The sequence below is a fragment of the Myxocyprinus asiaticus genome, chromosome 9, assembly GCF_019703515.2.
Source record: "Myxocyprinus asiaticus isolate MX2 ecotype Aquarium Trade chromosome 9, UBuf_Myxa_2, whole genome shotgun sequence".
NCBI classification, from domain to species: Eukaryota; Metazoa; Chordata; class Actinopteri; order Cypriniformes; family Catostomidae; genus Myxocyprinus; species Myxocyprinus asiaticus.
In genome coordinates, this window is record NC_059352.1 from 38,910,718 (window position 1) to 38,971,416 (window position 60,699).

A 60,699-nucleotide genomic window follows, 5' to 3' on the forward strand; every position below is an offset into this window, starting at 1 on the left:
AATGGCTTTCACTGCAGATGGCACATGAGTGAATGGGCACTTGAGAGTATTTGAGTAGATTTTATTTATTTTGTAGACTAATTAAACAAAACAAAACATGGTCTTGGAAAATTTCTGGAAAATTGTACAGATCGCTAATAACTCTACACGTCGGTGTGTTCTGTTGACTAATTTTGACGGACTGAACAACAAAAACAGAATGAGTTGTCGGTGTCAAGGAGCTCCAGGTCCACCGATGACGTGGACCACTGGCAGTAATAAGGTGTTAAGTAGTCGGTTAAAGGTTTTCCAAAAAGTTTGCCTAGACGAACTATTACGAACCACCGAAACGAACACAAAAACACCGTCTTTTTGGCCAGATTTTGTTCTAAATGACGTCACACCTGTTCATTGTTGGATTTCGTATGAAGTATATTTGGGCCTTAAGGGATTGAAGTGTGCTGTGTACACTGATGATATGCAGTGAATTGTTATGTGTGTATATAGTTCTCCGGTTCTCCATTTAGAGGAATTAGTTGTCTTGGCCGGCCCAAACAAAAAAGTTAATGCTTTAAAATTTGTATTGTCTTTTTTTTTACTGAATAAAGGTATTTCTTTTTATATTACCCTGGCTGTATGATTATAAGGGCTCCCCTCAGCTGTAAGGTAAATTTGAGGGGTGGTGCAGTCTTGGATCACCATTAGGGTGTTACAGCTGTATAAAGCTGTATAAAAAGCTTGTAGTTGCCATCTTATTTTCAAATGTAATCGGTATTTTATTATTTTTTTATTTTTTGGTCTACTGAAATGCTTGAAAAGATGTTTTTTTTTCTTCAATATTTTCAACACTTTAAGTAACAATACAACCAAAAACTATTTAGCAGAGATGGGCCACTTCTATTAATCACCTTTTAGATACAGACATCACCTGCCAATCAACTGGCATGCGCATTAGCTATACATGCTGGGAAAATGTTACCTTTTTTTAGTGTACTCTGAGGTAAAAAAAGAACAATTTGTAATACTAGTGTTGTCAGATTTGACTACTGATTTGAAATGTTCTTTGATTGTAATCTTGACCAGCCATTTTTGAGATTTCGATGTTCCTCCATTCAAGTGGATGGGAGCTGCACTTTCATGACTGGAAATAGCTTCCTGGGAGCATTCCAAAGATGGCCACCAGTGGACTGACTTCCTAGAAAGACTCTGAGACAACCCATTGAAGTGACTATAAGTCTATCCCTCCCAGCCTTGATATTCCCGTCAAAAATTTAAAATGACGTTACTGTGTATATGGTTCATTCCTGTCAAAAATTTAAGATTCAGTGCTTCAGTGAATAAGGTTTATCCCTGCTGTCTTATATCAGAGGTGATAGTAACATCACCTCACCACAACTTCTCACCTCTATTCAAAAGGTCACTAAATTGTTACAGTTCTTAACTTTAATATTTTTTTCTTTATCATTTTCCCCCTCCTCCTTCTTTATCCACTTCCCTATCATTATTTTTTATGTTATTATCATTACTGTTATTTTAATTTTTCAGGTTGTGCAAAGAGTAAAGCAAAGCTGACATTTTAAACGGCTTGCTTTGTTTCTTCCACCAAATTATAAAAAAAGATCAAATAGCAACATCAAAACAACTTTGCATCACTGGAGCACTGGCAGGTTATTGTGAAATGCCATTCATCATCAGGGGCACTGTGGAGTGTGGCAAGGAACTTGTAAAATGTGCCTTGTACCAAGCGAAGTGTCCTAACAGAGGCTTTTATAAAGACGTTAGGCTGAAGTTTCTTATTAGGACTCGAATCTAAATGGACAATAAAGTATCATTAAATTTTTATTCATTCATTTATTACACTCTTTTCTCTGATTGGGAAATCTGTGAAAGTACTCTCAAGGACACAATGGTGTCTTGTTTGCATAAGCATAAGTTTACAGGCATGGATGCCACATGGATGAGGACCATAAATTTGGCAACACAGGTTTCTGTGAAAGTAGAAGAAAGGAGGCAATCCCAGGCAAGGCATTCAGTCTGCTCACTATAAAGACACACTCTTTGTTTATTGAACAAAAGAAACACATTTGATTGCCGTGCAGTTTTAGTGACCACAGTAAACACTTTTTATCTATTGCAGGCTTACAGTAAGTGCTGACATGCACTTCAACATCACACATTACACTCTTTGGCTTAAAAGTTGCACTACTGGTAGCTCTCAGCCAGTTGAAAAAGGTAGTGGTTTAGTTTTGTGTGTACTGTGAGACAGAGTGTGAGGGAAAGGCAAAAAAAGAGACAGTGTTAGGAAGCTTATGTGGCATTTTCCACAATTTGTGTCCAATTTATGTCTCAATAATGTTTAATGCAAAAAAGGGGAAAAAACATGTTCTTTGGAGAGAGAAGAATTAGATATTTAGGTTAGATAAACAGCCTAAAAAGTAGTTGTCCAGGTCAAATGTCTGTACAGCCTCTTAGAAATCGTAATTTTGGCCTGTCCCAATTTGCCTTGTCTTTCTCTATTGTATATAACAATTAAAATCATACAATATATATATATTACACTGGTGGCCAAAAGTTTGGAATAATGTACAGATTTTGCTGTTTCGGAAGGAAATTGGTACTTTAATTTACCAAAGTGGCATTCAACTGATCACAAAGTACAGTCAGGACATTACTGATGTAAAAAAACAGCACCATCACTATTTGAAAAAAGTCATTTTTGATCAAATCTAGACAGGCCCCATTCCCAGCAGCCATCACTCCAACACCTTATCCTTGAGTAATCATGCTAAATTGCTAATTTGGTACTAGAAAATCACTTGCCATTATATCAAACACAGTTGAAAGCTATTTGGTTCGTTAAATGAAGCGTAACATTGTCTGTGTGTTTGTTTTTCAGTTGCCACAGTATGCAATAGTTTTAAGGTCAATATTAGGCCGAAAATGGCAAAAAAAACAAAAAACAAAACAGCTTTCTCTAGAAACTCATCAGTCAATCATTGTTTTGAGGAATGAAGGCTATACAACGCTTGAAATTGCCAAAAAAACTGAAGATTTCATACAAAGGTGTACACTACAGCCTTCAAAGACAAAGGATAACTGGCTCTAAGAACAGAAAGAGATGTGGAAGGCCCAGATACAACTAAACAAGAGGATAAGTACATCAGAGTCTCTAGTTTGAGAAATAGACGCCTCATATGTTCTCAGCTGACAGCTTCATTGAATTCTACCCACTCAACACCAGTTTCATTTACAACAGTAAAGAGAGGACTCAGGGGTGCAGGCCTTATGGAAAGAACTGCAAAGAAAAAGCCACTTTTGAAACAGAAAAACAAAAAGAAAAGGTTAGAGTGGGCAAAGAAACACAGACATTGGACAACAGATAATTGGAAAAGAGTGTTATGGATCTTAACCCTTTTGAGTTTTGTGGGATCAGCTAGACTGTAAGGTGCATGAGAATTGCCAGACAAGACAGCCACATCTATGGCAAGTGCTACAGGAAGCGTGCGGTGAAATGTCACCTAAGTATCTGGACAAACTGACAGCTAGAATGCCAAGGATCTGCAAAGCTGTCATTGCTGCATGTGGAGGATTTTTTGATGAGAACTCTTTGAAGTAGTTCAAGAAGTTCTGAAAGTTTTTCAAATTGTAATAGTAATTTTTCACGTTATTAATGTCCTGATTATACATTGTGATCAGTGAATAAAAGTACCAATTTCTTTCCATAAGAGCAAAATCTGTACATTATTCCAAACTTTTGGCTGCCAGTGTGTGTGTGTGTGTGTGTGCATATATATATATATATATATATATATATATATATATATATATATATATATATATATATATATACACACACACTACCGGTCAAAAGTTTTGAAACACTTGACTGAAATGTTTCTCATGATCTTAAAAATCTTTTGATTTGAAGGCATATGATTAAATGTTTGAAATTTGTTTTATAGACAAAAATATAATTGTGCCAACATATTAATTTATTTCATTATAAAACTAAAATGTAATTTAAATTTTTTTTTTTTTTTTTAATTGATGAGTTGGACCAAATAATAAAGAAAAGCTGCCAATAAGTGCCCAACATAGATGGGAACTCCAATACTGTTTAAAAAGCATCCCAGGGTGATACCTCAAGAAGTTGGTTGAGAAAATGTCAAGAGTACATGTTTGCAAATTCTAGGCAAAGGGTGACTACTTTGAAGATGATAAAATATAACTCAATTTATTTTGGATTTTGTTTAGTCACAACATAATTCCCATAGTTCCATTGATGTTATTCCATAGTTTTGATGACTTTACTATTATTCTAAAATGTGAAAAAAAAAAACAAAAAAAAACAAAAACAATTATAATAAATAATGAGTAAGTGTTTCAAAACTTTTGACCAATAGTGTGTGTGTATATATATATATATATATATATATATATATATATATATATATATATATATATATATATATATATATCAGCCTATTTGTGTGGCAGCAGTGCAGTGCATTAAATCAAGCAGATACGGGTCAGGAGCTTCATGTTCACATTAAGCATCAGAATAGGGAAAAATGTGATCTCAGTGATTTCGAGTGTGGCATGATTTTGGTTGCCAGACAGATTGGTCTGAGTATTTCTGTAACTGCTGATCTCCTGGGATTTTCACGCACAACAGTCTTCAGAGTTTACTCTAAAAACATCCAGTGAGCGGCAGTTCTGAGAAAGGAAACACCTTGTTGATGAGAGAGGTCAACAGAGAATGTCCAGACTGGTTCAAGCTGACAGAAAGGCTAACTTTACTCAAATAACCACTCTGTACAACTGTAGTGAGCAAAATAGCATCTCAGAATGCACAACATGTCAAACCTTGAAGAGAATGGGCTACAACAGTAGAAGACCATGCTGGGTTCCACTTCTGTCAGTCAAGCTGAAGCTGCAGTGGGCACAGGCTCACCTAAACTGGACAGTTAAAGACTGTAAAAACATAGCCTGGTCTGATGAATCTCGATTTCTGAGGTACACAGATGGTAGGCCCACTGGAGCCTCAGCTTTCTGGTCTTGGATGACAGACGTGGGTATCAGGATTGCAGTGTTTACCATTTTGTCATCATGACAACAAAGTTTAACTTTACACAGGTAAGGTTAATATGTGATTTTATCCCACTTAAATCATGTTAACAAATATAATGTTTATGTCTTGTGGCTATACTTTTGAAACATTGTGTATTTTAACATTTATGCACTGGCCCCATTCACTTCCGTTCTAAGTGTATTACTGTTTGACATATGTTCAAATGCTTGTTTTAAAATAAACGAGGGACACGTCAACATTATTTTTGTGGTAATCAACATTATGCCACAAATGCTGTCAAATATTCCTTTAAGCATTCACTTACAATTTGTTAAAAAATAACTAAATTGGATTGTCTTAAGTTTTTAGTTTCAGTTGGTATTTGGAATCAGGTGGTGTGTTTATATGTGTTTTTTTTTTTTTTTTTTCGTCTGTACATGCACTCTCATCTCTCTTACGCTCCAGTTACTCTGCCACTTGCTTAAAGCGAACAGGCATACCGGCTGTTTAGACACATCGGCACGGCAGCTGGCCTACTTTGGTTTAGTCTATAACCAAAGCAGAATACCAACACGCTCAATCAGCTTTAGCTGCATTTGGGACAAAGGTTTGGGGGGAAGGGTTGATGTTTTTAACAGAGGCTCTTACTCTTTTGGGTAGCTGTTGGCCCTGAGCTTCTGATCTCACTCTAAACACTGTTGGAGCCCTGTGGGCTTAATGTGTTTACTTGCATTTCCTACACCTACTTCATACTCCTCCCCAGGCAGCCAACAGTCTCCTGCCCCATCCAACATGGTGCCCTCCCCAGCTTTATCAAAATTTGTGAATACCAGCAACTCTGATTCTGAACACTAGACCATTGGCAAGGGTGTAAATGGATTCAAACAGAGGAATGACAATGAAGATGTTGTGAAGAGACTGCCTCTGAATCACCAATCCAAGAAAAAAGAAGAAGAGAGAAACAGAGATATAGTGATAGACAGAGGAGATTAGAGTGTGCCAAAAAAAATTATCAAACATTAATTTGTGTTCATCTGGCCATTGTTTGTTTTTTAACAATAACCGCCTCTCTGAAACGCTAGTAAGCAGAATTGTGCTTTCATATCCACCATTATTTGGAGACACACAGTTTAGATGGTGACAGAACTAGGGCATGTTTCAAAGTTTATTTTTGTTACATTTATCATTTTTGAGGTGGGTTGATGCATTATATTTTTTATGGGGTCTGACATATCAAAATCATAAAAGTCAAGAATAAATCATGAATCACTTTTTTTCTTTTTCTTTTTTGATGATCACACAGCTTCAAGTGTGAAATTGCAATTCCAGTTCAGAAAAGCAGCAGACTGAATCAAACTCATGAAATACAGTGTCATGCATGAGCTATTAACACAAAAATACACTTATTTAGGAAGCTGTCTGCATTAGTCTTTTGTGTTGTGTTTAAAACATGTTTCTTGCACATCAAAGGGAAAGACTGCTACTTCTTGTGTCTTTATGAAGTTATTTTTGCTTTGTGGGTCACTCTGCATCTTGAAAATATAGTTCCATGAGTCAGCTCTGATCTCTCTCCCTCTTTTTCTCTAGTGCTCTCTCTTTTTCTCTCATGACCAAGGTATCTCCATGGCTACAGGATCCTTGGAGGTTTGGGTTACAGAATTTGATGTGTGGGTAGGTGTTAGCTGTAGCCATGATAAATGAGCCTCAGCAGAAATACAAAAGTTGAGAACATTACAGAGAAGTTAACATAATTTTGCTTGATTCATACTCCATTAGCATCTCCACTTAACGCTGCTGCTGTTTTAATGAACATGGCAGGAATGTTAAGTCCTGAATGAAAGAGAAAGGACAAATCTAAATGAAAAAAAATAATAAAAAATGTATGAAGGGCTCAGAAAGGCATACAAGCAAGTTTGAAAATGCAAATCTTTAACATCTCTGTTTAGACATTACAAATGGAACTATAAGATAGTTCACTGGTTCATACCCATATAGCACATGTATATATCCGAGATGTCTGTTTTAGATCACAAGCCTCACAATCTAATTAACATCTGCTAAACATCTTAAAAAGATCAGATTTACAAACATTCTAAACGTCTCAAAGACATCTGCTGAATGTCTTTCTGACATATACTGACATTTACTTTCTATTAAATTCTGTTTAAAACTTGTCAGAGAAATGGCGGACGGCAACAGTTGCAATGATTGGATTGGTCAGAATCACTTTTAATGCATGGCTTAGTGAAGGGTCAATTCTGGCATAGACGTTATGAAATGTAAAGGTAGAGATGGGGAGGTGGAGGTGGAGGGATACTGGAAGAATCATCACCAGTGTGAGGAAAGTAGCAGCTTATATATATCCTTGGGAAATGATTGGTAAGCCTAGATGAACAAACTCCTCCCGAACTTATGTTTGGAACTTCATATATTGATAACTATTAAAATCTATAAAGTCACTCATTCATTTCCAGTGGTTTTCCAAAGTGTACAATTAGCCCTGCGTTTCACAAATGTAGAATATTAGGATTGTTTGACCACTTGTTTATGACAAAAAGTAAAAAAAAACTACGTTTTTTTAGGGCCACACGCTAATGGGCCAGACACATGAAACACCCGGTACCAATGTGCCCTGGTTGTTATTAAGTTCACTATAAATGCCATCGTCACTGTGATAACAATTAATATCCATTTAATTAAATGCTCTCATACCAGAAGCGTTTCTATTCCTTTACATACATTCACATAACCACACTTGTCCGTCATCTATCAAACAGAAATTTTCCAAATGACAGTCTTGAATGAAAGAGAATCGTTTCCCTAAATTACAGGGAGCACCAGGCAATCACAGATTTGTATTCTTATGTACCCTGTATGGTATGACACACCAGACTGTGAAATAAATTTAGCTCTCCACGATGAAAAAAACAAAAACTGTGACTCACAGCCAGCACAACAGCAGATTGAGGCTCTGCAACATATTAACAATCAATTAATTACATGCTGCTGTTTTGATCACAGATCTCGTAAAGTTCAACCTCGGCATGAGTCAGAGAGATGAACATGTACAAAAAAGAATGTCTATGACTCAACAGAATTCTAAAGATGTTCTGACCAGCGGTGAGTGCAGAAGAGGTAGATATGTTCAGTGCTGTAGAATGGTGCCATTTCACTAGAGAGTATCGTTATATAATTGAGGCGTTTGAGAGCTATATTTAGAGTAGCCTCACAATAAAACGAGTCATGTGGAGTGCTGATGAAAGCTATGGCAACCTGTTTAATTTCAGGTTATGAGAAGCACTATCTCTCAATTTAATTAAATTGTTCAGCTGGTTGATAGTCAGGGATATCAGCTCTCATTCTAAACAGTAACATGCAATATTTTAACATATGTCATAATATAATGATTGTGCTAGCATGTGGGATTTTGTCCTGTAACTATCAATACCAATGTGATGATCAGAGGGGCCAAGGTGACATTTTGTCTTGACTTCTTTTTTGCTGTTGATTTGTATAGAAGATGATGTTGCCTATATGTGGGATTTTCGGGGAAACTCTATTTCAAATTACTTACCTTACCTCTTTGGGCACTGCAATGCTGCATATCCCAGACAAAATGGTCATTATGCCAACTCTAGTGTTGCTATTAGAGTCTTATAAACAAACTGAAGTGGCTTTATGTAGAGATGTCACCGAAATGAAATGAATAAATATAGAGCAGATTTTCTTGTGTACATTCATTCCCTCCTATTATTTAAAGTCTAGATGCCTTTTCACCTTTAGGGCTTGAGGGTTCTGTATTTGTAATATGCATTGATATACTTTATTTTGTGTGTGTGTGTGTGTGTGTGTGTGTGTGTGTGTGTGTAAGAGAGAGAGAGAGATATGACTGAAAGATGACTCACCTTATTTAAAGTGGGGTGTAATATCCATATTTAACATTGCCATCAACACAACAGGAGTGCACACCAGCTCTTTCAACCATAAACTTGGTAGAGTTTACATAAACAGAATGGTGCCAAAAGCAAAAAAAAAAAAAACATTAAGTGAGTGGCAGTTCTGCGGACAGAAATGCATTGTTGATGAGAATGGCCAGACTGGTTCGAGCTGACAGAAAGGCTACGGTAACTGAGATAACTTCTCTGTACAATTGTAGTGAGCAGAATAGCATCTCAGAATGCACAAGTTGAATCTTGAGGTGGATAGGCTACAACAGCAGAAGACCACGTCCATAGTGTTCCTAATAAAGTGCTCAGTGAGTGTATATACTATATATATATATATATATATATATATATATATATATATATATATATATATATATATATATATATATTAGCTTTGAGGTTTTTAAGGTTGTAATCTATAGGCAGGGTTGGGGAGTAACGGAATACATGTAACGGGAATACGTATTTAAAATACAAAAAATAAGTAACTGCATTCAATTAGATTTATCTTGTTTTAGAAACAACACTGCATAAGATATTTAGGTTTTTCAGAGAATGTATTTTTAACATGTATTTTGTCTTACTGTACTGGCAGAGCTTTTATAGTCAAAACAGGTGAAAAAATCTACCAGTGCTGAAGAAGTAATCCAAAGTATTTAGAATACGTTACTGACCTTGAGTAATCTAACAGAATACGTTACAAATTACATTTTATAGCATGTATTCTGTAATCTGTAGTGGAATACATTTCAAAAGTAACCCTCACAACCCTGCCTATGGGCAGGGAAAACAAGAGAACAGACATCAGTGTCTGATGTGCAGATATGTCTCTTTGAGGAGCAGGCATGAATAATACATCAGACAACAAAGTGTTCTCTCACAGTGGAGTTTCCCAGCAGGCAGCAACACTGATTTATTTATTTTATATAGGGATATATTAAGGCTTCAAATTATTTGAGGTGGCATATTCAATTAATCTTACTGTTTTAAAACCTTGTGTGGATATAAATGAACTGTGAATTGTGTCTCCTTATCAAAGAGACAAAGTTGTGTGCAAGTTTATTTATTTTATTTATTTTTTTATTTTTTTTGTAAGAATAAGATTATCACAGAGGATTCTAGTCATTGTCTAAAATGACACGTCCACTCTTCTGTCACCGAAGCTAGAGGTCAGTGATTTCCAAGGCTTGGTCAATAGATTAGATTCCACTGAAAACGTTTTTGGTGTGTGTTTGTGTATGTTTACAATATGGACAGTTATAAGGTGACGGTGAGCATTTTGCAAATATTTGATTTGTAGAATGTATGTAGAAATATGTAGTTGTTTGTTACCCCCTTCACAGAAATGATAGCTGAAAATCGCTTTCAAAATGTCATAATAATCAGAACAGTCCTCAAGTCTGAAGCTTCGGTTGGACATTCTTCCTTCGCTTCTGGCTCTTTAAATATGGTATTTAGCGGTTGGGAAACATCTGGTTGTTGAATGAAACCTAGCCATTCATAAAAACAGGACAGGGCCCTGCTCTGATTGGCTGACTACAGCCAAACGCGTTCTCAGGGCAAGTATAGACAGCCATTGGTCAATCATTGGAAGGGCGTGCGGAACTAGCCAATGAGTGTGCGTTCCAGTGTTAAGCCGATGCTCTTGGAAAAGCAGGCGATCCCATTGAGAAAATTTCAGTCGCGTAGAGCTGAAGTTGAGCGCAACGCTGACTGTTTTTTCTGGGATTTATCAAATCGCTCTTTATTAGAAAAGCAAAGGATTTAATCACCGTCGGGTGAGTAGATATTGCATACTGCTCTAGGTTTGTACTGTTTCACCATATGCTGAAGCAAGTTTTCACTTGTGGTTTTTATTTTTTTATAAAGTTATATTTACTTGCAGCACCACGTTTAGTTTTGCTGGATCGCACGCCATTTTCTTTGTGCGTAGATTTGTCAACCGTTTCCCGGGTTTTTGTTTTCTAAACACTGTGAAGCGTATTTTAAACTCAGTCATATGAGCAGTTTGAGTGCTGCAGACTTCTTAAGCGTTTTGATGAAGTGCTTCGCGTGTTTGGTATTTTTATGAATTGAACTACTGGGCTTTGTTTTGGGTCGCGCGCACGAAGGATCAAATTTCACTTCATTGAGAAAAACAAGCGGCCGAGTGAAGGGAGGGGGAGCGCGAGCAGCGGTAATGGGCGCTGGGGGGAGGGGAATGAACTTCTTGAACTCGGTTTTATGTTTATGTAATATTATAATCTCAATTTACTTATTCAACAGTTTAGCCTTCCGCTGCCTACCTTTTATTATGTGCAATTAAAATCTTTAAAGCACAAATTGCTCGTTTTCAGCATGGAAAGCTCATGTTTCCACAGTTTTATAAAGGTCTGATAAGCTTCAGGAAGCAATAATGTTAAAATATGGTTGTTTAATTAGTTCTCGGCCCAGAGAGGTTACGCAGTTTTGGCTGCGAGTCGTTTTCTGTGCCTCAAGGCTGTAATACGATTTTATGGCCTGAACACTTGCGTCAAGGAAAATAAACACACGTGTGTGACGAAGCGTGAGGAATAGCTTAGGTTTGGTATTGTTTTCCTTGATTTAAAAGTGAACCTTTTTCTTTTTGCTAATTTCTGAGCAATTGCTTTAATTTAAGTTTAGTTCTATTTTCTGTACTTTTAGTATGGAGTCTTGGATACTCCCTTGGGCAACAGATGGCACTGTATGGTTATGTAAGGACTCCCATCTGTACTGTGTGTGTGTTAGAAAGAGAGGAGGAGTGCAAGTGTCCCTGCACTAATGCAGCACACTTCATCTGAGCAGGAGCTGAGAGTGTTACACAAACAAACAGACTTGCTGAAGTTTTCCCAGATCAAAGAGACAGTTGTCCCTGGGCTGTCAGGGCCCGGGACGATCACTGATAGCTGCATCAGATCCGACAAGAGTGCCCATCTTTCTCTAAGTGCCACTTTTCTCGGCTCTTCTTCCATCAGGCAAGAATATCAGCCGTGTGTATTTGGCGGCCCACTCCTCCCCTTTATCCCTCTTCATTCCTGTTTCCCTCCTGCTGCTGCACCTTTGGCCGCAGTGAGAAGCAAGTGACATGGACGGATTTTACGACCAGCAGGTCCCTTTTATGGTGCCACCCAACGTAAGTCTCAATTTTAACTTGCCATGCCTTGTTTTCGCCACTTTCATGACTAACTACCATTTTATGTTTCAGATGCTTGGCCATCAAAATAGTTTTGTTCATACTTTGCCATCGGAATAGCTGTTCATAAGTTGTCTTGTTTTACAGAAGACTCACATGGAGGAACCGTCTTGTAGACCTTTCAGTGACCGAAAGAGGAAGTTTGTTGACACTGAGCTGGCACAGGATACAGAGGGTAAACAAATTAACATGCAATCAATCCCATATCTGGCCTAGGCAAGTCTTTTAACCAAGGCCTAAACAAACAAGGAACCCTATTTAAACACAAATCAATCTTTTCCTTTTACAGAGCTGTTTCAAGATCTGAGCCAGCTACAAGAGATTTGGATAGCAGAAGGTACACTAACAGTCTGGTGCATAGATTGCTCTGGAACATCTCAGCTCTGTATGTCCTTTCAATGCAAGTGAATGGTGACCAGAACTTTGAAGCTCCAAAATTCACATAAAGGCAGCCTAAATGTAAGCCATATGACTCCAGTGGTTTAATATGACTTCTGAAGCAATGCAATCACTTTGGGTGAGAAACAGATCAATATTTCAATCCTTTTTTACTGTAAATCTCCACTTTCACTTTCAGAATGTGGAAGTGAAAGTGGATATTTATAGTAAAAAAGGACTTAATTATTGATTTATTTCTTACCCTCACACCGATCAGATTGCTTCTGCAGACATAGATTTAACCACTGGAGTCATATGAATTTCTTTTATGCTGACTTTGTGATTTTTGGAGCTTGAAAGGTCCGGTCACCATTCACTTGCATTGTATGGACCTTCAGAGCTTAAATATTCTTCTAAAATCTTTGTTTGTGCTCTGAAGAAGTAATTTTCGCTGAATATTTCATGCCTCTGTTCACGGACTCTGGTGCAGGTTTCCATGGTAAATTTGTTTTTCTTCTCCATGTTCAGCCCAGGTACCTGATGATGAACAGTTTGTTCCAGATTTCCAGTCAGATAACTGTGAGTACCATTTTCTTGAATATTTATGCACCAAGGAAGTGGAACTGGTTGCAGAATAGCCTGTAGTAGGCTAATTGTTATTTTTCATGAATTGTAGAAACTCCATGTGGCCTGGTGTTAGACCAATATATCAGCCAATATTTGGACGTTTTGTGTCTGATTGGCTGATTAGCAGTAGTCATTCTATGTTGTGTGTGTGTGTATATATATATATTGTGTGTGTGTGTGTGTGTGTGTGTATATATATCTTTGTTTAAGCAGAACAGAACACCCCTCCCCCTTTTTGTTTTCCTTCCTAAAAACCAAGAAAATCAACCAAATTGATCTCCAAACCATTCATTCCAAGAATTTCTGTTCCAAACCTAATTCCTAGGCATGGGTTTAAGAATTTTGTATGGTGTGTGTGTGTGCTCACATGCGAGGCCCAGTCTGCTACTGCAGTGCAGTAACTCATGGCAGCCTCCAGCCTGGTGACATTTTAATGAGGCTGGATCCTCCACGCACACACACTGCTTATTATGTGCTGGTGAACAGTGCTATGGCTGTTTCCCTTGTTAGTTTTTCTTCCCATTTGGTGTCTGAATAAGTGTGATTGTGTGCATTTTCTATGGTGTCAATGGAGCTTTTTTTTTTTGTGAATGCACATGAATGTGTTTGCATAGAAACTGTGTTTGTGAGGGTATGTGTGTGTTTGTCTGGCACAATCCCTTTTATCTGGCATCGTGCCTGTTGCTCTCACAGGCCCCTCTTTCACCACAGCTGGGCAATGGGGCACTTTTTCCATAGGAATCACATGGTATGCTGCAAGTCCTAACTTGCTGTCGTCTTTTCTTGAAGGAAAGTTATCTGCACTTTAAAAAAAATACATTCAGTACTTAATGCTTATCATATATAATACTACACATGAAAGATGCCAGAACATACTAGGTTAGGTTCCCAGTTTAGCCAAAGAACAATACTTTTGTTTGTTGTTTCACTGAGAAGACACTGAATGTATTCATGGATGTGTTAAAGAAACATTTTTGTCTCTCTGTAGTGATGTTCCATGGACCCCTTCAAATTAAAGTGAAGAGGGAACTGAGCCCGAGTAGGGGGTTTTCCCCCTGTGGACCAGACCAGAGACTTTCTCCATATGGAGAAAAGTGCCTATATAACTACAGGTACATATTTTTCTTGTCCATGCTCCAGCTTTCCATATACCCACGCTCCTTGATCATTTTCTCTGCATTACACTCACTGTGTATATCTGCTATTCTAAAATATTGCTTGGTCATTCCTGTTGTAGTGCCTTTGACAGGAAGCCATTTTCTTTCAACAAGCCACTAACTCCTCCCTCGACACCAGCATCGCCCTTTGGATCCTCCATCAGCACAGCAACTCACCCTGCACAAAAAAGAGCGATGCCTCCCACCCAAACTCAGACACAAGGACCACCAGTATTGCCTGGTCCCACCCACAGCTCCTCCCCTCCCCATCAGAGAATACAGACTCCACTCCACAGTCAAAGCCCACCTTTTGCTGTGCCCTGCCCACCTGTCAATCACCCAGATGCCTCCTATAGCACAGACCACAGGTATGAATATGGGATTACTTATGAGGGAAGGAAACATTGAATTTTATTACTTATTGAATGCTGTCCACATCCTTAGGTTCTACAGAGCCCTTTAGAGGACAGGGCGGGAATTTCTTTTTCTGAAATAGTTTTGCGTGCCCTCGCAATAAATTTACCATAGTATTTCTTTTTAACCTTGATATTTGTAGTCAAACCATAATAATAATACAGGAAAACAAAAACTACACTAATTAAAATCATAATTTTTTGGTTGGTGCCATGGTATTCATTTATAGTAAAATAATGGTTACAATATGGATACAGTATACTGTTTTAAAACAATGGTTTCTTCCAAAAAATTCTTGGTTACTTTTCATAGTTACTAAAATATTACCATAGTAAAACCATGGTTTCCGCCAAAAAATAAAACATGGTTACAACAGTCATGGTTACTACAATATTACTATAGTAAAACCATAGTTAAACTATGGTATTTGTATAGTATAACCACAAAATTATTTTTATTAACGTAAATTTATTGCGAGAGCACGCAAAACGTTTTCAAAAAAATTCCTGCCTTGTCCTCTAAGGGAATCCGTAAGGTTCCTACGGTCAAGGAATTTTAAGATGTAATCAAATAAGTCATGGGAATTATTTTAGTCCAGTCACTACCCATTTAATTACAAACAACTGGAAAAGTCAGACACATGTTGTCTTCATTTATTTGTGCTACTTTTTTATCTTGTCACTCTGATTTTACTTTATACTCATCTGTTGGGTCACAATGATCATTTAACCTCATTTCTATCTTTGCCTTGTGCTTGAGCTGCTCGTGCGTGTAGAAAGTGCTGTAATCAGCTCAGGTTGAGCCTTTCATTGGGTATTAACTTGTTAAAGATGCCACACTGACCTGGAAAGCAATGCTATGTTTATCCCATTAAGTCTCCTGGGTTAACTAATGGGAAAAAAGGGCTTTGAACCCAGATTTATCCCTTTGACGTGAAACTCATGATCTAAATTGCCCATGATGCTCTGGATAACATTAATTCTCATACCATCTACCCTCGTTTGTCTATCTCCTATTCTATTTGTCCTAGTAGGTTCCATCGGCAGCTTTCTGAACCCTGTCTACCATTCCCACAATCTGATGGCCATCATCAGAATCCTTTCACCCCACAGACCCCTGGCCATTTTCACCGAAATAGCCGTCCTTCTTACCACCGCCAGATGTCGGAGCCCTTGGTCTCCATGCCGCCTCAGGGCTTCAAAAAGGAGATGGTGGATCCCCGTTACAACGATCAGGGTGTTCAAAACATGGGACCCCCTCGGGCTCCCCTGTTTCACCAGTTGTCAATCAAACAGGAGCCCAGAGACTTTGGCTTTGACTCAGGTTGGTGTACAACACTGCAAAGCCATGTCACCTGAGGTCTGGGATTTAGTCCAAATCAGACAGCCACCACCATGTAGCATGTTTTCTCCTCCTCTGTTGGTTTTGTGGTAGTGATGTAATGGGAAATCCTTTTAGCTCCCACTAGGTCAGATATACAGTTGAGAGACAAAGAGGAAATCAGATCGCTAGTTAGAATGCATGATCTCTTCTTTGAATGGATTAGGTCTAAACTTAAACTGTCGAACTCAACACCACACATACATACACACACACACACACACACACACACACACACACACACATATACATATATATATATATATATATATATATATATATGTGTGTGTGTGTGTGTTATGATTTTTTTTTTTTTTTTTTCAATATCATAGTAGTGTTTGGTTTTCTGTGTCTATGGTACTTCTATATTACCTTAATAATAATCATATTTCTCTTCATTGTCTTGCAGAAGTACAGAACTGCCAGTCATCTTTTGGCAAATCTACAAACTTCTATAGAGGCAACAGCGAGTGTGAGACTTTTCTTCATTTTACTTAAGTAAAAATGGAACTCTAGCATAGAAAGCTTTTATTCAGCATCTGTCACCAATTAATCTAGAGTTCGGGTTAGAACTAGCTGTCCATATTTAATCCGAGTTTCTCTCTGGCTGTCTTTGCAGGTTTTGCATATGATGGAGAGCCCCACCTGTATTACGATGATGTGTGTGTGGTTCCAGATAGGCTGGAGGGAAAGCTGAAGCAGGAGGGTGGGGTGTTCAGGGAGGGTCCTCCATATCAACGAAGGGGATCTCTGCAACTCTGGCAGTTCCTGGTCACTCTGTTGGACGACCCATCCAACAGCCACTTTATTGCTTGGACTGGCCGTGGGCTTGAGTTTAAACTTATTGAACCAGAAGAGGTCAGTGTTTAATAAAATAGAATGGATCAGTCTTATCTCATGAAATTTATGTGACAATAGCAACATTTTTGCAAACCAATTCAAAAATAAAAAAGGATTTTAAGGTGAATATTAGATGGATGTTTTAATGAGTAAAATGTACCTCCCTAACCTAAAACTTTAGCCTGAACCTATAAAGCAAATTCGATATGAAAAGCACATTTACTGAAGCAACTACGTCATTTTGTGTCACTTCTGTGGCACTTTCGTTTCAGTGTCCTTGGACAGCAAAATGTAGAATGTGGCATGTAAAACTCAGTTTGCAAAAATGTAGTTGTTATAACGTTTATTCTACGAGACTAGGTTGGAATGGATTCATAACCCATTTTTTTTTAGCCAACATGCAGAATTAACATGCATTTGCTATAGGTTGCTCGTCGCTGGGGTATCCAGAAGAACAGGCCTGCAATGAACTATGACAAGCTGAGTCGCTCCCTGCGTTACTACTATGAGAAGGGCATCATGCAGAAGGTAAAGGCACGTTCCCGTTCCAATGTAATTTTTCTTCTTTCATTTCCTAACCATTAAACCTTAGTTCCCTCGTCAAATCTACCCCATTAGAACATATCCGATTTTACTGTAAGACTTTACAAGACATAAAAAATTCTCTTTTTGTTGCTCATGTGCAGGTTGCTGGAGAGCGATATGTGTATAAGTTTGTGTGTGATCCAGATGCGCTCTTCTCCATGGCATTCCCTGATAACCAGAGGCCCAGTCTGAAGGCAGACCCCGATGGCCTGCAGGTTCCTGAGGATGACATTGTACCACTCTCTCACTTTGATGAGACCAACAGTGCTTCTTACCCAGGAGATGGCAGGGATCAGTGCATAGTGGGGCCATCCTTTCCTGAAAATTATGCTTTCTGAACTGCTTTGAACCCCCCTCCCCCCCACCAAGACTACTGCTGAGCAGACCTGTAGAACCTTTATTTTGTTTCTGTTTGTTTGACAAACAGGTTCCGTGATGAACACAGTGTACATGTCGGCTGTTTTTTTTTTTTTTTAATTTTTTTTTATTTTTTATATTAACTAAAAGGGACACAACAGTATTTTAAGTATAACCATTGATTTTATATGTATAAATGTGTATATTTTTAAAAAATATATGGCTTTTGTGTACTGCTTTCTTTGTGTATTGGGCCTGGTGTCTTTTTTCAATGCTCTGCTTCAGTGAGATTTGTAGTACACTTCTATCAATACAAAATGATGCAATTCGGAAAGTTTTGTCATTACGGAAGTACATAGCTTTATAATCCTGAAAAATTCACATTTTCTCCAGCTGGCCAAGAAAAATTCTTTATAACTGTTAAGAAATCAATATATTCAACTGATTTTGTAATTTGATTTTTATTGGTGTGGGATGGGTAAAAAGAAGACAGGGGCATTGAAAAATGAAATCTGTGTATATTATGAGTATATTTTTGCAAAGGCTATATTGATTTGCATTGTATAAGGTGTACAACAGACTGTTCTTTTTGTAAATTGGTGTGTGTGAAATTGCAACCAGCTCTTGATGTATGTGACCATCAAGGCTGAAAAGCCTGATTACAGATTCAGAATCAGTCATGCTTGCACAGTCTTATTTGTTTACCAAAGGATTATGGCAAGGGAAACTGATCTCTGTTCAGTAGTGATCTCTGTTCAAGCATGCCAAGAATCCTGCTAGCTCTTTTCACTTCCACTTTCAACCCTATTTGTCTGTTCTGGGTTCAACAGACCTATAGTTCTGTTTCACTGTGGATATGACTGTTGTATCATTGTCTTTTGATGACAATTTCCTTCGTTAAGATTTTTCAAGTACAGTTTTGGTGTACTGTTACAGATCTGTATTTTCTAAACTATAAGGTACAGGATAAATAAAAACTACATGAAAAGATGCAAATAGTCCTTGGGGATTCGTTTTTTTTTTTTTTTTTTTTCTCATTTAATTACTAAAACCAGACCAATGGCTCATCACCTACACTTTAAGTTCAGAAAACTTAATTTGGGTGAATAAACCATTAACTATTATACCTTTTTTTATTTTATTAAACTCTTCCACTCACATTTGACTTGAGAGTTGGTTGCATGCTGTCCATTTGGCACACTTAGGAATCCCATTTACTGTGCTACCTTGATCTTTCCTTGAACTTCTCAGTTTGACCATTAAACTGTAACTCAGCAAAGCCTGTGTAAACAGGCGACGCAAAGTAACATGGTATTACATAAGCATCCTAGTGACGCTCATTCTTTCTCACCCATTCTCTCCTTTAGCAGGGTTAGTCTTAATCCTGCCGGTGACCGCTTTCCATACAACCAGAGAACAGAAGGGTTATTAAACTGTAATACAACTCGGATCACCATAAAGAAGAACTTCCAAATAACATTCACTGAAACTGGTTAATTGTATGCTTTAGGAATGATGAATCCCCAAATATGACATTATGGGGGCAAAGTATGGCCAAAGTTACATAAAAGTTTAGAAAACCTGCACTAAGCAGTCCATTAAAAGTTATGAAAACAGCATAATGGGAAAGAGCTGATTTATATGAAAACTTTGGTCTGATTTGGGGACTAAGTATTATTTTATTTATTTATTGTTAATAAGATCTGTTCTACTTAACAGATCTCTTATTAAGAATAAAAAGCAGATATCATGTTTAAATGAAATTTTCATGTTTCAATATTTCATTTAGTAGTAGAGTAGTGTTATGTCATCAAACACTTAAAGACGCCCCAAACATCCTGTGGAGTGAATTTATGGAAGTGTCCGACATTGCCCAAAAACTTTCCTCCTGAGAGACTTGCTTCTGGGTTGATCATGTTAAATGGAGGTGCCTGCCAGACGTTTAATGTACTCTAGTTTTAGGGTAATAGCTCCTACCAGTGGTTTTCAACGTAATGACAAGCTGATGTTATATAAGCACGAAAAACAAAATCGTCTCAAGTTAATTTACTATAAATACTTTTCACGTTTCCATGATACGACAACACATTTAACAAATAGAAGCACAATGCCACAATTGGCCACCAAGATTATCAGTCAATTGCCCATATGACTACCCGTGTGACTGACTGTGAATGAATAACTCGGAACAATGAATGTGGAGCTTCAAAAAGAATCGATTCTTCGATTCTTAGGCGTTGGGAATTGAGAATCGACTCCAAAGCTTAGAATGATTCCGTTTGGGGGAATGGACTCCGCACATGAGCGTGATTATGAGAGTATTGTTTTTTTTTTTTTTCCTCCCTCGACCACTAAACAACTACACATTCCACTAATTCAAATTACAAAATGATTATAAAATAGCTGTAGCTAAACGGTCATAATTTCCTGACTTATTTTGTAGTCAGTCAGTCAGTAAATTCGCTCCGTTTCATCTGTCTGAAGCAATCACACAAGCACTTCAACACATCAGACAGCTGCTTTCCGGAACGATAAAGTCTGCCGGTATATTAATTTGAATTAAACGTACAATCAAGTAAAATACCAAATTTGTGACATAAAATTGGCGTAAAATAGCAACTTCACATGTTACAACACCTGTCTGCAACAAGGAGATGGCAGAGGAGGATCAAGTAGAGCTTATATCAATAAAATAGGTTAAAGTTCAAATGATCAGTTGACTGCACACATTAAGCAAGTGTAACGCTTCTCCTCAGTCTAGCACTCGACATTTTTACAGTACGTTTGAAACTTTTATATTATGATTATTTTCATTAGCACACACTTCACAGACGTTTTAAATAAAATTAAAGTGTAGCCTATTACAGGCAATTTCATCTATAGGCTCACATTTATTTTTAGAATAGACCTATTAATAGAAAATGTCAAGATCTTCTAATTGCCATTCAATGATGCAAAGAACGCTTAGATTGCTATTTATAAAGAGATTTAAAGGAATATTAAGGGTTCGATACAAGTTAAGCTAAATGGACAGCATTTGCGGTATAATATCACCACAAAATAATAATATTATATAATAATAATAACAATAATAATAATTTTTAATTGCCCCTCCTTTTCTTAAAAAATAAAAAATAAAAAAATCTGGGTAACAGTGAGGCATTTAATGGAAGTGAATGGGGCCAATCTGTAAACATTAAAATGATCACTGTTTTAAGAGTTATGACGTCAACAAACCCTATAACGACTGTAAAATTACGATTTAAACAACTTTATAGCTCAAATAAAACATGAGTTGTAACAGAAGAATTGATGTAAGTGCCTTTATAAAATTATAAGCTTCACATTTCTGCCATTAAACCCTCCAAAAAGGGTTAAAAAAAAAAAAAAAAGGAGAGACGAGTCGAAATTATTTTTTGTGGTAATCAACATTATGCCACAAATGCTGTCGATTGAGCCTAACTTGAACCGAACCAAGAATATTCCTTTAACTTCACCTCCCGGTTTTTTCGGAATTGAAAAAGAATCGATCGGCTGTGTCTCGTTTGGAAGGATGCGTACTCCGGTGGTCGCATTTTTCGGCCGCGTACGTCATCTAGGCTGTCTCGTTTCAGAAAAGCGAGTAGGACACTTCGAATGCAGCCTTCGAATGAGACCTTCTTTCATGGGAATTCGGAGGATGCATGAGGTGTATCCTTCGTGGGCACTCATAACCCACAATTCTTTGCTTCAACGGAAATGTCTAAAAAAAAAATGTCGCCAATTTGCCCGTAAATATGACGTTCAAACGCAAGAATGTTAATTCCCAAGTTGAAGTACCTCAGTGGATGGGTGAAGAGTATATAATATGTATAATTATATTAATATATAATTAAAATAAAGTATTAGAGTAAAAGTACACCTGTAAAATCTATTTTAATTTATCTTTACATCATTTTAACTCTCCTAAATTTTACCTAAAATATTCCCTTCTAAAGGGACTTTGTTCCTTTCTCACTCAAAGTGCTCCCAAGAGTGGCGTGCTGCCATAGCAACCATGTTATGTTCCGTTTCCGTTTGTCCTGCGAAGGCCGTCTCGTTTAAACGAGGCTTGTTTAAAGGAGTACACTCGGTATACTGCAGCCTTCAAAGGACGCGTCCTACCTAGCATGCAGCCTTTTAAACGAGACATAGAGTCCGGAATCGACTCTTGAATTCTGGAATCGAACAGGCCTACTTATGCAGTCATTTACGGTACGGTTAAACTCATAAGGCTTCTCTTAAATGACGTAATCAATCGCTTCCGGTCATAGTGAATGTACGGAAGTGTCCTTCACTGCACGCAAACTTTTTTCACAAGATACGTTTTAAGTCGGTTCTAGTTTTTATACCTGCTGTCAAAAAGTATGGCGTACCCAGGATATAACAATGTAAGTATAGTTTCTGTTTTACGTTGAATTTAGTTTGTAAAAAGTAAAAGAACTTGATAATTAGCGAAAGAGAAGCCAGATTGGCAGGGAAATCTGTAGCGTGTGTGCTGCAATCAGATTGCAACGCTTTATGGTTACATCAAATAAATTGCATTTTATTGTGGGGCGGATTTGTCTTAAACTACACAGACAGAAACAGTGACTCGTCAACTTAAGCCTATACGAGTCATATCTACAGTTCGGTGCATTTAGGCTTTGAAATTATGAAAAAATGAAACGTACTATTATAAGTATCTTTATGTTTCATTATTAAAGGGACATGTTAAAGATGTTATAAGTCATACAGGTCAAGCTAAATGGCTAAAAAATCCAGTTAGGTGGACAGGGTCAGGGTGGATAATAATGTGGGTAAAATTAGCCACAACATCATCTGTGAACGATATCTAGCTGGATCTGTTGTGTCAGAGACCTATGCATGTTATCATTTAATTGGATAATTACGTGTGTTTTGAAAAATAACTCTCTTTCTTGCAGTATGGTGGTGCGATGCCAGGAGTCCCTGTAGGTGTTCCTCCTGCAGGTGGTTACCCAGCACACCAATATGGGTACCCAGGGGCTTTTCCTGGCCAACATGCCCAAGACCCAATGTGGGGATATTTTACAGCCATAGCTGGCCAGGTGAGAGCAGTGCACAGGTGTTTATGCGGGTACTGTGGCTATAATGTAATTTCATGTCGTTCATGTGGTCACATGAATGTTATGTGTATGTCAGGATGGTGAGATTGATGCTGAAGAACTCCAAAGGTGCCTAACCCAGACTGGAATCAGTGGTTCCTACACTCGTAAGTACCAACACATACAGTACACTCTTGAGTATGGTTGATAGATTTGGGGAACATTTTGTACTTCCAATTAATTTGTACTTCCAAATCAATAATAGAGAGTGATGTACAGAATAGATCGTCTCATTGCTTTTCCTTTTCAGCCTTCAGTTTGGAAACTTGCAGGATTATGATCGCCATGCTAGATGTATCCTTCACAAAAATGTACAACAGTCTGGCACTGTTCAAGCTTGTGTCAGAAGACTAAAATGTTTGCTCCATGTTAATCCCAGTCCCCTGTTTGCTCCATAAACAGGTCATTTGCAGTAGGTTAGTTTCTTTAACCATGTGTCTGCAGAGAGATTACACAGGAAAGTTGGGTTTCAGTGAGTTTAAAGAACTGTTTGGGGTGCTAAATGGCTGGAAGCAGAACTTCTTGATGGTGGATAGGGACTGCAGTGGAACGGTGGAACCTCATGAGATGTCCCAGTGTATTGCAAACATGGGTGAGTGTGCAGACCTTTCCTAGAAGTATGAATCAAGAATATCTCTGTTAACTGTAAAGCAGAAAATGACTAGTGCTCAGAGCGAAAAAGAAGGAAAAAGTCACTAATTTGGAACCCAGTTAACTGTAAGATACATCTAACTAAAGGATACTGTCAACATGTTTTTGTAATGGAAAAATTAATGTACCATGATGTAAAGTTTGACATTTTTGTGTTTGTCTTCACTACACAGGGTATAGAATCAGCCCTCAGGCACTGAACGCCATCATCAAACGCTACAGCAAGTCAGGCAAGATCTACTTTGATGACTATGTGGCGTGTTGTGTGAAGCTAAGAGCACTTACAGGTGTGTACTACAGACATAACATTTAAGGTGGTAATGCAGATCCATGCAGAACTGATAACTGTAATTGTACTGAGTATGAATCAGTAAACCTGATAAATGAGTATTTATTTATTTTTTTTCTGTAGACAATTTTAGGAGGAGAGACACAATGCAGCAGGGAATGGTGAACTTCCAATATGATGACGTAAGTGATGATAAAACTAATTTTTCATATTTGCCTGGTTCACATTTTATGTTTTTTCACTGAAACTGGTTTTTGAAGGATGGTTTGCATTGATAATTTTAAGTTGTGGAAAAAGGATGGATTACTTCATCGTAAGTTAACCAAGTAGGAATCTGTTGTAACATGATATAACAATTTCTTCAATTTCCTCTTGCAGTTCATCTTGTGTACTATGTCTCTCTGAGGGAGTTTAATCACAAGCATGCACTCCAAGATGAACACTGAATGACTGAAAGTCCAGAAAGAAATATATATAGGCTTTATATATATAAGGGGAAATGGGCATTTCAAATCCAATTGCTAATGCATATTATTTGCCAGTAAAATGTGTAATACAGTATGTGAACATAGGAACAAATCATGTATTTCTCAAAACATATTTGTGCCAAAACAAACCATGGTTGTTTTTAAATGATCTTTTTCATATTAATTGTGTAAAGTTTTAACTGTGTATGAAGTTAAAACTAAATATAACCACATATTTTGCCAATAAATGTTATATATCAGAAAGAGATGTGTTTTGCCTTTATTTAGAGGTAAGGATGCTTCTACCCTGGCTAATGTACTGTTGGTAGAAAAGATTTGACTTAATATCCATTAATCAATATTAATGTGAATTTAGTGTTTATCATGGCAGCTACAGTTATGTGCACTAAAAAGTCGTTTATTTTTAAAAACAACAGACGCTGAACCTAAGTGCTGTACAATAGTAAGAAATCCAAGTATAATAATAAAGCATCAGTAGTAATAACAACAATGAAAATGGGAATCACACTACAAAAAGTAATTAATGATTTCAAAATGAACAGGAATAATAAAAGACACACATTAAACAAAGAAACACAGTTAGAACATAAACATAAAACCACTTTACACCTCAAACAACCTCAAAGGTTGAGTAAAAATCAGCCTATACATTTAAAAAATGGAAAGTGTAGCTGAAGACATAACATGAAATGGAAGGCTGTTACACAACTTAGGGGCAGCTACTGAAAAAGCCCAAACACCCTTAGACTTTAACTGAGAGCAAGGAACAGAGAGAAGTAATTGATTACAAGACCTGAGTGACCTGGGGGCAGAGTAAGGATGAAGAAGATCACAAATATATTGTAGGGCAAGACCGTGCCAGCACAGGGGAAATGTGGTCTCTTGCTGCTGCATTTTGAACCATCTGCAGTCGTGCAAGGGAAGACCCACAAAAAGAAGTTACAATAGTCCAGCCGTGATGTAATAAGTGCGTGAATGACTGTTTTCTAGGTCATCCCATGAAAGAAATTGTTTTAATTTGGAAATAGACCTGAGATGGAAAAAGCTTCCCCTCACAATAAGCATTGCAGAGTCAAAGATGACACCCAGGTTCTTAACCTTGTTATGTAAGTTCAAAGATAACGTACCTAACTGATTACCAAGGCTAGACATGCAAGCTGAAGAGCCAAAAAGAGTTGCTTCAGGTTTGTCTTCATTAAGTTGGAGGACATTTTTTAACATCCAGGGCTCTATTTTCGTGAGTGCACAAACCACGCGCAACATCTTATCCAATTTTTGTGAGCGCTAATTCTAAGTGCAATTTTGGTGCCAGCGCAAGTGGGTGTATGCGCTCGGTGTATCGAATGTTAATGTAGTGGGGCAGAAGCAGTTTATTTTCCTGAGAAATAGGTTATTGCGCTTAAGACGTTTCAAAAGCAGGTATTATCTAGTATTAAAGAGATTGCTTAAGGAGCAGCTATTGTTTGACCTGACCGGGAGATAAAGTTGTGAATCGTTAGCATACCAGTGGTGAGATATATTTTTGAAAGATAGAGCCCATAGGAAGCATATTATAAAGAAAATATTAGAGGACCTAAGATTTAACCCTGCTGAACACCACATGTAATTGATGCTGAAGATATAAATATTATGTTGAAAAATATTTTTGCCTATTTTGAGTATTTTCACATTTCAGTTTCATAAAATTTCATCAAATTGTGTAATAAAATGTATAAAACTTTTTATTATTATGAATAATTCATTTTGATGAAATTTTGCTATAAATTGAAATGCGTAAATCTTTTATTTTTTTTTTGTGTAATTTGAGCAATAAATGAGGGGCTATGCTTTACAGTGATTTTACCTGATGTGCCCTAAAGATACTCATTTACAAAAAAGGGTTCTAGTTGCAGGATGTATACAGATGTTCAAGAGAATCTTTTTCTTTTTTGTTTTTACAAATTTTGGGTTGTATATTGTACTAAAATTTACTAGCTATAATTGCATGTGTTTAATATTTTCCTATTACAAATAGTACAAACTAAAATTTTGTTTGCCCAATTTTTTAATAGGAAATTGTATATTCAATTATTCTAAAATGTACTATAAATATTTGTTTTTATTCCTGTTACAAACTGTACAAACAACTTTGCAAGAATCCATCTAAGAAAGAATGGTTTAGTAAATGTGGAAAAAAATATGGTTGTCTTATAAAAATTGTCAGAAGAATAAATGTAAACACTGAATAAAGAAAAAGACACATATACACAGTGATGCTGCTGCATCACTTCACAAACAAGTTTTATTAGTCATCACAAAATACAAAATAAATCTTTTTTTTTTTTAGATTTCAGTAATATTTTCAATAATACATTATATATATTTATAGTTTTATTTGCCAGAAGAATAGAACAATTAAATTGACCACAATAATCAAAGTAGAGAAATATATTTTGACCAGGGAAGAAAGGACGAGAAAGAGAGGGAATTCAAAGTCATTGTATTTCTCCCAAAAAAACAATTTGAAATTCAACGTATTCCATCAACATGGAAAATGTTGTGTTTAATGGGTTTAAACATTGAGAAAAGTGTGAAACAATGTTGGGAGTACTGCACTCTTATTGGTAGAGGAAAGCATTATTAAATTAGTCAAAATATTTAATAAATCAAGATGCAAGTGGCAGGGGATGTGTACAACTTTGAATGAGGGCCATGATAATTCTGTGGAAATCTGTGAAGGTTTCAGTAGAATTATGCGTGCGCACATTCCATTCAAGCCTACACATGACCATGGCCTACATTATGTTGAATGTGAGACCTGACTGCTCATCTTTATGACTCTGCTTTCCCTCTCTTCCACCTCCACCAGAGCTGACAAGCATGTTTTGAAGAAAACACAAATTACACTGATTATGCGTACATAACAGAACTCAGAAATCATCACCATGGTGATATGAGGGAAACTGAGGACAGCGTCCGAGAGAGAGAGCAAGCACAGATAAACAGACTTTCCTTATGCTAATTTCATGGGGGGTTTTTTAACCAAGAAAGAAGGCAAGGAAGAATCATATCCTGAAGAGTCTGAATATAGGTTGTGTGAATGTACATTTAAATTTAAAGGAGATTCGATGTTAGAGTGTCAAATACTGTAGGAAGGCATGGTTAGGCAGCACTGGTTGGATATGTGGATTTGAGTGTGTGTGTTCTAGAGAAGTGCAGGAAGGCAACAATACTAAGTTCAGTGGTCACACAAGGCATGTATGCACACATGCATGTTGATGCTAAGTAATCTATGAGCGAGTGTGTATGTATGCGTGTTCCTGATCGGTCAGGCAGTAATGGTCATTCGTCTCACTGGGGCAGAGCTTTGAGAATAGCATTAACCTCTTCAGCCACAGCAGTCAGTGCAAACTCAAACTGTTCCTGTGTTGAGAGACAAGCATCGGTCAGCATTTCTATTTTTCTTCTTTAATAACACCATCAACACCAATTAAAATGATATAGAGCAGTTACAGCAACTGAGAAGAATAGGAGACTGCTGACACTATGGTGTTTTTTGAGTACAATCATACTTTCATTTCTGAAATGGGCCTCTGTGGTGTTACTGAGCATAACACTTCTGTTCAGTCCTTCATTACCTTGGTGCGCACCATTCCTGGCCTCTGGTCTCGGATGTGTTCCAGGGTTGCAGCGATATCGATCTCCTTAACTCCTGAGATGAAAACAAAAAGTTTGTCAAACATTTTCAGTATGCCGTAACTATGTGATTTCTGCTTTTTACATGTGCCGACCTTTGGCCATGCGGTTCAGAACCATGTCAATCAGGATATATGTACCAGTCCGTCCTGTACCATCACTGCACAAACAGAAAGGTGATAAAGTAAGCAAAGCTCTCCAAACAAACTTCAAATCAATACAGCACTTCATATTCAAAAAGAAAGCATTATATTTACAGTAAAACACACCTTCTAATTAAATGTTTGGTAGGCAAAATGTACTCTCAAAGGAATTGCATTTTGTGTGTAATGTTTCGATGTTACAATACTTTCTCTTATACCAGCTTAAAACACAGAGAGGGTACACATTGTTTTTCCACGTGCTGTTGATCCTCATGCATGGTTGAGCGCTTTAGCTTTTTGAATTATACTCTTTTGACCGCGAGCCAGTACGGATAAATGTGATGCAAGCACACTAGACTGCTTTGTGATTCTCTTTAGTATGGTCAATGCCATGCATCTGCGCATATGCAGATGGCGCTGAAGACGTAACGGCACGCTACGGAAAAATAAAACATACTTTGGCCTTTAGACATTCGTAGGATGATTTCCCAGAAGTGTAAACACTGTGGTGTAATCAAAATATTGGTCTACTCTGTTTGAGAATCCCAACCAACCCAACACATCAACATTGACTCAGCAACATGGTGTGAGTTTGAGGTAGAACTATATAGTTGTCTGACCATTGGCAGAAGAGTGGAGTGTTCAGAAAATCTATTTGAAAACCTATTTTTGCAATTTCGTTTGGTGCTGCTAGAGGCACAAAAATTACACCCTCTGCTTTTAACTCTCCTGGAAAGAACTTTTATTCACCCCAAATGTAACAATGTGCTTAAGTGTATTTTTACATACCTGCAGTGCACAATGATGGGGCAGGAGCGTCCACGGTAGCACTTGTTGACTTTCCTAAGAGGCAGAGAAAGAGATCAGAGAGAAATTTCTAGGCTAATGTAGAGTAGAAACCCAGAGAGATCAGAGAAAAACATCAGGACCACTTCACAATGGAGTAAAGAGAATCAGAAAGATCAAACAGAGCAGAGTTCTACCAAAGACACCTCACAGTTAATAGTGGTAAGAAACAATCAACTTCAACACCAAACAGCATTTCGTCATATTTGTGGGTGGAAACTGAGCTGTGATGCAAGTGAAATAAGTGGAGAAGACTGAAAGACGGAAACAAAAGAGATGAAATAAAAGAAGATGAAGAGAGAATGGGAGAGAGAGTTAGGCGATGGAGCGTTTCATCAGCGTTGCTGCAGCCACACCTGTCTGTGCTCATTTTTGTGACTATGCAACTGGAACCAGACTACTAGCTGCAAACCACAAAAATGACACAGACAGTTGTGCAATACCTCGCTACTGCGCTCCATCGCTCACAAAGAGAAATACAGAGAGCAGATAAGAAGTTAACAGACAGATCGAATGAAGAGAGAACAAGAGTGAAGCCATGTTTGAATTATATCATGTAATGGAAGCTGGGAGAAAGGTGAAAGATGGTTCAAATAGCAAACATGATGTGGAACTGATATAAACTCACATTCATATGTGTAAATATATAATACACACTAATATTTACAGTATACACACAGCATGTATGTGCACAACCTTTGTGCAGTACCTGCGGAAGTCCAGCAGAGGGCGTGTGGAGGTGGGTATTCCCTGTGCGGGCCAGCTCAGGAAGTGGAACTGAGTGAGGGTACGAGTTTCCTGGGTTTGGACGTTCTTCAGGTAGAAACTACGCACCAGGAAGTCATTACACCAGATATGCTCAGACACTAGGTTCACCTGAAAGTGATAACTTCAGGTTAACGTCCATTTACGCAACATAGGCCCTATTAAAGCAGAAAACTCAACTCAACAAGTAGAAAGACCAGAAATGAAGACATCTCTTAAGGTTCACATATTAAATTTTCACACAAACCTCATAGATGTGGTAGAGAGAAGAGCCCTCATCAGGCCAGTAGCGATCACACTGCTTTTCTCCATCTTCAACCAGAGCCGTCATCATCACTATGACCGTACAGCCACTCTCCCAAACCATCTGCACAACAAACACGGGTTACAAAACATGCCATTTGTGCAGTATTTATATGTTTGCATATAAAATTTGTAAGGGACTTGACAAATCATTTCAAAACAGATCCCCATTACCATACCTGCACTAATTCATTTGTAGATCAGCGATTGGTATTCACTGTTTGCAAAATTTACAATGGAAGTGACATATTTTTTATAGTGAATGAGGACTCTCATTAACACACAGAGACTAACCTGCCAGAAATCAGAAATGGTATGTGAGAGAGGTCCTTGGGTGGCGATATACGCTGGCATCCGGGGGTCATGCTCGATCTAAAGGATCATCAGGACACAAAAGGTCAGGGGTCAGTGCATTAGCCCTTCTTAACCCTGGATCTGGCCATTACCATGACAAAAGGCCATTAATGCGATCCGAGTGCATAAGGCTTAATTGATGATCCCCCACTCTCGACTACAACAGAGCTGCGGGAGATTCCAGACCTACACATCCTGAATGAGATCAATACAATGTAACCATAGCAACGCTGAGAGGGGGATTCCGGAACCAGTGGCAGCCTTGCACATCTATGAGGAATAAATGGATTATCACCTTGGTAACAGAGAGGGATGCAAGCAGAGGAGGGATTTCTAGCTTCAAAGCAAGTTTCAAACTGTCATGCTCCATATTCTAAAAAATTTGTCACATGTCTAGAATGGGCAGGTTTACCATCTTCAGGTGTACATAGTGTTTCGACTTACAATGGTACTGGCATTGATGTAGTCTGTCCTGGAGGGGTTAATCTCAGCCTTCAGCTTCACTCGTGAATGATCATCTGCATAAAACAACTTAGAGTTACACATCTAAAAAACTGGAGAGATCAATTAGCATAGTTTAGGTGTTAAGAAAAAGAACAGAAAGAAAACAGTTAGTTAAGGAAAGCAATTTCTTAAGTCACACTTACAAAGAAAACTAAGTAGTTTAAAGACAGCCAGGGGGATGGGGGAGCAATGGTGCCATACTCACAGGGCACAGCATCAGAGCAGCGGTTCTTCTTGACGTTACTTTCACTTTGGGCTGCTAAGATGGTGCTGGGTTCTGCCTGGTAGGAGCACAGAGCCTCCCACTCTTTCAGCAAACGGTCTTTATTCTTCAGATGATCCTCCATATATGCCTACAGAGAGAGAGAGAGAGTGAGTGAGTGAGAGTGATCACCCGTATAGAGACTACTGTTGTTTTTCTCAAAAACACTGCTCTTTCATGTGATACTTAAAAAAAGACATGGCAAATTTAGAGAGTGCTAATAAACTATTAAGATACAAAGAAAACGAAACAACATTTTTTTTGTATAATCATCCGATACATGTGTCTGTTAGGGGAAAATGGTTGGAGGGCAATTATTATTCACAGCATAAACCAAAAGGAACTTCATTAGTGGTATAAATGGGAAATGAATTACATTTATTGTGTATAAACAGGGTTTTGTGTCTACCAGTATCATGTGCCCCGTTGATATATCCATGTTAGACTGTGCTGGCTCCTCACACCAGGAGGGGGTACTGCTGTGCGAACTAGGGCTTGGTTGGGGAGCATCACTGAACTGAGAAGACACACTGCTGATTCGTGATGTATCAGTTCCTCTGCCTCCTCCTCCTCCAGGACCTACACCACCTGCAGCTCCAACCCCACAGTCCTGCCTGCCCAGAGAGGACTTAGCAGCCATGTGCTGCCGACAAAGATCCTGAAGCAATTGAGAAAATAATGTGAGAACAAGCTAGTCAGGCTGTGGTATGAGAACTATGTGGTGTGATTAGTCACATTTAATGTTTGTACATTTGAGATATGATGCAGCACACATTCCAATCACTTCCTCTTACCTGGTACTCATAATGCGTCACGTTTCCAGCTTCAGGTCCCAGCCTCAGTTTCCCTGAGGCCAACTGGCGGGCATGGGTGCGCAGACAAGCGATGGTCAACGCCCCCACCAGGAGTCCACCCACACAAGCCACACCCACAAACATGAGGAACACCCATTGGCCACTGTCATGTATACGTGTTGCCACTGGCAACGCTTGGCCGTCATTCTTTTGGAATGATGGAGAGTAGAAAGAGATCAGTGAAACAAGCAAGAATCATTGTGAGGTCACAAGAGCTGGGTAAATACCTCCCATATCCCCTAATCACATTTGATTAAAGGAAACTGTAAGAATCAGACTGCCGAGAGAAACCCTTCCCCCTCTTTACTTTATCTCCCATGCAGGATTGTGCATTGCTCTTTAACATTTTGAAATAAAATCGAATGGAGGAGAAAGTGAGGTAAAGGCTTGCACAAACACACTCAAACAGGACAGAATTGAGTTGTTTAGAGGTGGACTGCATGTCCCACCCTGCTGTCTGGAACTATGATCTCAGTGGGGTCACCAGTTGCCACGGCAACTTCAGAACGCTTGATGTAAGCACCATGGTCATTAAAATGATAAAAGATACAAAAGTAAATGTAATGATTTAATCAATGAGATGGAAAGAGAAATAGAGCAACTATCTGTTCTTTATTCTATAATGCACAACAGTTCGACCCACTGATAAGAATCCCACCATATTCCCCAATTTTATTTGTCTGCTGGAATGATGCAGACCACACAGAAGCCAGGACATTACATCATCACTCATGTGCACAGCGCACTGACCTTGTCGCCACAGTAACTATCTTTACCTGACATCACTGTCTGTGCAGAGATTCTGAGAGCAAATAATTCTAATTGGTCATTTTTCAATACATGTTCTTTATTGCAACAAATCACTGAGCAGTTAAAAAAACAAAAAACAAAAAAACAAACACAACAGCAGGTTATTATTTAGCTTTAAATAAAAGCAGACTGGCCCGCCTCTATTGTGGCCAAGTCTAATAAACTCATGTATTACAATTCTGATCATGAGCCTAAAGCCAGCGACTTCAAAGAGTGAGTACAAATATTTCTCAGTTCTGTAAAACAAAGAAGTAACAGTGTGTGATTTAAAAAAAAAAAAAAAAAAAAAAACACGATAAAATTGATAGTAGATATTATATTTAAAGAGAATAACTGATTTAATATTTTAAATAAAATGCAACATTATTGAAGTTTGTGAATTATGAGAAAGAACTCACCAAAAAGATTAATAAACTAAAGTAGAATCTCGAAACCGTTCCCGCCCGGTGGTCCGACAAAGATGAGCAGAAACCTGCGCGTGCGATAACCGCAGAGCTCTCATCCACCGGTTTGAAATTTGAATTACGTGAAACAACTGTTACGAACTATGGTTGTAAAGGCAGTTGACTTTAGGTTCGCGGGAAACGCACAGTGAGAAGGTAACTCGGCGACAAAACATGCGTCCTGATCTTTTGCGGGAAGGTTACGTTCTGAGGGGAAAAGCGTTTGGGATGCTAATCGGCCACGCGCTCGTGAACGCGCGCCTGACAGTTTGACACGTATGATGTCGTTGTCATAGCAACAACGCAAATGAGACGGGGGTGGTGTCAGGGGTCTTTCGAGATATTCCCTCCTCAAGCATGGATAGAGACATAAATGAATGGGAAAGGACTAAACAGTGCACACAATAGTAAAGACATAATAATGAAGTTAGTTAACTGCACATCCTTACCTCCCCAACACCTGCCTGAAGCACCTTTAGACCAGTCTCTGATTCTAGAAAGTTCTTTTGAGCCACTGCATGTAAAAGTAAAAAATAAATAAAAAAATAGACAGCAGAATTTGCAGACCACTGTGAGCCAGTATTGGATCTACTGCATAATAAAGCAATAAGACAGGAGAGACCTTGCATTATGGTGATTTTTACCATGGTTATGAGGAATAAACAGGACGGAAAGCCTAAAACGTGGTAAAAACACTGTAACACACTGCATCGCTTTAATAAAGTGGCAATAACAGCAATATGATGTTTAATAAATAATTGCATTCACTAAAAAATCATAGCCCATACAGGCTTGGTGCATTAATATATAGGCCTAATTCAACCTATGTGTGGTCAAAGGTGTGCGTTTTTGAACGTGATTCATCCAATCACATGTTAAAATTAAAGCTATCAGTTTTATAAATAATAAATATAAATTTATTTATAAATATTTTTTAAAAATGTATAAATAAATGAAAAACATAAATTTTTGAGTGATTTTCACAAAATCTGTCTCACAAGAAAATGTCCACATCCTAATTTACTAATTTACGAAATTATATTTTGCATATAGAAAACGAAGACTATTTTTTACAGCCATTAAGATATTTTCCACTGTAAAATTATTTTCATGACAGCTTTCATTTCTGCAGTAATAAAATTACGGTAATGCCGGAGTGGTGGTGGCATAGTGGACTAAAGCACTGAACTGGTAAGCAAAAGGTTGTTGATTCAATCCCCACAACCACCACCATTGTGTCCTTGAGCAAGGCACTTAACTCTAGGTTGCTCCAGGGGGATTTTCCCTGTAATAAGGGCACTGTAAGTCACTTTGGATAAAAGCATCTGCCAAATGCATAAATGTAAATGTAATGAGAATCATCATTGGAAACACTGGGAACCCTGCACCCCTGAGTCTTCTTTATATTGTTGTAAACGAAACTGGTGTTGAGCGGGTCAAATTCAATGAAGCTGTCAGCTGAGGACATGTGAGGCGTCTATTTCTCAAACTAGAGACTCTGATGTACTTATCCTCTTGTTTAGTTGTACATCTGGCCTTCCACATCTCTGTCCTTAGTCTTTGAAGACTGTAGTGTATATTTTTGTATGAAATCTTCAGTTTTTTTTGGCAATTTCAAGCATTGTATAGCCTTCATTCCTCAAAACAATGATTGACTGACGAGATTCTAGAGAAAGCTGTTTCTTTCTCTTTTTTTTTTTTTTTGTGCCATTTTTGCCATAATATTGACCTTAAGACATGCCAGTCTATTGTATACTGTGGCAACTCAAAAATAAAGACAATGTTAAGCTTCATTTAAGGAACCAAATAGCTTTTGACTGTGTTTGATATAATGGCAAGTGGTTTCCTAGTACCAAATTAGCAATTTAGCATGATTACTCAAGAATAAGGTGTTGGAGTGATGACTGCTGGAAATGGGGCCTGTCTAGATTTGATCAAAAATGACTTTTTCAAATAGTGTTGGTGCTGTTTTTTACATCAGTAATGTCCTGACTATACTTTGTGATCAGTTAATGCCACTTTGGTGAATTAAAGTACCAATTTCCTTCCGAAACAGCAAAATCTGTACATTATTCCAAACGTTTGGCCGCCAGTGTAATTATGGTTCTGTTCAGTGCAAAATTGCTAATTTGGTAGAAAACTGCCTAAGGTAAAAGGAGATGTAAAGTTTTTGGCTATTTGGGGCTTACAGCTGCATTGATTGGCGCATAAAAGAGATGTTTGTATTTTATGTCTAACAGAAATAAATTTTCATTTTGTGATTCTTTTGAAAACCTTTCAAACTTTGGTATTAGTGGTATTATAACAAAATAGCTTTCATTTGATATATGACTTGTCCATTTAAATGCTATGTGAAAGACTTTTATATTCACTTTAATATTTCTACCACATTACCCCTAGGTGGCACTTATTTGCGATGTGGATGTCCTTATTTTGTTATTTTCTGTAACATAAATGCAAAATTTATGGTATTTTATGAAAAGTTCAGATTCTAAGCTTTCAAATGACACCATATATGCCTGACTTATGTTTTGCGGACTTTAACATTTTAAGCATAAACTTAGATCGCGATATAGCACCCCCAACGGGCCCATAGAGTTTAAACCCATAGAGCTTAAGGTCAAAATGTAGGCTTCATTTTCATTTTTTTTTTTTAATTATTATTGATTTGGGGTACAATATGACCAGGACATTATGTTGCATTACTTTTGGACCATCCTTATGTCTCTCAGAAACACTTCTCTGTGACCAACAAGCTATAAATCTTGATAACAAAGAAATATTCTTTACCGGTCTTTTCGGACACCTCATTCGCTGATAAATTCTGGCTGTTCGGGAGGACACGGAAAGTGACTGCTGGACCAATCACACTGTGGAACAGAGGTTTTAATTACATACAAGCATCACTCACACACTCACGTTAGACAGTATAGGGATCCAAGAGATGAGGGAAGGCATTTGTGGACAATTAGTGGGGTAACTCCACTTCTAAGTAAGTTCATTACATTCACTTCTCCTTCTTTCACTCTTTCCCTCTTAGCCACCCTCCTCTGTCCTCTAGGGACAATGGATCAAGGTTCCAGCTCACCACAGTTTAATTTAGTCAAAGGGTTAGTGGGATTAGCATTTGCTTGCTAACCAAAGCAACAAACAGCAATCAAGTCTGCTTACATTGATTACATGATTATCTTTCATGGGTAAAGCACTGTAACTAAAGTTAAACAGCTTGCCTTTGCATTTCCATAATCTCCAAATCCTGTGTTTGCAAATGCTGCTGCAAGCTTTGCAAATAATAATAAAAAAAGCTTAGGGTTAGTGTACTTTCAAGATCTAATTGAGGCCTGCCACCTAAGCAAAATCTGGGACTCTCCTCAGCTGTTTCTCAGGGCCTCCCTGCACTGAACCTAGGCCTACCTGATATTGATGAAAGAGCCTGTGGTGAGATGGATCCTCTCAGCAAGGGTCTTCAGTAGACGAACACCATCGGACAAACTAAGAGGACTGTAGACAGACACACACACATTCATACAGACACAGACACACAATTTACAAGCACAAACTACACAAACACAGAACTCACAAAACAACACAAACACTCTCCACTGAATAGCCAGTTTGACGCGTGATCTCAGGTCCTTCGTTGACCACTTCCGAATAAAAGGAATAACCCATACAGACAACACTCAGCTTTTTTGTCCGTTGTACCTCTGATTGGTGACAATGTATCCAAACTCCTCCTTTGACTTGGTTTCATTCTTTCCTGCTTGCCTACTCAGGGCTCCCTTTTCAAGCCTTCCCACTTCTTGTTTGAGAGTTGCAGGCCCCAGTACACTGGCACCCACAATGACAGAGTTATCCTGGGAGGCTCCTGGGGAGCTGGAGCTCTTTGGGGAGGCTTTGGCCCCAGAGTTGAGTGGAGAAGGGAAGGAGGAATTTTTGTCTGGGGCAGAAGCCTTCTCCACCACACGGGTCATCTCCCCTTCTGTAATCTTCATCTAACATAGAGAAAGCACACAAAACCTGTCATGTCATCCATGCTTGTTCTGTCTCATTCTTTTTATCATGCCTTTGGGGGTGCTATTGAGCCACTGTCACTGTTTATTTCCTAGCCAACCATGATTGTTAATGTAAAAGGGAGGCAAGAGTACCATGTTGCAGCAGTCCTGAAGCACCAAAATACACCAGACACATACTAATTCAGGTACAATAAAGATCTAGAACACAAATCACACATACTCATGGTGCTTGTTACCCAAATGTTAACATTTAATTTTCTCTGTATTATGAGTTGGACTGGAGGATAAAATCCGTAACACATGCAGCTGTCACCTGCAGGTAATATATTACATTACTACATAAAATATTTTTGTTTAAAGAGGTCTTGTCATGAGGAATAAAATTGTCCTTGATATTTAGACATATAAGAGGTCTTTCTACTATAAAAACATACTGTAAATTTTAGAACTCAAATGTTAATCCCCAATACAATAAAAGCATTTATTGAAACCAAGCTGCAAAAACGCCTCGTTCTCTACTTCCGCGACTACCCTACGTCACAAGGGATACATTAATTCATGACCGCCTCTACAGCGAAAAACATCAATACTTACAATTACATCATCTTACCCTTGGCCCCGCCCACATGTGCTTCAGTTTATAAACTAAGAGAGAGCAGAACAAACAGGCCTAGTGTGGCCTAACTATTCCTGAACACCAAAGGGGACCCATCTGGACTATTTTGAATTATTTTTGTATTTAAATATGCACTACACAGAACATCTTTGACCGCTTGATACATACCTTGGGCCGCTTTTTAAAGACGTGGAGTCAAGTTACAGCTCTGAAGAGGAGAAGCCATTCGGCTTCATTCAGCTGCTGCCTCTTGTTGTTTTGAACACAAACGCACCATGGACGAGTTTTTCGAGTTTTCCATCTTTACTATTTTTAATTGTTGGTATATGTAAACTAAAATTTGATGCGTTCCCGGCATCAGTTCAAGATGTTACTGGATGTGTGCATCTTCATTGTGCTTTGGACTATGAATGTGCGTCTTTTTTGCCTTCCATCAGCGTGGATTATATGTTTTTTCGGCTCATATCAGCGTGGATTGCTTGTGAACCAGTCATAATACGATTCAAGCTTAGCAAAGGAACTGTTATTAAAGGATGGGTCAGTTAAAAACGCATTAACCCAATCACAGAAATAGGTAAACAGTTTCATTAATGAATATTTCACGTCATGACTGTTTGATAGTTTATGGTGCTAAGTGTTAACAGTTGTGCTTTAGACTTTAGACAGTTTAATATATTCGGATGCAATGTGTGTTATGTGTAAACCCTGAAATGTAGTTCTATAATATTGTGTGGTTGTTTATTCTTTTCCGATTCAGTTTCAAATATGGCTGTATTTTCGAGGGGCTGCACGACATTAGCCAATCACAACAGTGGCCGTTAACACTGAAGTTTTAAGAAGGCGTGTATGCCAAAACAAAGTGTTTCAGACAGAGGGCCAGAGACAGGGTAGAAAATTATCATATATTATTAAATTAGGACTGTTTTAATGCAAAAAAAACTTTACTAACATTATCAGTGGACCTCAGGGAAAATAATAAAAATATATAAAAAGAGCATTTCATGACCCCTTTAAACACTGGCCCCTTACACTTACTCAATTTACTTATTTTAAACCATGAGTTGAACTACAAATAAATAACTAATATTGGCATTATATTCATGCTGTTTAGCCAGAGGGGAACTGGTCCCCACAGTGAGCCTGGTTTCCCCCAAGGTTATTTTTATTCATTAACCAACATCTTATGGAGTTCTGTGTTCCGTTCCACAGTCGCCTTTGGCCTGCTCACTGGGGGTCGGGGTCTAAATGCAAATATGATTTATTTTAAGGCACAATTTTACAATCAAATTTTTTATCAAACCGCACAATTATGTCTCCAAGACATTACAGATATTAATGCTTATTTTTCTGTTAAAGCATAATTTTCTGTGAAGCTGCTTTTGAAATTATGTGTGTTGTGAAAAACGGTATACAAATAAAAATGACTTGACTTACTACTGAGACCAAACCAACCTTGCAACTTGGCAGCATAAACAATTTTAGTACTTACCATTTTTTGAGGCACAGAGGAATCCATTGTTTCAGCTGAATGAACGAAAACAAGAAATTATGAATTTTTGGCTGGCCACTTATTTGGAGCTTGATTTTATAAACTATTTGCAAGGAGAATGGCAGAAGTAGCAGTACCCAGTATTACTACTATTAACTGCTCATTTTTGGTCGATATGTTTGTATGCCATACATTTCAGATAAATTGCTTATGTTCTCGGTTGATATTCTATAAAAGTTCCAGTAAATCTCTGGGTGCTCACATTTTCTCGGAGTGTTCTGGGGTTCATTTTGCAGGAGCTGGAGGACAAAGAAGAGACGCTCCATCTTCTCAGGGGTCAGATGGTTCAGATCAAACCCATGCTGCAGAAGCAGCTCATTTATGCTCTGCTGAGGGGGCCCTAGGTTCAGAGTTCAGAGGTCAAGGTCATTGCCAATGTATTTTGAGGTCTGAAGGTAGTCTTATCTGTTCAATGAACTTTGCAGAAACACATTTTTAAAAGGATAAAACACTGACACAACACAAATACTAACTAACCACGGTGCCCGGCAAATACTCCGTAATTCTGGGACCCTTTCTTTTGCTCTTGCTGGCTGTTTAGCTCTTCATTCTGGGATAAGAAGTCATTGTTATACTCTTTTAAGTCAAGTGGGAAGTTCTGGAAAAAGGAGGAGGCTGAGTGAGGTGCTGCCACCCGATGGTGTGAAGTGGGCTGTGTGGGCGAGGAAAGGAGGAGAGTCATCAGATCCTGCAGAAGCTGATCATCTTTATCCAGTGGAGGAAATGGTGAATTGCCCCTAATGCGAGAGGAGGGTGGTGGGTACCTGCCCCCCTCCACCATGTTCAGAGAGCGCTCCTCTTCATCTTGGTAGCCATACTGTGAGGCGGAATTACACAAAGTTAGAATTAATGTTAGTAGTAGCAGAACATATTTGTCAAGTATTTTGTCAAGTAGCACATGTTCCTGGATCAACAACCTTAATTTTAGGGGTAGGGATAGGGTTTAAGTTATCTAATGGGATGACCATCCTTGAGGGTCACCACACAAAAGCTGTTGGTGTTTTTGTTGATTCTCACTCGTTGATAAGTATAAGGATCCAGACTTTGCATATGCATGGATGACTGAGGTGAGTCAACAATCATGTAGTCCAGATAGGGCTGCACCCGTTTGGGGTTGAGCTGGCTTGTAGGGCCATCATGAGACCTTAATTATGGAAAGATACAGAGAGAAGTCAATGCAGTGAGAGGTAAGAAACAATAAAGAGAACCTGAACATATGACAAAAATGAAATTTACTCTGAGGAGGGGTCATTATTAATCCCAGAAGACAGAGGGATCTTTGGAACTTTGTTGAGTTCTTTCTTGATCACTGATTGGGTGACATCATCCTGCCAAGTTAATCCTGCAGAATAATTAGTGAAAAACTCACATTAGCAACGAGCAAGCATTAAAATGCTTGTAAGCATGGACGTTTATGTATGCACACACTTGCGTTTATTACTAAATTGGCCTTGGTTACTGTAGTAACATATGGACCATTTTCAGGCCCATGCTTGTGCATGAATCCTCACTTTTCCCATTGTGTTTATATTGTGTTGTTTCTATGGCAACCAATCACTTTAACAAACACGAAAAGTGCAAGGCAATTCTTAACAAGCCACAGTCTGCACTGAAGGACAATTTTAGAAGTTGCATGTTAAACTCACCTTTCCTCATAAGCATTTGCAATAATGACTGCAGTCTGTCCAGTAGAACTGCAGTCACCCTGTAGCGAAACCTTTCCTGCCTCTGTGTAAAACACTGACCAAACAGCTCATCTGGAATAAACATATAGACACCTTATAGTATATCTCTTGTTGAAATATAGACAGTGGACAAGGTTGGTCACATCAAACAGTCCATCTGAAGTACATTTCAAGATGTTGTTCAACTTTCTATTTAAAGGGATAGTTCACCCAAAAATGAAAATTCTCTCATCATTTACTTACCCTCATCCCATCCTAGATGTGAATGACTTACTTTCTTCTGCTGAACACAAATGGAGATTTTTAGAAGAATATCGCAGCTCTGTAGATTCTCACAATGCAAGTGAATGGGTACCAACATTTTTAAGCTCCAAAAAGCATATAAAGGCAGCTAAAAAGCAATCCATATGACTCCAGTGGTTAAATCTATATCTTCAGAAATGATATGACAGGTGTGGGTGAGAAACAGATCAATATTTAAGTCAATTTTTACTTTACATTCTCCTCCCTGCCCAGTAGCTGGCGATATGCACAAAGAATACAAATTGCCAAAAACAAAAGTAGAATGTTAAAGTGAAAGTAGAAGTGGAGATTGATAGTAAAAAAAGGACAAATACTGAACTGTTTCTCACCCACACTTATCAAATTGCTTCTGAATATATGGATTTATCCATTGGAATCTTATGGATTACTTTAACGCTGCCTTTATATGATTTTGGAGCTTTAAAATTTTGGTCACCATTCACTTGCATTGTGAGGACTTACATAGCTGAGGTATTCTTCTATAAATCTTTGTTTTTGTTCAGCAGAAGACAAAAAATCATACACATCTGGAATGGCACGAGGATGAGTAAATGATGAGAGAATTTTCATTTTTGGATGAACTATACCTTTAAGGTAGGGTGTTTCTTTAACTTCAGGCACTTTTATCCCAGTAAAAATATTTTTCACTTCTTTAATTTGTCTACTAACAATGTCCAACAGTGTATGTACATGCATCACAGACATTTTTCTGAGTGTCATGGAAATTCCCACCACAGTGTCATTTCCACAGTTTCATTCCATTCTGTATTGTGTTTAATAGATTTCTGTGGTGGAAATTAATGTTTCAACGTTTTTGAATAAAATGGCCACCATCATTTTTATACATGTCTCTTGCTCTCTCCATTTCTAAGGATCTCTCTTCCTTATTGTGTTTCCCACTCTTGCTCTTTCTACTTCTATTGCACATTAACAGACACTATGGCGAGGGTGAAGTTGTATGATGTCACAGTTGCCATGGAAATGGTTGAACAGCACTGATTGGGTAAGACCAGGTTATGGTGAAAGAGAGTATTTACTGTGCCAGTCAATGGTGCGTGCATGCACACACACACACACACACACACACTCACACACAAACACACACAAGTGCACAAAACATCACAACTGAAAGATATTCTTTATATTTCTTAAAAGCCTACAAAATATATATAAAAAAATGACTACACAATAGACAGTGATCAAACCTATACTATAATTATAATCTGCGTGTACAGTGTATTTTTTTTTTTTTTACATTTGAAAGCATGAAACCAATGCACAAACACAACCATGAGGGTAAGACTGGTTCATGTAACTCAAGCCAAATAAACAAAACATATGGACTGATATGCACAAGAAAGTATGGTGCTGGTGCTATTACCTAGTACTATAATTACACAACTGGACACATTCGACGGCAGGTAATAGGGCAGGTCTAATCATTATTTTGCGTTTCTTTTTCTTCCTTTTTTTTTAACTTGTTCTTGTACAAAGGCCAAAAACTTGGGAAAAAATGTGTAGAATATAGAATATAAAGTACTGTAAAGTATAGTAGCACTCACCATCCCAGCAAATCTGGTCACTGGAGCATAGGCCTTCATCAAACAGACAACCTTATCATTGGGGAGATGAAGAAAAAGAACAGAGAGTATGATCAGTGTTGTAGTGACTTAGAAAGTGAGGGAAATGGTTTGGGGTAATTATTTTCTGCCATTTTGTCAAAATACACCCACATAATCTCCCATAAAATCTGTATGTTCCAGACGCTTGCACCTTTCCATAAATACAGATATGGGTTACATTTGTTCCAAAAAGCTAGTTTCAGAGGACCATTATTCACATCTCTGACAACCGCAGTACCATAAGCTGGTGCACTAAAACCAATTGCTTATCACACACTGCCAATCAATTATCACCATGGCAACAGACAAGTAATGGTTTGGAATGATGTCCAGACACCATTATCATATTAATCAACATTTGCCAGAATGCTGAGAGATAAAACGAGCAACAGTGCCTCTAACAACATTTGGTATCTCATTTTATCCTTAACTATATAAACTATCCTTCACAATATTGGACATACAAATAAATGAAACAATAAATCAAAATCTTTCCCTTTGACAAGTCCATTTTCATGTTTGTTTGAAAACGTAGGAGAAAACCAGGCACTCTGCCTTGTGCTCTCTCTCATATGCACACACTTGAGAGCAGGGAAGACACAGTCGTCATATTTAATTGAATCGTGGGGTGAAAGTTGGTTACAGGAGTGGGAGTTCCTACTTAGAAATGGAAGTGGCCTCTATCAAAATAAATCTAAAGGATTCCTGTGTGTGAGAAAAGGTGAAAGAGGTTGGGATGAAGAGAAGAGATTAATCCTTGTGCGGACTTCAGTGTCAATTTTTACAATTTACATATTTACATTCTCATAGAGTTTTGCATACTTCTGAGTGACGTTTAACCCAAAGTGACGGCTGTTATAAGAATGACGTGGGATTGCGCGTCAGTGGTGAGTCAGCCTGCAGAAGAGCAGTGAATACAGATGCAGTGCATACGTGAACATACAAAACAACCTCTGTAAGTGGCATGTGACAAACCCCCCCCAACACAGCAGTCTACACCCCATCAATATAAAGCAATTATGCCAAAATTCCCACAATAATGTGAGCAATTACAGATTGACTATATCCCTGTCCATGGTGCTGATTTCACCTACACTTGCTTTCAATGGGCTTGAATTTTTTTTAAGTCTTAAAAATTACGGAACACTAAAATTGACCGCGACATAATTAACAGACATTACCTAAATAAAAATAGTGTTAACTCTTCCCAACACAGAAATCACAGGTTGAGTTGGTCGAGTTATTAATCGCTAGTAATAATCGCTAACAAATCGATATAGACTCTAAGTTGAGAGCGCTGCCATTTATTCAACTCGAGACAAGCGTCATCTCATCGACGTCGACATTTACAGCAAGCATGCACGTCTTTCTTTGCCTGTAATGGAAAAAAAAAATAAATAAAAAATAAAAAGATAATATATGTATTATTATATATTAACAATAAATTGAATTAAATAGTTTACAAATGCATAAGATTTCTGACGTCAAGTTTAATACTTTTAGTTGTCTGTAAGCGGGAAACAGACAACATTGTTTTTAGCAAGTATTAATGCAGCTTATATAATGTACATCACATTGTAAGCACTGAAAAAAAAGCTACTGTTTACATTAGGAAAAGCATATGCATTCATATTTCAAACGTAATACTGATATTTCTTTATCTACAGCGGAGTCGTGCATCATTCAGTCATCTTAAATGATTCTGTAGCTCATTCAAGTTCTTGACGTACCATATCTGTCAGCGGTGCCAAGTGGACAACACGCAGTCGCCAAACAGATTAGGATCCACAGACGCACGGATTTCATCTTCCCTTGGCTTCTTTCTCCTCTAGCCCGGTTTACACCGACATATTTAGATGATCCAGCGATCAATGTGATGTTGTGCGTGTGCCAAACTCCAGAAGCACGAGACTTGGGAAAGAGTGCGCAAAAAGATTAGTGTTTGTGAGGAGCACCAGCGCGATCCTGGAGGGAGGGGATGAGAGGACCGGACAGACAGAAAACCCGGAATGTGGGCACGACAATCACATACAGTAATGCATTTATTTGAAGGGCATACACAAATTGCTTCTTAACAGTCAATATTGAACTGGAGATTGGACTTTGGACATGTTTACAAAAATTTGGGGCATGTGACATGCCCAGAAAGCCCAGTTTAATGGAAGACATGGAGACAGCGCAGGTGAAAATCAAAGGGTTTTTGGTTTTATTAACTTTTATTAAGTTCACAAAGCAGAGTGTATGGCTGGACTGTTGGAAGTGCCACAGTTTATAAAGGTGTGCAGTCTAGTACTGTTTCACCATGAGTTACAACAACTGGGTAGATGATTGAGAGATTATGTAAGACTAACAAAGACATGACAATGACTGATATGTTGAGAAAATGATTCCCATCAAGAGTGGTACTGATTTCTCTATTAATGATGTCCATCAATCCATCAGTGCAGTTCTGGTAAATCCCTCTCACAGTCTAGTCCACAGTCACATTGCTTCGTACAAAGGGGAAGTGCTCAAAGAAGCCCTGCATTTTACAAAAAAGTCAGAACAAATAGACAAATTATTTAACATATCAGACAATTCTTAAGTGTATCATTAGCAGCGTTGGGTAGATTACTTCTTAAATGTCCGGTACAAATTACACTTTTTAGGTAATCTAATCTGATTTTTTTTTTTTTTTTTTTGATTACTCATTGCATGTTTTGATAAATCTAATGATGGATTTTAAATTGAATAAGAACTAAATGTATTAACACTCTTTAATCCTTTAAGATCGAATAGGCCCGCCAAGAAAAATAATAATTATAAAAATATTAATAACTACAGTCTTGACCAACACAAAATAGGTATCGTTTTAAAGCTAAGAAACTGTACTTTACAATGCATGTAGGCATTATTACCAAAACAAAACAAGTGATTTGAAATTTGCAGACAAATCAGAAGTGTTCCGTTTTGATAATTTATGAATAATTTTGCACTGCACATATTCTTGTAATTGATAAAAACATCAAACTGATCAAATAGCCATGTGTCATATGTTGTTGGAAAGCTCTAAAAGAGTAGAATACAGCCAGCCTATTTGTTTTACTCAGAAAAAAAATATAGCGAGTAATAGCTAAGTATATGTCTTTGGCATATATGTTACATGTAAACAAGCTGTGTTTTCGCTTATAACTTCACGAAACATATATGGAACATAAAATCAGGTATTTATCTTTAAAACGAGCCCACAAACAACATAATCGGATGCACAGATCATTAGATAACACTGTGTAACAAATTATTTTTATTTTGTTTTTTCGGACTTTATGTGAACGAAAAGACACACATTCACCCGTTTTCTCATTGGAAATAGGTACATTTCAAAATATCACTGTCCTGGTCACAAAAGCAAAGTTTGTGGGGAATAATAGCCATTTTCTATACTTTTGAGGCATAAGCTATTAGGAAATAATACTTACTACCCAGGAACAAAAATGGTGTTACATAGTGTAATCAACACGAAGCACAATGTGCACACAGCACATAATGTGCTATCTGGCTAAAAACATGTTAGCTTTCCTGGATCAGAAGATTTCATCGGAAATGATGTAGTACGTTGTCCAGCGTCATGGAATGCTAAACCAATCATATTAGGATTCAGATTGCTGCAAGCGGTGGAAGTCATCCAAATGTGGGCAGAGAAGATATTTTAATTTTAATTACATATGGCCATCAGGAGATGGCACCAAGTACATGACACAGACTCAATGATGGCTCAAATGACACAGAATGGGATCTCACTGAAAGAGATCTCATTACTCATGCCTGCATGCTTTGGAGAGAGAGCATGCCTTTAGTCATTTTTGTATTTGCATGTGTAATTAGTTCTTATGAACAATTATTATGTTTTATTTGTTTGGAGAGGCTTTTGGACACATGGAGACATTTTTGGACATTAGGATAATTTATTTTTGTAATGCTATAACTTTTGATTGCTTTTTTGTATCAACACACAATTTTACTCAGTTACAGGTGACATGATTGGGCATGAAAAAGCAGTTTTTCAAAGCAACCTTATTTACACCCTGACATATTTAATGTCAAAGTAAACTTTTGGCGCAAGTTTTTTTTTTTTTTTCAGCAGTTTCTAAGGCTGAGGGTCTCAGAATTTATCAATCTATATCATTAAAAAATCTGAAAAGCTTTCTTTAAAATATCAAACTTTATTTGTTTCTTTATTTTGATACCAAACACTTGACCCTCCTTGTTTTTTTTGTCGAGTTAAGCCTTAAATTTTGGGTATGCCACTGAAACAGGAAATCTTTAAAAACACACTCAGAGACTTAACTTAAAGGGTTAAACATTAGTAAACATAAATCAAACAGCAACTTGCTATTTGTCAGTTGCTGAGTAAAACTAATAATAAAAAAAACTTTTCACTTTTCTACCATGGCCCCTTTAATAATTAAATTTTTACAGAACTGCAAACTTTACATAAAAATACTGATTTGGAGCTTTTTAGATTTATTTTTGTTCTTTTAATACTGCATGATCAAGACCATATGTGACAACTTCAATAGGAACAGAAAATCACTGGTTCTCTGTTTAAGTTTATTTTGATGCACGGGGTGTAGTGTTAAGCTGCCAAGATGTGGTTTAGCTGGGGTTTACCTTAAAGAGGGTGGTGGTCTGTAGGACTCCAGATGTGCAGCACATCTCTCGAATAGAGTGCATGGCAAGCTGTGGTGCCCCGAGATCAAGCACTGCCATACCTAAACGAGCCGCCAAAATCGGCCCAATAGTTGTTCCGCACGGACTGTCATTCCTAACCATCACATCCTAGGAAAAACATACAGGTTATACAAGAAAAAATTCTCTCTAATATCATGCTGTCTATATTACTGCCCATTCCACATAGAGAGAAATTAATATCAGTATTAATTGTGTATACAAACAGAGTTCATGCTGTGCTGGTGACCAAGGCAACATTTTTCATTCCCTCCATATCATTCTTTTTCTCGGCTGCACTCTTTTGTTTATAAATCCCACACAGTCTTGTGAGCAGCCTGTTGCTAGGAGAACGGTTTATGCAGTTGGATGGTATATGCAGAAAGACATCAGGATCTCTTAATACACACAAACATAAATTAACGCTCTAAAACATGTTGGAATATGAGCTTTTGTGCAAAATAAAGTGACATTTTAATTTTTCATGACCATTTTCCACCCTCTCTCTGCCCCGTAAATTTAAATGTTCAGTTTTCTTGCTGCTTTGCTTTTAAAAAACACTTGTTGCATACATCTATAACAGCTACAATATGAGCTTTTGTGCTAAATAAAGTGATATTTTAGTTTTTCCATGTCCATTTTCCTCCCTCTCTCTGCTCCATAGATTTAAATGTTCAGTTTTCTTGCTACTTTGCTTCTAAGAAAGAAACACTTGTTGCATCCTTCAATAACAGCTACTTGACAGATTCATTAAACAATCTGCTCTGAAATGCACTGAAATAGGCATCACTGACATTACGTTACAATGTTGCGGAAGTAAAAAGTGCAGCTTAGATTTAAAAGTACATCAAGCGCTTATCTCAAAAGATCAAGGGAAATTTATCTCCTTATGAGATGAGCAGGAACTGATGAAAGAGAGGAACTTTAACAGCAATCTGCTCACCTGTAAAGGTATGCCCACTTCTCCAGCGATCTCTCGTAATATGGCAGCAGTTACAGCTGTGGTGGCGTAGCGCTGGTTACTGTTAAACTTTATGACTGGACCCTGACACAGTGTGAGAGAATTAGCTGACTGGGCTTTACTGAGGTTATCATGCTTATGTTAAGGAGCGGCTTATACAGTATGTGTTTGTGATCAGTACCTTATGAAAAGCAGGTCTGTGGTTCTCCTCATGTTTCTCTCTGTAAGGGGAAAAATCATATCATATACATCACAGACCTACACAAAAAAAAAAAAAAAAACAGCAGATTACGCAGAAAAAAATTCATGTATTTTATTGATATACTATTATTTCATTATTACATAATTACTACATGCCATAATCCACCATTAATGTTCCACGACTTTCCATTAGAGGAAAATATAGAGCAGTGAACTGCAGTCAGAAGAGAGAAAGATGCCAAATTTACAGTCCCTCGCAGCGAGGGCCTCGCTCAACATCTGTATTTGAAACCCCATTGCAGCAGTGGTAACCATTTTTTTAAATTAAAGCCAGGGTAACAGAACACAAAGTATAATGTGTGAAATGTACACTAAATAATAAAACATTCACGCTGTTAAATAAGGCAGAAATGAATCATCACACTCTGTGAAAAGGGTCCACTGTCATTATTTACTCACCACCAAGTTGTTCCATACCCATATGCTGTGATTTTTTTCAGTGGAACACAAAAGTTAATTGAGTAATATTTAAGGAGCTATTTTCCATACAATAATTGTTTGGTTGTGGTCACTTTGTTTTTGGCACCAGAGCAAACTCTAGAGACTGTTGTGCGTTAAAATGCCAGGAGATCCGCAGTTACAGAAATACTCAAACCAGCCCGCCTGGCACCAACAATCATGCCACGGTCGAAATCACTGAGATAACATTTTATCCCCATTCTGAACAGTAACTGAAGCTTCTGACCCCTATCTGCATGATTTGTTTTACACTGTACTGCTGCCACATGATTGGCTGATTAGATAATCACATGAATAATTAGGTGTACAGGTGTTCCTAATAAAGTGCTTAGTGAGTGTATATTCCAAGTCTTCTGAAGCAACATGACAGCTTTGTGTAAGGAACAGACCAAAAACTAGATTGTTATTCATGGTAAATCTTCACTTCATTGAGGCAGAATCTTATGGTGTTTTTGCATCAATGACGTCAAACCTGCCACAATGCAGCAGCTTGATTTCAGAGCTATGGCAGAAGGAAGGATTATCAGTGACTAACAATATTAATTTTGGTCTGCTCCTCGCACAACAATATCGTATGGCATGAGGAAGCTTGAAATATAGTGCATAAGTCTTGACTACTTTATGATGCTTTTTTGTCCTTTATGGAACTTGACAGCCGTGGTCATTATGAACTGCTGTTGTACAGAAAAGAGCAGAGTAAAGATTCTTCAACATTTCTTCTTGTGTTCCATGCAGAGAAGAACATAAAAACAGTATAGAAGATCAGAAAAACTTGAGGGTGTACAAATAAAGACTGAATCTTCATTTTTGGGTGAACTGTTCCTTTAAAACAAAAATCAAGAATTCGGGTGTCATCATAGTGAATGTCTATTGTCACAAAATAAAAGAAAGGCAACTTTAGTGTTACCATAGAAACACAGAAGTTGCCATAGAGACAGACTGACTGGTAGTTAGGATGTGCAGCATGGGCCATGTCTGCACTGATCATGTATGACAGTGGCACAGCCTCCTGGAAAGCAGTCAGGTTATCATGGGTTGAAGCCAGACGTCGCAGAATCAATTCGGTGAGATTAGATTGAGCTCCCTGAGCACTCTCCGATCCCACCTACAGAGCAATGAAGAAGCCAAAATATTTAGGTGAAGAGACAGAACTGGAGTCTGGTTAAGTATGGATTCAGAATCTGAGGTTTTCTTTGTCTCACCTCTTCATTGTCATAGAGAGTTACCATGCGGATGTTTGGGTCTTTAGCAAGAGATTCAGGTGTGCTGGAGTCCATGAGAGCCTGGGAGAGAGGACATAATAATTACACATTAATTATTCATCAGCACTCCTCAGATCATTTTTAGTGGGTGGCTAGTGAATGACTGAATATTTAAGATGTTGCTCTCTGTGTTCAGACATACCGTGAGAGCGCAGAAACAACTGTGTAGGTTGTCCAGACGAGGAGAGAAGATAAATTCCTCGTAAACACCTCCTAGCGCCTGCGGAGCACAACATGTAAAAACTGACAAGCTCATGAATATTAGTTGAAAATCACTTGTGGGAACCCACCACCATGGTTTTTACAGATATTTTATGTGTAAATTATATGGAAATGATAGCCATTAAAGCTCTTAGCCTTGTTCCTTCGAGATTCTCTAAAGTAATTTTTTATTCTGCTAATGGCCCGACACTTGCTGGTAGTCCTACTATCACATTTAAAGCAGCTTCATCTTCAGTTGGGTAAAAAATAACAGCAATCTTTTTTGCTAAACACAAATGTACCGTTCCTACTAATCCTCTTTATGTCAGCAAGATTTTGTGAAGAAAAAAAAAAAGACTAAAAAGCCAAACTGAGATCTTTGGGTTATCTGTCTACCATGAAGACAAAGGAACATACACCAGGCTGCGTGTCTGCAAGACAGAGCTCAAAGTCCAGCAGAGCATTCGGCTCGACTCTGAGATGAGCACACAGCATCTGGATCAACGCAGGTTGATGTTTCTCTGCCTGAACACACACATATAAAAAGACAGAGACAAAACTATTGCAAACGTAAAACAATTTGCAATTAAGGTTTTGAGCTACAAATTTACAAGTGATGTTTGCAATGTCTGCACCTCAAACAACCACAGACGGAATTGCAAAAACAATGACAATTGTTTTTAAAAAAGTTTCCTGAATTCTCACCTCATCTGCCATATGAGACGGACAAATAGCTAGTCCCGTCCCAAATTCACACCATTGGTTGCACCAATGTTGATTTAGTATTTCATACTGCTCAAACAAAAACAGCAATGTGCCAGTGTTAACACTTTTCGGGAAATCAACCTATGAATGTCTTAATAGTTGTACCTGCATATTAAGCAGGGATTCACACACAGTTTTAAAATACTTTCTCAGATCATAGCTGAATGTGCAGAGACAACTGTGAGGAAGCTATGTGTGTGCAGACATCCTGAAAAGTCTAGATACTGTGAATCTGTGGGGCCTCCAAAACACTGCTTAAGTGTCTCCTGGCTCATCCAATGGTGTTTGAGGTGGAACCACCTGTAACAACATGGCAATGGCAAACACTATAAAATCAGCATCAGATTTAACATGTGGAGTATTTTAAGTAGGGTTGGGAACCAGGAACCAGAAACCAGTTCTTATTCAGAACCAGTTCCAATCTTTTTTTTTTTTCCTTTATCTCCCAATTTGGAATGCCCAATTCCAAATGTGCTTTTAAGTCTTCGTGGTCGCGTAGTGATTCGCCTCAGTCCGGGTGGCGGAGGACGAATCCCAGTTGCCTCCGTCTGAGACCGCCAACCCTTGCATCTTATCATGTGGCTTGTTGAGCGCGTTGCCACGGAGACATAGCGCGTGTGGAGCCTTCACGCCATCCACCGCGGCAACCACGCTCAACTCACCATGCGCCCCACCAAGAATGAACCACATTATAGCGACCACGAGGAGGTTACCCCATGTGACTCTACCCTCCCTAGCAACCGGGCCAATTTGGTTGCTTAGAAGACCTGGCTGGAGTCACTCAGCATGCCCTGGAATTCGAACTAGCGAACTCCAGGGGTGGTAGCCAGCGTATTTTACCACTGAGCTACCCAAGCCCCCCCAACCAGCTCCAATCTTTAAAAAAAAAATCAAGTTATCAAGACTTTCAGTTCAGTTCTATTTCTAGTTCTATTTAGAGAATCAAAAACACTTATTAATCAGTCATAGCAGTTCCTGAACTAATCTGATTCATTTACTGCAGTGCAAGTCATTCATTTTAGCAATGTACAAATGAACCAAGAATTGTTACCTTGTTATACAGTATGGACTAAAGGTTTGTGAGAACTTAACAGTAATTGTATAACACCCAAAATTGGTTATAGGACCAATGACTGTATTACATTTATGCAGAGATTGCATTTATTTAACGCTGCACGCAGTAAAAGAAATAAGAATTCAATTTCTTATGAATTCTGCATTTCTTGCTGAACTTGCAGAGCTTGTTCTCCACAGATAAGCCTGGTATGGTCACCAACTTCACTGAAATCGTTTTTTTGGTATTAGCTAAATATTACTGGCAAGATCATCATTGGTATCATCTGGTGCCGCTAGTTGTGCATAAATGACAACTTAGAAAATTAGTCCCGGGGTTTGTACTTGAAAAGCTTGTATTTGAGTAATCTTACTGTAGTTGTTGCATTACAGGCATCTCCAGAGGAGACAGAGCCAGTCTCCAGCTCCTCCTGTATGGCAGTGGCCAGGAAAGGTGCTCTACAGACACACAAATACAGATACATACTAAGACATGTCATCCTGTTCAAACCAGCACTCCAGTGTCTTTGTCCAACTCTCTACATTTCTCTCTACCATACTTCTACCTATCCTATGAATCATCTTTTAGTGCTCACAGGTGGTTTTCCTTGTTAGGTCCAAAGGAGTCATTGATGTCTCTCTGCAGGTGAATGGCCAGATGGGGAATCCTGAGGATGGGACAGGGAATGTGAACCAGACGCTGCATCAGCTTACCTTCACTCTGTGCACAGACACAAACAAAAAACATAAATAAAGCTGAGTGCCATTCATATATAACTAAAGATCATCAACAATGAGTGACTAAAATGAACCTGGGCTTAGTTCTACTTAGTTTCTACTTAGAATTATACAGAAATATTCACCAAAGAAGATTACCTTAACAATGACACGTCCTGCAACGGTCAGGTCACGATCAAACCATGTGTTCCATATTCCACCTCCATAACATTCAACTCCTACCTGCAGAAAGCCTAACTTTGTCTTCTTCGAGCGCGGCTTCACCTGAGCACACATACATATACACAGGAAATTCATGATTATACTTGTATGTATCTTCTATGCATGTAAATCTTATTTCTAGATGTTTCTGACAATTATTTGGAATAATGTAGTCTGAAGAATGACATACTATGTTACTAGCATGCAAAACTATGATAAATGTTGATAAATTTAAATGATCAAAGCCCTTCACAGCAGAGGCGTAGCCAAAAACAAGACTCTGGGTGTGCCAGAGGGAAACTGGGTGTGCAAGAACTAAAGCACAATAAAGTGACATATAATGAAGTGACTGTTAACAACCCCTGCATCAACTTATTTTTAGCTATAATTCTTTTTTGGCTCTACCTTACATTTTAATGACTTAACTAAACAAATTAATGACACTTTTATCAATGAAGTAGGCAGGCCTTTTAATGTATTAAAATATTAGGCTTAATAATTTGTCATAAAATTCAAATGGTTTTGGAACGGTTCATAATTATTTTCCAAAATATTCTAAAGATACAAAGTCTGATCTTTAAACCAAGCAGGGTTACAGAATTAACAACTAAATGGCATATATCAAGATAAAGACAAATAGGCTAATGGTCAGGAGTAAAGGCATTTTCTCCAAATATTCCACAATATGCATAATATTACAATTAACTTATTTTGCTTATATGGACTTGCGCAATTACCTATACATTCTCCTCCCTGCCCAGTAGGTGGCGATATGCAAAAAGAATGCGAATCTCCAAAAACAAAAGAAGAATGTGATAGTAAAAGTGGAGATTTTTAGTAAAAAAGGACTTAAATATTGAACTGTTTCTAACCCACACTTAACATATGACTTCTAAAGATATGAATTTAACCTCTGGAGTAATATGGATTACTTTTATGCTGCCTTTATATGCTTTTTGGACTTTCAAAGTTCTGGTCACCATTTACTTACATTGTATAGACCTACAGAGCTGAGATAATCTTCGTTTATGTTCAGCAGAAGAAAGGAAGTTATACACATCTGGGATGACATGAGGCTGAGTAAATGGGAACATATTTATTTTTGGGTAAACTATCCCTTTAACAAAAAACAAACTGGTTTTGGCTGAATTAAGACAGCTCTTTCAGTTGATGACAGTATTCTATTGAAGACGTATTGAATTTCTTTCTACACTGAAAGTGACGCGAAAGCTCCCATTATAATTACTAAAGCTCGTGCCCCTGCAGCCCCCCTTCTGTGCACACCAATGCTCTAAAGCATAAACTTTATTAATTTAAAGTGCACACTTTTTCCTCAGTCACGCGCTCTTCGTCTGTTGCGAGAGTGCGTGTGAGAACTGAGATGACCTCCATAACACATTGGGTATTTTTATTGTCATTATCATTTATTAATTATATTATATTATCCGTAATCAATGCATAGAAGTTTTAGCATAATATTGATGTGTTTTACACCGCTACATACTATAATTAAGCGTCCAAAAATCCATCATTTAATTTGGTTGTGCAAGCTTATGTACTTGGTGACATTTGCACACCCTGGCACACACTGCTTCACACTGCATCATGTGTCTGACCCTCTCACCCTAAGACATGGACTGTCCGTATGAGCCCCGATCATGGAAAAACCATTTCCAGGTTTGTAGAGACCGCCCACAGCAAAGGCAATAATGGAGGAGTAATTCCTGGTTACAAAGTACTGCATGAGGAAAGGGAAAGACAACCTTGATTAATTATATTTAATATGAGCAGCATTTTTCATTCTACATTTTGTGTAGAAAGGATTGGTGCTCTCCCCATATGCTTGAAAAGGTCCGAAAATATTGCCTTAAAAAGAAATATTTATAAAACATTGCTATTTACAAAGTATACTAGAAATTTAACACACACCTTGCTTGCTGGTTTAATATCCCAGTGTTCAGACTCCTTGAGCTCAGTATAACCTGCCCTCAGCAGGCGAGATTTACACTCCTCCACCACTGTAGAGAGGACAGAGAAGGATGAAAGAAAAGAGAGGAAAAGTGAGATATAGAGTGTAAACTTAACTACAACTGAACTCTTGCATGTTCCAGGAAATGGAAATTATAAGTTCACTGAAGTGGCAACACAAAGCCTGTGATCCAGGGTAAAAGTGAAATGACTCTTTCTGAGACAAGTTCAAGATCTCATGTCTAAAGCTCTATTAGCCAGGATGGACTAATGTCCAAGACTCGTATCTTGTCAGATTTGTGGAAAGTTGGCTCATATTATAGACAAAGGGTAACTGATATAATTAATTTCACAAGCACATCCAATGTAGCAGAACGGTACATTAATGTCTCACACTCTAGGACTGCAACCATCAGAGGCATTAATTGACATGGCTTGCAGTTAATATATAGGAAAAGATGGCATTCTTACCATGATAAGGTGAAACTCCTTTATTGACAAAATTAAGAAACTCTTTGGCAGCTGCCTGCACGGCTTCTTTGGAGCTTTTCATGATGAACGACTGTGGAAACACTCAGGAAAATGTAAACATAAACACATGCAGAGGCAGCAGTTCATTTTCATTTCATTTGTCATTTATTTGCTTATTTTGGCATTTCTACAACTCATGACAATTCAATCCACCCAACATCATTCTTTTTTTTTTCTTTCTTTCTTTCTTTTTAAATGTCCTTAAAGGAATAGACTGAAGCCAAAACTTATTATGCCTACACTTTCAACTCCTCTAATTTAATATTCTCTCTTTAACCATTTCCATTTGCAGTCCTTTTCAAACTCTTAAGAAAGGGAAAAAACAAAACAAAGAAAAATGTGCTGATGCACATGACGTGAATGCCCGATGAATGGCACACAACACAAAAATCCACAAATCAAGTAATCGGCTCCTATTTAAAGAAACATCTATGTGCAACACGGGACACATGAAAACAAAAAATCAGAATCCCCAAAATCAGATACTGACACACTCACTGGAAGGCAATTCAAATCTTTACAAACGAGCACAGCACTTTTAAATCAGCCTGTCAAGTCTTCTTACCTGCATATACTGTATAATGAAGTTGACTTTCACACGCAAAGCATAAAAGCAGGAAACTGACGTATGATAGGAATATTCCGCAATAGATTTGCTGCGCTCCGGTAGCAGAAGGCTTGTACCCTCTAGTGGTTGGAGGTGCAATAGCCATCAGAGTTAGATTAAAGATGTAGTCCACCTATCTAATTGCAGAGGGTTTTCTTTTTAATTGTAATATTTCTTATTTATTTGTTATATAATTTTTTACATTTATTTATTATTATTTTTTTGCTTTAGAACTGTCACTTTAGTTACGTGATTCAATTATTCATTTATTTATGTTGTATTTTAAGTTGTATATTAGGCTTGCTCCAAGAAATATATAAGAAATATATAAAAAGTAACACCAAGCTTTGGTGAGTCTGATTAAAAAAAAAAATAAATAAATAAAAAAAAAAAAAAAAAATTGTTTATTATGTTTTTGAGACGTTACAGACATTACATCAGAAATTAGCATAAATAATTCTGATACAAAGTAACAGCCAGCATCATCCAATCACTGCCAACCATGTTAAAATAAAATTTTGCATGAAACAATCTGAATCTATGTACTGATTACCATTGTCCCATGATTGCCAAACATGTTGAGTGGTCCAAACATCATCTGCAGCCTGAAACTGAACTTTTGACCTGATGTTAGAAGTGAATGCACTTGGCTGCATAGGAAAGCAATGGGATGCTCCCTTGCTCCCTAATTAGGGAACGACTTAACCTCCAGTGTGCTGTCTGTCGAAATGCACCTCATTTTCATAATAACTTGTTATACAGCATCTGAAAGCAACATTTTCCAGCTTTTGGTTGCATCCATTGATTCTCAATGTGATAATACACAGCGAATATAGGATAAATTAGTCATTGTGGTCATTGTGTTTAACAACGTGCTGTTTCATGATAAATCGCTGGAATTTTTTTAATGGCATATTAGATTAAATTAGAGACTACTCTTTTGACTCAAAAAGGTTTAAGGTCTCTTACCAGATGTAGTTTTGTTGCTTTTTCTCCCAAAGACAAACTCAGCTGAGATCTGCGGCATGTTGTCTTGTCACATGACTCGGTGGGTTGAAAGTTTAACATTTTAATGACAACCTAGAGTCTCCTGAACTGAGATCAGTCAGTTTAAATGAAATGACATTATGCATTGCCAATAGCCAAGCCAAAACATAATGCCCATACATATGGACAAATGTTTCAGGAGGTTAATATAACATATGGCAATTTTACAATTAAACAAATTATTTTGTTGTAGGAGTTTTTCTTTAGGATTACTTGAATACTACTGCATATTTTCATGTAGTTTTTTATTATAATTTTTTTGCCCAATCCTGTCTAAATGAGGGCCAACACTATCTTTTTTTTACCTGTATTAAATTTGCTTGAAATTAAGCTTGACATCTGAGTGATATTTGGCAGCAGCATTCTTCATAGCCTGGGTTTCAGGGGTGTGCCATATTTTCAGCCACACCACATTTTCATTCAATCAAAAGCGAAATGTCATCACTTTTACATGAATAATAAAATGGCAACATCTGATAGTGAAAGGTCACACTCTCTCATTAAAGCAGTTTCCTAGAAAACTGGAAATTTTCCTGTTGCTATGGATTTAAAGACATGAAAAATCATAATAATCTGTTTTAGGCCAATGTGGTCCAATGACTGTTCATCATCTGTTTGTGTTTATTTTTATATCAGATATTTAACATTAAAAAAGGGGTAACACTTTAAATGAATGTTCCCTTTGTTAAGGGTTTATAAAGGGGTTTACTACTGAATAATTCATTTACAACTGCATTATAAATAATTGTATGTAGCTATAACAACATGCATTAAAAAGGGTGACTTTTTTCCATACTTTCCAAATAGTAAGCCATTTTGCCTCACATGTTATAAATGCTTAACAACACTTATTCAACATAACCAAGAAAGAAGTCTACCTCATTGTTTTGAGTTAATTTGTGCAATTTTGTAGTTTCATTTAGAGGTACCAATTAATATCAAACTACAACAATTGATTTGACAACTTCTATTTTGGAAGACTGGAGAGCATGCAGAACTTGTCGTGGTAGATTTCTTCACAACAGCAATAGAAGTGCAGTCGAGTCAAAGATTTCTGGATATGCAAAATTCTGATTCCAAAACATTTTATTCAAACCACCCGGCCAGGGGAGAAGTTCCTGCTTTCTGCCCTCCTTACTTTATAACAGGCTTATATAGGATGTACTTATGTATAGTTCCTTTGTTTAATATATTACATGTGATTTTCTCTTCAGCAGATTTCCATGTGATATCAGCAAAATATCTTTTAGGATGCATTTGTATACATTTTATGTTACCCCAAGATTGTCATACAAACTGATAATAAGGAGCATGCTCTTTATAATAAAGAGACATTTGTCTTTTGCTCAAAAACAGGATGTTCCATTTGAACTTGTGTTCACATAATGCTTTTTCTAGCTGCAAAGTACCTAACTATTATATTTTCTTTCACACTAGCAAAAGCATAACTATTTCAATTTATATGCATAAAACACACTATAATCACTTCATATAGTTACATACTAAATGATTAAATGAAAATATACCATATATTTTCCCCCTTTGGGACTCTATAGAGTCCCACTACTTAAGCCTAATTCAAGAGTGCTACTTCATAATCCAGTCCCTTAATTTAACACAGTCTCTCTGATCAGATCATGGAACAGCACTCCTGTGGAGCATCAGGACCAAACATCTCCTCCCACTCTTATCAAGGGAGGAGTAAAAGATCCTGTCTTCCTACACTCAAGAGATAGAATATTGTGTTTTAAGCATGAGCATGTAAATGTTTCAGCACTTGCCCGTGGTTTCACGGTTATGTAGAATATAACAGAAAATATCATTCAAAATCATAACATTTTGATTATAGTAGCATGAAAATAAAAAATCTAGTAAATAAATAAAAAACAAAAAATAAATTAAAAAAAGTTCCTTTCTTTCAAAAGATCCTGTTAACAAAAGATCTTCAAACCAGTTACTTTGCGTAACGTAGAGGGTCACCTCCAGGGAGAGGTTAGGCTAGCACTTTCACCCCGGGGCATGGCTCATCATTCATTTCCTTATATATCTATTCAGTGGAGGAATCAATTTCCTCCCATTTTGTTCTTTCTGTCCATCCAGGAGAGTTGCCATTGTATTTTGGTGGACCATTCACATTGATCAATGTCATCTGCTTCACTGTTGCTCGGATCAAGTATGATTTGATCAATGGTAACACACAACAGAATATTATTCCTCCCACAAGGATTGTTATTCCAATCATTATACCAATTTTAGCCAATCAAGCACCCCATTTCTTGAACAATTCTATTTAAATTGTTATAAAGAAACAAGACAAGCAATCTTAATCTTTAGTCACCACCATGTTTTTTTCCATTCTTCATTACTATTAAAATGTACATGAGTTCAATAAAAGCATAAGTAAAAGTAATAAACAATCTTTCAATCTTAATTATTCATCATACAAGCATTCCCAGGTTTGTTTAAAACTTCTTTAATACATCAGGTACTCCTTTGTCTGTAACAGTTCTCAAAACCTTACCCCCAAAACCAATCTATAAATAATCTTCTACACAAGGTATGATCCCCTGATGGCACAGTGATAGAATGCATGGTATTTAACACTTGTATTATCTGTTTTAGTAAAATTTAGTTTCTTCTACACCTCTGTTTTGATGCTTCTGACCTAAAAGCATCCATCAACTTCCT

At 37.7% G+C, this 60,699-nt stretch overlaps 4 protein-coding genes across 14 annotated transcripts; 2 read left to right on the forward strand and 2 right to left on the reverse strand.

Moving 5' to 3' along the window:
* The first annotated feature begins 10,651 nt into the window (after window positions 1-10,651).
* Window positions 10,652-18,914, forward strand: etv5b (ETS variant transcription factor 5b). Of its 7 annotated transcripts, none has more exons than XM_051707677.1 (12): window positions 10,652-10,775; window positions 11,973-12,130; window positions 12,278-12,365; window positions 12,480-12,527; window positions 13,097-13,147; window positions 14,184-14,307; window positions 14,433-14,720; window positions 15,797-16,089; window positions 16,556-16,618; window positions 16,766-17,004; window positions 17,413-17,520; window positions 17,673-18,914. In XM_051707677.1, the coding sequence occupies exons 2-12, from the start codon at window positions 12,083-12,085 to the stop codon at window positions 17,907-17,909; spliced, it is 1,587 nt and encodes a 528-aa protein (XP_051563637.1). In that variant the 5' UTR covers window positions 10,652-10,775; window positions 11,973-12,082; the 3' UTR covers window positions 17,910-18,914. The 7 variants fall into 7 exon arrangements, with proteins under 7 accessions (XP_051563637.1, XP_051563640.1, XP_051563638.1 ...); XM_051707680.1 differs by having other exon boundaries at window positions 17,413-17,514; XM_051707678.1 differs by having other exon boundaries at window positions 15,800-16,089.
* Window positions 18,915-22,017: 3,103 nt separating this feature from the next.
* Window positions 22,018-24,743, forward strand: gca (grancalcin). 2 transcript variants are annotated; one of them, XM_051707714.1, is made up of 8 exons: window positions 22,018-22,161; window positions 22,872-23,015; window positions 23,110-23,179; window positions 23,323-23,366; window positions 23,517-23,664; window positions 23,897-24,010; window positions 24,136-24,194; window positions 24,391-24,743. In XM_051707714.1, exons 1-8 carry the CDS (start codon window positions 22,147-22,149, stop codon window positions 24,415-24,417), a joined length of 621 nt encoding a protein of 206 aa, XP_051563674.1. In that variant the 5' UTR covers window positions 22,018-22,146; the 3' UTR covers window positions 24,418-24,743. The 2 variants fall into 2 exon arrangements, with proteins under 2 accessions (XP_051563674.1, XP_051563672.1); XM_051707712.1 differs by lacking the exon at window positions 22,018-22,161 and adding an exon at window positions 22,171-22,337.
* Window positions 24,744-26,741: 1,998 nt separating this feature from the next.
* Window positions 26,742-45,171, reverse strand: ptprnb (protein tyrosine phosphatase receptor type Nb). Of its 2 annotated transcripts, XM_051707672.1 has the most exons (23): window positions 44,981-45,171; window positions 43,191-43,241; window positions 41,287-41,397; window positions 40,877-40,982; window positions 40,658-40,784; window positions 40,118-40,457; window positions 39,843-39,980; window positions 39,581-39,615; window positions 37,165-37,454; window positions 36,874-36,960; window positions 36,250-36,329; window positions 33,909-33,973; window positions 32,147-32,353; window positions 31,762-32,010; window positions 31,296-31,443; window positions 31,031-31,104; window positions 30,527-30,604; window positions 30,177-30,296; window positions 29,874-30,040; window positions 29,108-29,161; window positions 28,271-28,335; window positions 28,118-28,191; window positions 26,742-27,902 (listed from the first exon to the last, which is right to left on the reverse strand). In XM_051707672.1, the coding sequence occupies exons 1-23, from the start codon at window positions 45,054-45,056 to the stop codon at window positions 27,831-27,833; spliced, it is 2,814 nt and encodes a 937-aa protein (XP_051563632.1). In that variant the 5' UTR covers window positions 45,057-45,171; the 3' UTR covers window positions 26,742-27,830. The 2 variants fall into 2 exon arrangements, with proteins under 2 accessions (XP_051563632.1, XP_051563633.1); XM_051707673.1 differs by lacking the exon at window positions 36,874-36,960 and having other exon boundaries at window positions 44,981-45,169.
* Window positions 45,172-45,433: 262 nt separating this feature from the next.
* On the reverse strand, window positions 45,434-57,009 carry dnpep (aspartyl aminopeptidase). Of its 3 annotated transcripts, none has more exons than XM_051707693.1 (15): window positions 56,923-57,009; window positions 56,298-56,388; window positions 55,788-55,876; window positions 55,483-55,596; window positions 53,796-53,921; window positions 53,516-53,640; window positions 53,294-53,378; window positions 51,519-51,626; window positions 51,043-51,120; window positions 50,841-50,921; window positions 50,583-50,743; window positions 49,100-49,139; window positions 48,901-49,002; window positions 47,901-48,068; window positions 45,434-45,771 (listed from the first exon to the last, which is right to left on the reverse strand). In XM_051707693.1, the coding sequence occupies exons 1-15, from the start codon at window positions 56,926-56,928 to the stop codon at window positions 45,721-45,723; spliced, it is 1,425 nt and encodes a 474-aa protein (XP_051563653.1). In that variant the 5' UTR covers window positions 56,929-57,009; the 3' UTR covers window positions 45,434-45,720. The 3 variants fall into 3 exon arrangements, 2 of the variants coding, with proteins under 2 accessions (XP_051563653.1, XP_051563654.1); XR_007898229.1 differs by lacking the exon at window positions 45,434-45,771 and adding an exon at window positions 48,185-48,353 and having other exon boundaries at window positions 47,921-48,068; XM_051707694.1 differs by lacking the exons at window positions 45,434-45,771; window positions 47,901-48,068 and adding an exon at window positions 48,211-48,355.
* Window positions 57,010-60,699: the final 3,690 nt, after the last annotated feature.

Excerpts from the sequence above, each read along its gene's own strand:
- etv5b (XM_051707677.1), top strand. The coding sequence starts at position 12,083 with ATGGACGGATTTTACGACCAGCAGGTCCCTTTTATGGTGCCACCCAAC. Across the intron at positions 12,131-12,277 it reads CTTTTATGGTGCCACCCAAC|AAGACTCACATGGAGGAACC; the intron begins GTAAGTCTCAAT and ends CTTGTTTTACAG. Across the intron at positions 16,619-16,765 it reads CTATAGAGGCAACAGCGAGT|GTTTTGCATATGATGGAGAG; the intron begins GTGAGACTTTTC and ends CTGTCTTTGCAG.
- gca (XM_051707712.1), top strand. The coding sequence starts at position 22,314 with ATGGCGTACCCAGGATATAACAAT. Across the intron at positions 23,180-23,322 it reads AATCAGTGGTTCCTACACTC|CCTTCAGTTTGGAAACTTGC; the intron begins GTAAGTACCAAC and ends TTTCCTTTTCAG. Across the intron at positions 23,367-23,516 it reads TTATGATCGCCATGCTAGAT|AGAGATTACACAGGAAAGTT; the intron begins GTATCCTTCACA and ends ATGTGTCTGCAG.
- ptprnb (XM_051707672.1), bottom strand. The coding sequence starts at position 45,056 with ATGAAATCCGTGCGTCTGTGGATCCTAATCTGTTTGGCGACTGCGTGT. Across the intron at positions 39,981-40,117 it reads AGTATTTGCCGGGCACCGTG|GGCCCCCTCAGCAGAGCATA; the intron begins GTTAGTTAGTAT and ends CTCTGAACCTAG. Across the intron at positions 31,444-31,761 it reads CAACGGGGCACATGATACTG|GCATATATGGAGGATCATCT; the intron begins GTAGACACAAAA and ends CTCTCTCTGTAG.
- dnpep (XM_051707693.1), bottom strand. Across the intron at positions 53,922-55,482 it reads CGGACAGTCCATGTCTTAGG|GTGAAGCCGCGCTCGAAGAA; the intron begins GTGAGAGGGTCA and ends ATGTGTGCTCAG. Across the intron at positions 51,627-53,293 it reads CCTGTAATGCAACAACTACA|GCAGAGAAACATCAACCTGC; the intron begins GTAAGATTACTC and ends GTGTGTGTTCAG.